Genomic DNA, 72,089 nt, shown 5'->3' with positions numbered 1-72,089 from the left:
GGTTTGTTCTAAAAATAGATCGCTTTAAGAAAAATAAAATATATTCAAAACGAGATACTGCGCATTCCATTTTATTTAATTTATATTAAATTTAATTATTTTGTCGATGATAAAAGTATTACAGTACAAGTTATTTAAATTTACTTTACATGTCAAAGTTACTTTCATTCATACAATTTTATTTTATTGGCAATTTATAAATAATATATTTGAATTAAAATTGTGAAATATTTCAGATATTATATATTATTGATCAATAATATCTTTAAGCAAAAAATAAGGAGAAAAGTTTATCCAGATTAAAAATATTGATAACAAATAAATAAATAAAAATAGTTACTTACGCTAATTTCCTATCAATTGGAGAATATTTTAATACAAGTGTCACAAATATACATTCTGTTAATCATTTTGATATATATGGTCTCCGTTAAAACACATAAATGTTGTTAATTGATGTGATATATATATATATATATATGTATATTTAATTATTAGTTTTCTACTAATTCTATAATTTTTATAATATAGTATATAATTAATATGAAATATTGTGGAATTAAAAATTAAAAATATATAGTCAAAATTAAGTTGATAATAAGATGACAAGTTGATAATTATATGATTCTTTAGTACAAACTGTAATATGTGGAAAACAAACTATCTGATTTATATGTGTAAGTTTACATGGATTTCTTTATTTTATTAACCACTTTAATATTATTGAGTTATATTTTGATATAAAAAAATTCTTTAATTGATTAAAGATCGACAATGTATAATATTTTAAATATAAACTTTAGTTTTAGATTTTAAAATTTTAAAAATTGATAAAAAAATGTAACATAAAATAGATAAAATAATTATTTGCAATTTAATTCTGTGTATTTGCACTTTCAAATCTTAATTTTTAATACATCAATTTCGTATTTTTTATACAACTTAACTTTTAGTTTATTTAAAACTAATTATTTTGTAAAATATAAGCTATATTTATACATATTTAAAACTCTGTATTTATATAATACAAATATTTTTAATTTTTTTTTGTTTATATTAAATTATTTTTGTTGATAAAAATTAATAAAAGTATTACAAGTATTTAAATTAATTTTATATGTCACAATTACTTTAATAATTAAAATTTTATTTTATTAACAATTTACAAATAATATACCTTATTAAAAATGGGGAAATAAGTAAGATATTATATATTATCGAAAAATTATATCTTTAATCAAATAAAGGGTATTTTATTTTTTGTTGATAAAAAATAATTTATTTAGATATAGTTAAAAATATTAAACATCTTTCATAATAAAAATAAATAAATAAATAAAGTGTGGAAAATTTAATTATTCATAGAATAAAAGGTCTGGGTTTTTCTTAATAACGAATCCCTACAATGTTATAGCTTAATACCAAATTAATTCATAATAAATTAATTCCTGTCAATTAAATTGATATAGCGAGGCAGGATACTAAACAGAGGTAGGGTGCACAACAAATATAACAGAAAAACATTAAAACATTTTTCTTTTCTTTTATCATATAACTTCTTCATTTTATCATATAACTAAAACTTTGGTATTATATTTTAAAATTTTAAAAATTGAAAAAAAAAATGGAACATAAAATAGATAAACTTATTATATGCAATTTAAATATATCAATCTCATAAAATAGATAAGTTAGTTATGATTTACCTATAATCATATCCTAACAAAAAATATATTTATAATTTATATATATATATATATATATTTCAAAAATAAATAAGATAGTTAATTTATCATATAACTTCTTCATTTTATCATATAGCTAAAACTTTGGTATTATATTTTAAAATTTTAAAAATTGAAAAAAAAATGGAACGTAAAATATATAAAATAATTATCTGCAATTTAAATATATCAATCTCATAAAATAGATAAGCTAGTTATGATTTACTTATAATCATATCCTAACAAAAAAATATTTATAATGTATATATATATATATATATATATATATTTCAAAAATAAATAAGATAGTTAAATCTAATTGTGGGTTGAGATATAAAAGATAACTATCATTGATTCTGAAATGATCAACTCTTGAAATATGTATTAAAAAATAAAAGTTTGTAAATAAATATGAAATAAGAGTAGAGTGCAAGAAGTAAGATTAGATTTGAGGAATGTAATAAAGAAAATGAAATCTTAATCTTATCTTGATATATTTAATTAATATATTGAATCATACCATAAAGAAATAATAAGTGTGATTATAAGATAAGATTGCATGAACCAATTATGTTTTGTAAGTTGTGTGTGATTTGGGCTATAAAAGTAGTGTAGTCAGGATGGTTGGTGTGGTTGTTTTGTTGTTCTTGAAGGGAAGAGAAAGAGAGATCAAAAGAGAAAGAGATATAAGAAGAGAAAGAGATATTGGAAGAGAAAGAGAGACAAAAAGAGAAAGCAACATGACATTTTCTTGCGGTTCTGTAATGACGAGATCAGTGTGGTCTTACAACCTTGAATTGGAGTTCGAGTTGATTCGTTCCATCATTGACTTGTATCCTTTCATCTCTATGGACACAGAGTTCCCCGGCGTCATCTTTCAATCGCATCCAGGATTCCGACATCCACAAAATAAGTACGCAGTGATGAAAGCTAATATAGACGGTATGCATCTCATCCAAGTGGGTCTCACCTTTTCAGACAGCCACGACAACCTTCCAACCTTTGGAACCTCGAACCGCTTCATTTGGGAATTCAACTTCTGTGAGTTTGATGTGACACGCCATGCTCATGCTCCTGACTCCATCACCCTCCTCCGAAGTCAAGGCATGGATTTTGACAAGAATCGAAAGTATGGAGTGAGCATTGTGCGATTTGCCGAGTTGATGATGATCTCAGGACTCCTCTGCAACAATAATATTCAGTGGATTGCTTTTCACAGTGCCTATGATTTTGGGTACATGTTGAAGATATTGAGCCAACGCTTTTTTTATATGCAACCATATTTACCTCCCAACTTAGGTGACTTTCTTCAACTTGTTAAATTCTTCTTTGGATACAGAGTATATGACGTCAAACATCTCATCAGATTTTGTCCCAACCTTCATGGCAGTTTAGATAGAGTTTCTGAGTCCCTAGGTTTGGATAATAATGCCAGAAAAAGTCATCATGCAGGCTCCGATAGCTTAGTCACTCTCCATGTTTTTAATAAAATTAAAACTCTCTATTTTCATACATAGCCTGACTTACTAGAACATGCAGGTGTGTTCTATGGCTTAGAGATGCCTTGATTTTTCTTTTTTACCATCTTTCTACTTGTATTCTCTTTCAATACGATAGAATTTTCAGATTCTACAATAATATATATCACTCCATTTTATTCTAGGTATCTCTCTTTCTTTTTTTCCCCTTATATATGTTTCTTCTTTAGTAATACATTTATGTTGTGATGGAATCAATCAAGAAATGTATTCCCTTTTGAAAACTCATTGTAAATTGAAATGAGTGTTGGGTTTTCTCCGTGTCTTCTAAATACACTCAACCAACCTATGAAATTGATTGCTTTTAGGTGCATGACCATTCAATATATCAACTTTTATTTTTATTTCTCAATTAATTTTCGTTTATTTAAAACTAATTATTTGACTTCAAATAAGCAGTAGAAACGGTGACGAAAATTCTCATTGTGAAATGTTCAAAGTGTTAGCCTTTGAATACGCACCTTGCATGGACTCTCTTTTTGCTGTGTGTGGCCCTCACATATTACAGATAGTGAATTTTGAATAAATAATTTTATTTTTTTAGAAATATGAGACTACATAAAATAAAATTTTCGGTAATTACGGGAGTGAAAAAAAATAGATTTTAATTAGGTAAGATATAATTTTATCTTACCCCGATCCCGCACTTTATTTTATATTTTGTTTCTAATGTTATTTAACAATTATTTTATTGCTTAACTATATATGTAGAGTGTACATGTATTTCTTTATTTTATCATATAACTAAAATTTTGGTTATAGATTTTTTTTTTTAAATTGATAAAAAGAAATGGGACATAAAATAGATAAAATAATTACAATACAAAAACTCTTATTTTTAAAGAGAGGTTTGCTAACAAAGGTTTAAAAAACCTCTCCAATAAGATAAGTGTACAAAAGAGGTTTTCTAAACCCCAAGTAAGTAATGGCAGTTTTTTAGAAATCCAACAAATTTTATTAATTTCCCACTTCCGCGTTTTTTAACATTGAGTTGGCACCACATATTGCTTTTAACAATTTTGGAGGCATAGCATTTCACGCATTCTCAATTTCTCAATTAGTTCAAGATGTATGTCTAATATTTGGGAATTTTGATGTGAAGTGTAAAAAATTGTTCTAAATTTGTTTACAAATTTTGTAACTGATTTTCATGCTCTTTTATGATGTAACATAAAAAAACATAAAAATCAAGCAATCATAATTGTCGATTAATCAGTGAAACTCTCAACTGTTTAAGTTCCGTACACACTTATTAGCTTAATTAGTCTAATTCTTTATTGTTGTCATTATATGTTCCAACTAATCATCCAATCTAATTTTCATGTACTACAATATCAACCACATTTGAATATGGATTCAACACATTTGAATTTTCAACCCGTGTTTATATCATTTCATTGTTTTAATCTTTAGACACAAAGTCTGTTTAATAATTTTTCAATTCAAAATTAATATTCCAGTTCTCACAATAATATTTAAAAACAAAATAAAACTAGAAAGAAAATTCAACAAATAAAATAAAACTAAAAATATAAGAAAATTAAACAACTAAAAAAAGTAAATAAAACAAACTAAAAGGAAATAATAACTAGAAAGATAACCATACTTTGTGCTCAATCATCTCTTCCTAGCAACTCATCCAGCTGTATTTAAATCTCCATCTACAGTTGTAGATGGTCTTTGATCCTGCCTGTTGACCGGAGCGCTGGAGAATGCCTCGTCAAAGGATCGACGTGCGCGCCGCTTATCACCTTCGTTCCTCCCCTGGATCTACTTCAAGAACCTGCAAAGAAACAACACGGCGCCGCTGCGGCCGATCGCACTCCGACGCTCAAGTCAGTGACGGTATCACCAAATACTAAGAACTAGAACCGTGCAAATCCTCTCACAAACAGCTCTGTCACTCGCAAGCGTAAAGTGTATGAACTGAACGTGCCTACCTCAGAAAGTTTGTTAAGAGCTCTTATATACCTGGTGACTTTCTCTCTCCTGGCAGTTGCAGACTTGGACACGTGGCCCGCATCCAACCGTACACGTGCCATCATCTGGAGGCTCCCTGACTTGGCGCTGCTTCTACTCTTATTTTGGCTAAGTTACGTATGCATGGTACTGCCCAGTGCATAGCAAACTTAGGAGTGCGATCTCTACTGAAACTGGCGAGTTAGGGCCTTCATACACCTTCCCTGTGGTCTCGCCGGCCGCCTTCACAATCTGCTTCTCTTTCATCTTTGGCGATGTGCTTGTTCTGGCGATCTCCGACTGCTTGGTCGCCTGAGTCTGCATCTGGCGACTTCATCTTCAACCTGGCGATCGCCTATTCTGGTAAACTGGAAATCGGAACACGCCAACTTAACAATCGGCGACTACACGTGCCTCCCGACTTCCTTCCTATCTGCCAACCTGGCGCCTTGTTAACACGCCTACACTGTAGCAGGGTGCCACGTCATCACACCCGATCACCAGGGCGGTACACAAGCCCCCCAGTCTTAAGCGAAGACTTGTCTAGCGAAAAGACTGAAAGAGCCTTCGTTAACACCGATCTACGTGGCACTGACGCAGAATTCCAAGCGATTGTACTTTCTGCTGCTCTGACGCTCCACCAAACCCTTCACCCATCGTCCGACACGTGGCTTCATCAACGGCTCTCTTCATCTGCCGTTAGCGCTTCCCAACTTATTTCGAAAACCCTTAAATCCATTACGCTCCACTGTTCCATCACCTTCTTCGTGCTTGCAAACGCTCTCACTTCCCTCTGCGAAAACTCTCGACGCTCTTCAACGCCCTAGATCACCACCTTCCTTCACCGTCTTCTTGATCATCGAAAGGTAACTACTTTCCTTCATCTGCTGGGTTTCCTTGCATTTTCACCGATTTGCATCATCCTGTAACTGCCTGGTGCATACGCTGTGGGTTGTTTTCCATTTCTCCTTCTGCGTAACTTAGGGCTTTGTCGATCGTCGCAACGAACTCACGTTCGTTCGTCTTTCACCTTCCTACTCTGATCGAGTCAGCCTTTGTAACCCTCCTGACTATTTTTTTTCTTTCTTCTTCCTCTGCAGTTGCTATCATGACTCGCACCAAGATTACCCCGAACCCCCCTCCATCAGCGCGAAACCCTCCTTCACAAGCACACGACTCAACACAAGTTCGTGGTGCTTCCTCTTCGCAGGCTGAGAGGCCTGCATCTTCCCAAACTGCCCTGGCTCAGGCGACTCCATCTAACGCTGGAGGAGCCCCCGCCCCTCTGCCAGACTTCAAAACGCTATACCCCTGGGCTAACCCAACCCTTCTAAAGGAGACCTCGTCGGTGAACACTGCGGGAGCAGTTCTGCGCTTGACTAAAGGGGACGAGGCCTATCAATCATTTCACAAGGAGCACGATGAGAGAATGATGGTGCTGCCTTGCCCCGCCGCTCTGCCAGTGTGTGCCGATGACAAAGTAAGCGCCGACGGGCCCTTCTGCTTTGTCTACACCACTTTCTTCAAGAAGGTCAAACTCAGGTTCCCTCTCACCCGATTCGAGAGGGAACTCTTGACCGAGCTCAACATCGCTGCCGCCCAGCTTCACCCCAACAGCTGGGCGTTTGTTCGAGCCTTTCAAATCACGTGCAACCACCTGGGGTTGCCCGCGTCGGTGGACGTGTTTTTGTTCCTGTTTGAGGCCAAGCACCCAGGCGACTGCCTGTGGGTCAGCTTAAACGCAATTGCTGGGAGATCCATTTTTACCATCTTCCAGCAATCGTACAAGGATTGGAAGGGGAAGTTCATTCAAGTACGCGCAAACGATAAAGACACTTCCCTTCTCGACGGCTTCCCCTTGTACTGGGTGGACAAGGGGAAAAAGGAGTCCAAGAGCTGCTTCAGGAGGCCCAGAAGTCCTGATAGCATGGGAGCTTTGGACCGAGACCTCTGTCTATGCTGGAAGAGGGTGGCAGATGCCAACATAACATTCCTGACCCCCACCCTGATCTCCTTCGAGTTCTTTGAGGACCAGCTGGAATTCCAAATAGGTTAGGACGCTACACTCTTGTTTTGACATTGTTTCTGATACTGCTTCTGGGCGTCTTGTGCGATACGCACAAGACTTTGGTTTTTCCTTTTCTGCATATACTTGTTTTGCTGTTTCATTACCTCTTGCACTTATCTTTTTTTTTCTTCTCTGAGCTAACTCATGTATTTTCGTTTCATGCAGACACCATGTTGGGAAAGAACATGCTCGCCGACTTAAAGGCGCTCGCCCGAAACCACGGGTTGGTGACCGGTTCCCAGACGGTTCCCAACTCGGTGGTCGAGAAGGCTATCGTTCATGGGCGATCACCGCCCAAGGAACCCACCCAGCGCAAGAAGCTGGTCCTTAAGAGGCCAAAACGGAAAGCCCCCCAAATCGTCCAAGAGGAGGAAGAAGAGGACGACGAGGTCACAGAGGATGGCCTTGTCACGAAAAGGAAGAGGGTGGCGCCACCTTCTCCACCTGCTCAACCTCCTCTTCCAAACTCACCACCACCATCAACACCTGCTCCTCCTCCCTCATCGCCAACACCACAAGCCCCTTCACCACCAGTCCAAGCAACTCCACTGGCCACTGCGCCACCAGCAGCTGAGGCTCAAGAGCCAAACTTTCTGGAGGACCCCCCAAGTGCCTTTACGCCTCATATCTCAGCTGGAGGGGCCCCCCCTTCAAACGCTTCAGCTGCAGAGAACGTTCCAATCGGGGATGAGGTTGCTCACACCTCTCCAATTCTAATTACCGAATCCCCGATTGCGTCGCCACGCCAAGAAGCAACCACTGAAAATATTGCTAAGGAAGGTGGCGGCGAGAACCCTCAACAAGCCCCCCTGGCGCCTCTCCAAGCCGCAAACCTTTCCCTCGAGGTCACAAGGATGTGGGAACCCCTGACTGCTAAACTGAAAACCATCGCAGAGGATATCCCATCGATCATAACGAGGGCTGTGGAGAGCTCCACCAGGAGGCTTCAAGATGATCTCTTCAACCTCAGGACTGACAACAGCACCATGAGGCTCGAGGTGGAGAAACTGTCTGCCAATCTGACGCTCGCGGAGATGGAACACTCCCGAGTAGAAGACGCGATGAGCACCGAGCTCAGATTGGCGCGCCAGGAGGCCACTGACCTCCGCCGCAGAATTCATGATCTTGCCCAAGAGAAAGTCGAGCTAGAAAGCAAGATCGTGCCTCTCCGCACCAAGGCGAGCGACCTGGAGGCTCACATTCAAGCTGATGCCGCCAAGTTGAAAAAGTTGGAGCAGAGGTCGGTCGAACGCGAGAAGCTACTTGGGCAAGTAGAGAAAGCAAGGGACGACGCCATGGCTGATCTCGCCGAGGCAAACAAGGAAAAAGGGAAGATGGCTGCCGAGTTGACCCAAGCTCAAACGGAATCCAAGAAGGTTGCTGACGACCTTCTCCATGCTCAAAAGACCAACGAACAACTCCGAAAACAGGTCGAAGAGCTGGAGCAACAGAACAAGGAGCTCAAGAAACAGGTTGAAGAACTTCAAGGGCAAATTGAAGAACTTAAGCTAAGCTCTGCTCAGATTCTGGTTGCTGGATTCGAAGCCGCTCGGGAACAATTCGCATGCCTATTCCCTGATCTCGACCTCAGCATGGTGTCGTTAAACAACGAAGTAGTGGATGGAAAGGTCGTTCCCGCCGAAGGCTCAACCAGCTCCACCCCATCTGCTACTTTATAATTTCGCTTGTATATACCTTGTAACAAAAACTCGTGCATATGTGTTTTGAACAGTTACTTATTTCAATCGCAAAAACTTGGATATTTTCTCCCCTGACTCCTTTTGAGCGCTTTAGCCTTCTTTGTATGTTTAACTTTGTCGATTTTAACTTAGCGATTTTGCAAACGCGGCCTTTGACGTAACTGCCTCGAGCCAATTCAAACTTAAGCCATAATCGCTTTAAACAACTTGTACTCTTGAGGCACTAACCTGATCATAAGAATAGCTTCCAAGCAACAAACTGTAACTCAATCATTGGCTCAAACAACGTCCCACTCGACCTGCTTTGTAAAACAAGTCTTTCGATCTTCTCGCCGTGTTTGAACTTTTCCCGATCGCCAAGACCTCTTGGCAACACCAGCTTTTCCTAGCCTCGTGCTTTAGCAATCGTTTCTCTATCTGGGGTAGAAGCGCCCTTTGGGATCTTCCTTTGCCCCCTTGAACTTCAGAGCAAAAGACCGGCTGACTAGGCGTTCTCTTCGAACCTACCTTAGCCACCTTTCAAACTTCTTCCACCCTCTTCGCCACACCTGAACTCGTTCAAGACGAGAAGGATTTTATCTTGCCTACGCTCGCATGTAAGCGAGAAGGTCTTTGACTCGCCTGAACTCGCTCATCGGCGAGAAGGACTTTTTACTCGCCTGAACTCGCTCATCGGCGAGAAGGACTTTTTACTCGCCTGAACTCGCTCATCGGCGAGAAGGTCTTTAAATGGCCTTAACTCGCTCAACGGCGAGAAGGACTTTATCTGGTGCCTCAACTTGCCCAGGGTGTACATCTCCTCCCCCCTGAATGCACTGAGGACCTTTCTTTCTCTCGCCTGCACTCGCTCGACGGCGAGGAGGTCTTTAACTGGCCTTAGCTCGCGCAACGGCGATAAGGACTTTATATGGTGCCTCAACTTGCCCAGGGTGTACATCTCCTCCCCCCTGGATGCACTGAGGAACTTTCTCGCCTGCACCCGCTCGACGGTGAGGAGGTCTTTAACTTGCCTCTACATTGCCCCATGAGTTACATCTTCTCGCTCCCAGAAACACGGAGGACTTTTTCTCTTTCTCGCCTGCACTCGCTCAACGGCGAGGAGGTCTTTTACTTGCCTCAGGACGCGCGAGGGCGTTGAGGTCTTTCATCTGGTGCCTCCGATCGCCGAAAGACGATGAGGACTTTGTAAACTTAACTGGTGCCTCCGATCGCCGAAAAACGATGAGGACTTTAAAACTTAACTGGTGCCTCTAATCGCCGAAAAACGATGAGGACTTTAAAACTTAACTGGTGCCTCTAATCGCCGAAAAACGATGAGGACTTAAAATCTTTTTAGAAAGCACGCGATATATCTTTTCTTGCCTTAAATCATGTACAAATGACAAGGTCTTTCTTCAAAACTTTTTGAAAATAGCGCTCATGCAACCTGAAAACACCTTATACTTCGAAAACTCTTCTTTTATTGGGTAGCCTCATTAAAAACCCTCCTTAGGGAAAAAAGAGTGCCCCCTTCAAACTGTTTTAACAGAGACATTGTAATATAACATTGTGTTTGTTTTTACTTACAAAGCTCTTAACTATAGTACAACTTCAGATGTGTGGCGTTCCAGGTGCGAGGAATCGCCCCTCCCTCCAGCGTCTCTAAGCGGTAGGCCCCGTTCCCGAGCGCCTCGGTTATTCTGAACGGTCCAGTCCACTTGGGTGATAGCTTATTCTCCATCTCGTACTGGTGGGCCTTCCTCATCACCAGATCGCCTTCTCTAAACTGCCTTGGCATCACCTTTGAGTTGTATCTTCGCTCGATCCTCCTCTTCACCGCCTCAGCCTTCAGCCTCGCCTCTTCCCTGACTTCATCCAGCAGATCCAGGTTCAGCCTTCTCTCTTCATTCGAGTCTTCCTCTACAAAGTTCTGGAATCTCGGCGAGCTCTCCTGGATCTCCACCGGAATCATGGCGTCACACCCATAGACCAAGCTAAACGGGGTCTCATGGGTTCCTGACTGCTCGGTGGTGTGGTACGCCCAAACTATACGGGGCACCTCCTCAGCCCAACTTCCCTTGGCTTTCTCAAGCCTTCTCTTCAAACCTCTCAACAACACCCGATTAGCTGATTCCACCTGGCCATTTGTTTGGGGGTGCTCGACGGATGCAAACACTTGTTGAATTCCTACCCCTTCGCAAAGCTTCTTCAACAGGTAGCTTGCAAACTGCGTCCCATTATCTGACACCAGGCGCTTAGGCACTCCAAACCGGCACACGATGTTCTTCCATACAAAACCTTCGATCTTGTGTGCGGTGATCTGGGCCACTGTTTCTGCTTCAATCCACTTGGTGAAGTACTCAATCGCTACCACCAAGTACTTCATTTGCCTGATCGCCAGCGGGAAAGGTCCCAGGATGTCGATTCCCCAAGTATGAAACGGCCAAGGGCTATAGATCGACTTCAACTCCTCGGGAGGCGCCTTATGCCAATCGGCGTGCTGCTGGCATTGTTTGCAGCATTGGGCATACTTCTTACAATCTTCTCTCATGGATGGCCAGTAGTAGCCTGCACGGAGAGTCCTCGCGGCCAGAGCTCGACCCCCGACGTGGCTTCCACATATACCTTCGTGGAGCTCTGCCATAATTCTCGTGCACTTCTCGCCGTGTATACATTCCAGGAGTGGGTGAGTGAACCCGAACCTGTACAGATCGCCATCAATCAATGTATACTTGCTGGAATTTTTCTTTACCTTCCTAGCTTCTGTTGGATCTAGCGGGAGGAGGCCATCAGCCAAGCACCGCTTGTACTGTGTTATCCAAGTGTCTGGCTCATGGGTGGCGCAGACGTGCATCACGTCCACCTTCTCTCCTCGACATGCTCTAACTCTCGGCGATCTCAGGGTTTCTTGCGTCAAAGACTTATGGCTACTCGCTGCTCTCTCCGTCGACTTGCTTATCTGGAGGACCAGGTGATCTGCTACAAATGCCCTCGGCGTCTTCAGAGTTTCTTGAATCACCGTCCTCTGCCTACCCCCCTTGCCTGAGCTGGCGAGCTTAGCAAGCAAGTCAGCTCGGGCATTCTGCTCCCGGGGTACATGCACTACTTCAAAAGAGGCAAAGGAACTCTTCAATTCCTGCACATACGCCAAGTAAGCCGCCATTTGTGGATCTTTAGCCTGGAACTCGCCTGTTACTTGCCCTGTGACTAGCAGCGAGTCACTCTTAGCCATCAGCACCCTAGCTCCCATCTCCTTGGCCAGCAAGATCCTGGCGATCAGCGCCTCATATTCTGCTTGATTGTTGCTGGCTTTGAAGGCAAATCTCAACGATTGTTCGATCAGCACGCCGTTGGGTCCTTCCAATATGACTCCAGCACCGCTGCCCTGCTGGTTCGACGATCCATCCACCGAGAGTACCCAACGGAAATCGTCTCCTTCAACCCGCGTCGCCTCTGACGAGAGCTCGACCACAAAATCTGCAAAGATTTGCCCCTTGATCGGGCCTCGGGGCTCATATTTAATGTCAAACTCTGACAACTCCACTGCCCACTTCACCATTCTTCCCGCAACGTCAGGTTTCTTCAAGACCTTCTGGATGGGCAGGTCAGTCATCACCAGTATTGTGAAACTGTGGAAGTAGTGGCGCAACCTCCTCGCCGAAAACACCACAGCCAGCGCAGCCTTCTCCAGGGCCTGAAATCTCGTTTCTGGGCCCTGCAACACTTTGCTCACAAAATAAATAGGCTTCTGAGCCTGATCTTGATCCTGGGCGAGCACCGCACTCACCGCCCTCTCAGTCACAGCGAAATACAACCTGAGAGAGGTTCCCGCCAGCGGTTTGCACAGAACCGGCGGGCTCGCCAGATACTCTTTTAGCTTGACGAAAGCTTCCTCGCATTCTTTCGTCCAAGCGAACTTGTTATTGCGTCGCAGACATTGAAAATAGGGATGCCCCTTTTCTCCGCTAGCTGACACGAAGCGAGATAGGGCTGCCATCCGACCTGTCAGCTGCTGGACCTCTTTCACTGTAGTCGGGCTTCTCATCGCCAAGATGGCGGCGCACTTGTCTGGGTTGGCTTCTATCCCCCTTTCGGTCAAGAGAAAACCCAAAAACTTTCCAGCCTCCACGCCGAAAATGCATTTCTCCGGGTTGAGCTTTAACTTGAACTTGGCGATCGTCGTGAACAATTCTTCCAAGTCTGCAACGTGCTTGCTTTTCTCCTGCGAGGTCACGACCATGTCATCGACGTAGGCTTGCACGTTCCTTCCCAGCATTGGTGCAAGTACTCGGTCCATCAACCTCTGGTACGTGGCCCCCGCGTTCTTCAGCCCAAACGACATCAGCTTGTAGCAGTAGCACGACCTCTCCGTCATGAAGGCTGTCTTTTCTTCATCCATGGGATGCATCTTGATCTGATTATAGCCCGAGAAGGCATCCAGGAAACTCAGCAGCTTGCACCCTGCAGCACTATCAACCAGGGCATCAATGCTTGGTAAAGGATACAAATCCTTCGGGCAAGCTTTATTCAGATCGGTGAAATCGACGCACATGCGCCATTTCCCGTTACTCTTCTTTACCAGTACGGCATTCGCCAACCATTCAGGGTACTGGACTTCCCTGATGTGGCCTGCAGCGAGGAGTTTCTGGGTTTCGTCCCTGATCGCCTGCCTCCTCTCCTCGTTGAATTTTCTTCTCCTTTGTCGCACCGGTCTCACCATGTTGTCCATCGCCAGATGATGGCACAAGAAGTCGGGATCGATCCCGGGCATGTCCGAAGCGGACCAAGCAAATGCGTCCAGATGCCGCTCAATCACCTTGGCGATCTGGTCCTGGAGATCGACCTCCAGAGATCTTCCGAGCTTGAAAACTTTCCCTCCGATCTCCTTCTCGAGCCACTGCTCGACAGGTTTGGGCCTGGATTCTCTGGCGATCACCGCCTTGGCGATTCCCAGTTCTCTCGCTTCCTCGGGGCGATTCCGCGCCTCTTCCTCCTCCAGGCCAACATTTCTCTCCCCTAGCTCAGCGTCTACCATCTCTACATCCCTTCCAGCGGCCTCCTCTGATACCGGCGGTCTGGGCTTCACGCCGGGAGGTGGGGTGGTTGTTACATAGCTCACTGATCTTTTGTTTTTCAGGCTATTCTCATAGCACCTTTTCGCTTCTTTCTGGTCCGACTTGATCGTGATCACCACCCCCTCCATGGACGGCAGCTTCACCTTCATGTGCCGAGTCGATGGAATGGCGCCTATCCTGTTAAGAGTGGGCCTACCCAACAGGATGTTGTATGCTGAAGGGGCGTTTACGATGAGGTACTTGATTTTCTCCGTCCTCGACCCAGCCTCATCTGTAAACGTGGTTCTCAGCTCAATGTACCCCCTGACCTCCACCTGGTCACCAGCGAACCCATATAAGCACCCTCCATAGGGCCTTAGCTGGTCAAGGGGCAATTCCAGCTGCGTGAAAGTCGGCCAGAACATCACGTCCGCCGAGCTTCCTTGGTCCACCAGAACTCGGTGGACCTTCCTCCCTGCTGTTATCAACGAAATAACTATGGGATCATTGTCGTGAGGCACAACGTCCCGAAGATCCTGCTTTGTGAACGTAATGTCCACTTCCGGCGAGTGATCTTCAAACATGTCCACTGTCATCACCGATCGCGCATACTTTTTCCTCTGCGATGCGGTGCATCCACCACCTAAGAAACCCCCTGCAATGGTGTGGATCTCCCCGTGGATTGGCATCTCGTGTTGCTGGGCTTCTCCACCTGCTGGTTGGGAACTCGACGCTCCCCCCGTCCTTCTATCCAGCAGATAGTCGTTTAGGAACCCGCTCTTAACCAGATCGTCGAGCTGGTATCCTAAAGACAAACACGAGTCCAGGTTGTGGCCAAAACACTGGTGGAACTCGCACCAGGCGTCCGGCTTTGACCCCAGCACCTTGTCTCCCACCTTCTCGGGCGCCTTCAACCTAGCAAATATGTTAGGGATAGCGATCAGGTCCGCTAGTCCCATGACAAATTTGTGCTTAGGCGGGCGATTGTATTCCCGGCGTGCTGGTTGTTGGCGTGCTGGTTGCTGGCGCGCTTGGCTTCTTCCCTTATTTCTCCTATCGTAAGGATAGCGAGTCCTTTGGTCTTTCCTGGCCGCCGCCGCCGTTTCCAGCACCCTCTGCGGCTGGATCTTGGTCTGGGCGCGTGGCCTGGCGGGAGCCACGCTGCCTCTCTTCTCGGCGACTTCACTCTCGTCGGCGATGTGGGCCACCGCAAGTCGCCTGACTTCAGCAAACGTCGCTGGATGAGCCCTGATCAAGGCCTCGCAGAATGGCCCTGGCTGTACGCCCTTTTTGAAGGCATAGACCAGCATTTCTTCATCCTTGGCCGGCGATCTGACCATCTGCGCTCCGAAGCGATTGAGGTAGTCTCTGAGGGACACCCTCGGCGGTGCCTTATTCACAATGTACTGCTCGACAAAGATTTTCGAGAATTGTTGAAAATTGGTTATGTGGCCGTTAGGCAGGCTCACAAACCACTCCATCGCCGTTCCCTGGAGCGTGCTCACGAACATCTTGCAGTAGACGGCGTCTGACCCTCCCGACAGCATCATCTGCGTGTGGAACGTGGTCAGATGAGCCTCTGGATCCTCCACGCCAGTAAAAACAGCTTTAACCGGAACTACGCTCGTGGGAATAGGCGTGTCGGTAATCGCCTGAACAAAAGGCATTGGGAAAACACGAGGTGGCGTCGACGGCGCCGCCTCTTCAACAGAAGAACGTCCCTGCTGCTCCTGAAGAGCTCGACGCAGCTCCTCAGTTACCTTGCTGAGCTCCTCGTTCCTGGCGCGAGAGGCGACCAGGTCCTCATGTATCCTTGCCTGCTCGACGCGCGAGGCTTCCACAGTTGCCTGCAACGCGCGCATCATCTCTGCCATCTGCGCCATGGTCATGGCGGCGTCGCCTTCAGCTGCAACAGGCGCCACGGGATTGGAACGATTGCTTCTCATTTTTCTCATTAACTTCAGCGAACCACAGAAATACAGCAAACAACACTTCAACCACGATCGAAGCAGCGATCAACCGGAGAAAACTCAAGAAATTGCGCAAGAACTTCAAGAACACCGCAAACCTTCGCAGAAAATCACAGCTTCACCAAAAACCACCGTTTCCCCGCGAACAACCAAACAAACGAAAGAACTCGAATCCACCGAACAGATTGCGTGCAAGCAACAAAAAACCTCACTCCACCGATCGAAAAGCCAACGAACGGTTCAAAACGCAAACTTCACCGAACGAAACTCAAAGAAACTGCGAACGACGGTTGCACTAGCACACAACCGCGCAGAAAACCTCGAAAACTTCCACGAACTCACGCTGTGGATGGGAGCAAGTTTTACACGGCCCCACGATGGGCGCTTGATGATCCTGCCTGTTGACCGGAGCGCTGGAGAATGCCTCTTCAAAGGATCGACGTGCGCGCCGCTTATCACCTTCGTTCCTCCCCTGGATCTACTTCAAGAACCTGCAAAGAAACGACACGGCGCCGCTGCAGCCGATCGCACTCCGACGCTCAAGTCAGTGACGGTATCACCAAATACTAAGAACTAGAACCGTGCAAATCCTCTCACAAACAGCTCTGTCACTCGCAAGCGTAAAGTGTATGAACTGAACGTGCCTACCTCAGAAAGTTTGTTAAGAGCTCTTATATACCTGGTGACTTTCTCTCTCCTGGCAGTTGCAGACTTGGACACGTGGCCCGCATCCAACCGTACACGTGCCATCATCTGGAGGCTCCCTGACTTGGCGCTGCTTCTACTCTTATTTTGGCTAAGTTACGTATGCATGGTACTGCCCAGTGCATAGCAAACTTAGGAGTGCGATCTCTACTGAAACTGGCGAGTTAGGGCCTTCATACACCTTCCCTGTGGTCTCGCCGGCCGCCTTCACAATCTGCTTCTCTTTCATCTTTGGCGATGTGCTTGTTCTGGCGATCTCCGACTGCTTGGTCGCCTGAGTCTGCATCTGGCGACTTCATCTTCAACCTGGCGATCGCCTATTCTGGTAAACTGGAAATCGGAACACGCCAACTTAACAATCGGCGACTACACGTGCCTCCCGACTTCCTTCCTATCTGCCAACCTGGCGCCTTGTTAACACGCCTACACTGTAGCAGGGTGCCACGTCATCACACCCGATCACCAGGGCGGTACAGTCTTGTTTCATCTGTTGGACATACTCTAGGAAAAGAATACATGTCCCTAGGTTATACATGTTCTGGGGTCATCAAACTCAGTTTCACCACACAACACATAACATTAAACAAAAACTAAACAAAAAACACAAAAACAAAACATAGTAATTAAAATACTGGATTGTCTCTCAGCAACCGCTTGTTTAATGTCATATAGCTTGATGCATTTTTTCCTGGGTCCTCCAATCCCACCGATCCATAGAATTTACAAGTGTTTTTCTAGATGGTGGTTGTCATTCCTCAGCCATGTTACTTTCTTTATAAATTATCTCAAGTTGATGGGTAGATGTAGAGGACTCCTCTCTCACTTCTTCTTTCTTTTCTTTTCTTACTTACATTTTTCCTAGTTGTCTTCTCACCTTCATCTTTAGAAACTTTTTCTCTTAATATCATATATATTATAAGACAACTCAAGTAAGTATTAGCACAAAAGTAAAGAAAAAATATATTTGTTCCTTCCATAAACTCGAGCACCTTCGTGCGTATCTTCTAACGGTGGAACGCGGATCTTCGAGACCACTCCTCCTCCTGTGAAGATTTCCTGCAACACAGAGGCAAAATAGCGCGCTCGCGGCCGTTTGCACTCCGACGCTCAAGTTAGTAAACGAGGCTGAAAACACTGTGCACCTTCGTATCAGAACTGGGCAACAACCGTGCTCTGGAGCTGCGTAACTGAATTCTCTCCTATTCTCTCTCAAGTTGACAAATGCGTACAGTTTGCCAAATGACAGAGTATCTGGAAAACGTACCTTTTGTTGTTTCTCTTTGTGCCTTATATACTTTTGCTCGCGTCTCTGCCACGTGGCTTCTCTGACTTAAGCTTACTAACGAGCGCACCCCACGACGCTGCATTCCAGACTTAGGAATATCCTAGCGCGTGCGGTAGCCCTGTTAGAGTGTTGGCGCACCCAGGGGTGACTGCATGGGAGCCAACTGATGCACCCGTCTCTGAGTCACTTCCCCTTGGAGTCCCCTGAGTTGCTCACGTACCCTGCATGTAGACGCCCCTCTGGGGCGTGGCCTCTTATAGGTCGCATCTGCTCCAGAGGGCATCAGCGGTGGTGCGTTCTGCCGCATTCCTACACCTCATGCGCGGATAAGTCGTGGATTGGGGCTCTTCTTGCTAGTACTGAAGGTGTGGCTTTAAATCCACCTTTCACAGCTATGCTCACTTCTTGACATAGCGAGGCCCGAGGCATCCAGGCTTCTACCGTGCCGCCTCCGTCTATGCCGCCCCCTCCACGGTCACTCCTACTTGTGGGTATCGGGGGGAGTGGCACCATCTGGGCCAAATCATGCTCTTAGGACAACGGGTTACACCTTCAAGGTGGGCGACGCCTAAACCTATCGACGCCCAAAGCTGGCGACGCCCATACTTGGCGATGCCCAAAGCTGGCGACACCCAAGGCGGTCAACATATTGCCTTTTCCTCTTGGAGCCCCTGGTGGGTCCTACCAAATGTTGACTATGGTCAACGCCCGAAGACGGGTCGGTACAATATTATTATTTTTTTCAAAAAATAAATAAAAATAGAAAATTTAGAATAAAGAAGATGAAAGATAAATAATCTTTTTTAAAAATTTAGAAAAAAAGAAAAATAAAACCAGAAGCGTATAATTAAAATTAGCTAAAAAAATCTTAAAAAAAAGAAAATAAGAAATAAGAGAAAAAAAATTCAGAAAAATAAAAAATAAGAAATATAAAAAAACAAAAACTTATGTCAAATAAAACTAAGAATAAAATAAAAGAAAATAATAAAACTAAAAAAAATGAAAACAAAATAAGAAAAATATTAAAAAAATAAAAACTTACTTAAAATAAATAAAACGCCTCTTGGCTGCTGATCGTATCTTGTTTGGTGGTTCTTGGTGTGTTTGTTGCAGTATTCCTCTGGTGACACTGTGGTGTTGGGGGCTGTTTCGTGGAGGGTTGATGCGCAGTGTTACATATTTATGCAGGTGGCGTTGTGGTGTTAGTCCTATTTCGTGGTGGGTTTGGTGCGGGATTGAGGATCAACGTTTTTGTGCAGGTTGGTACTGGAGTGGAGCGCTAGGTGTGCTTGGTTTGGTGTAGTCAACTTTCTTTTTGAGGTCTGGAATTGGTGGTTCAGTGCCTTCTATTCTTGAGCGGTGCAGTGAGGGTGTGGTCACTGCAGTTTTGCTTTGAATTGCGGGAGCGATGACTTCATGAGTGTGGGGGTTACTGGATTGTAGTGCGTGAGGCGGTTCTTCCAAGCGGTTGCAGATTGTGGTGTTCTGCTTTGTTCTGGGTGCAGTGGATTCTTTTTATTGCAGCTAGGTTTGTGGACGTGTGCAGAGACACTTGCGTTTTTCAAACGGCTCGGAGTGCAAAATGTGTTGCTCTTTGTTTTCAATCTTGTTTGGGGAAGCTTTGTTATACAGAAAAGTATTCGTTCTCTCTCCTTCGAAGGTTTCAGAGCGGTTAGGTTAGCCTTTGAGGATGGTGGAGGACTTTACAGGTTTCCTCATCCAATGAGGTTGTTTGATGGATAAGAAAACATCTGCCATGGCAAGTTAAAGGAAGATATTTGCTCAGACTTTGGGAAATACATGTGACATTCCTTTGTCCCAGCTACTTACTCCTTGTATTAAGGGAGACATGGTTGTTGTTCGAGTTGACTTGGAAGATTATTTGGCTGGTCTTGAGGATTGTAAGACCCATCTACATGGTCTGACTATTCTATCTAAAGGGGATAAACCTCTCAACATCTTGATTTAACTAAAAAGTTGCAACTTGTGTGGAAGGCTATTGGACCGTGGAAAGCAATCCCTCTTAGGAAGAGATTTTATGAGTTTAACTTTTCTTCTTTTGAAGACATGGATGGGTACCCGGGATGGGTTCCTAGCAATTATCTCTTGACTTCTTGAGATTGTTTGCCTGGACAAAAGACTTTGTTCCATCTACTATGAAGAGTACTAAAACCCAAGTCTGGGTTCAAATCTACAATTTGCCTTTGGAATATTGGAGACCAAGGGCGATATTTTCCATCACTAGAGGCATTGGTACTCCTTTGTCTTTGGATGATCATACCATGAAAACGAATAAGAGTTTGTTTACTAGAGTGTTGGTAGATATTAATCTTTTGTCCTCTCTTCCAAATCAGCTATTGGTTGAAGGTTTAGGCTTTGCATTTATAGCAGACGTGGAATATGAATGGTTCCCTCCATTGTGCTCTCACTATAAGATGATTGGACATGAACTTGCTTAGTGTTGCGTGATTCATTCTCAGGATCGTGTTACTGGACCTCAACATAAGTCTTCTCAAAAGAAAATTCCTAATGAACGGGAACATGTGAAGGTTGTGGGGGACCCCGTGGTTCCTAAAAAACATAAAGAGTATCGGAAGAAAGATCCGCAGCAGATGCTCGTGGAAGGCCCTATCGGTAATTTGACAATTGATGTTCCTGGAGGGACTAATGTAGGGTCACACTTGGGTCCACTTGATTCTGATAAAACTGATGGAGGTGAGGATGATTTTGCAGATATGTTTCTTCTCGAGGATGCCTCAGATCATGAGAGGTCATCACCCATGCAGGGATTGTCCAGTCCCACTTCTGATATAGTTAGGGTTTCAAAATCGGGGATGGTAGGGGATTCACAGGCTGCTATGCAACCCAAGGGCTTAGATTTACAACTTGTCGTAGATTCACAGGACGTCACGACTCCTATTGATGGTCATCGTGTGGAGGTCTCCACTATTGTGGATGTACCATCTCCATCACGTCATACCTCTCCTCTAAGGGCTAACTCATTTAGGGATGATAAAGCTCTACTCCCAGATAAGGATACGTATATGGATCCTATTGTTCCTACCAATTCATATAGTGTAAACAAATGTGTATATGGATCCTCATGGTCCATTGTGTTAAAATGATGGGTACTTATCAAATTGAGGAATGCATGTTTCATCTCCAAGTCCTTAGTGATAGTAGGTATTGCAATACTAGAAAAATGCCTTAGCCCTTGCTGCATAGCGTAATCTCCAAGTGTTCTTTTGGGCTGTGGTGGTTGCTCTTCAACCATGTTTTTTTTCTGAAAAATTTCAATGTGAAGAGTATAGGTCGTTGATGATTCTTCTCTAATTTCTCTTTGTTTTTCTTTCTCTTTTTAACCCTTTTCTTTCGAGTAGCCTTTTCAATCTCCAATTCAAATTGCAATTGATCTTTAGAAACCTGTCCTCTTAGTATCATATAAGACAATTTACTCAAGGACTAGCACAAGGAGTAACTAGCAATAAAAATAATAAAATTTAGAAACTATCAAATTTAAAACAAATAAAAAATCAATCAAATCAAATCAAATAAAAAACTTAAAAAAATAAACCATTAAAATATTAACAATATCTAGGAATTCATACTCTAAAATTTAAAACAGTTCCCCAAGAACGGCGCCGAAAACTTTATGACTATTTTACGGTAAGTGTACAAAGTCAAAACTGGTAATTTTTCCTTAAGGACGGATATTGAACTCACTAAATATGAAAATATATGTAAAAGTTTGTTTGAATGGTTGTTTGTATAAGGAATAAAGAACTTTTTCAATTAAATCTAAGGATCAAAATGATGAATAAAGATTCAAACCTTAATAATAAAATGACAATACCAATCATCAATCAAGAACAAAATATTATAAATAAATATCACCTCAATACATAAGAGTTTAAAAAATTACTCTCCATCCCAAAAGGAATAATTAGTCACTTATATTGGCCATTACAAGCATGGAAATCAAGAAAAGAAGATCCAAGATATTTCTCCTTGATGGTTGTAACGGCGCTTTTTTTAGAAAAAGCTACAGACCCCCTCCCCCCATGCCATTTTCTCTTCTCTCTCTCTCTCTCCAATTCTCTTCTCTCTCTCTCTTAATTTCTCTCCCAATCTTCATCTATTTTAGAATCTGATCATACCACGCTGTAGCAGAGGAGTTAAGGAACATTTCTACCCGATCAGATTTTCAAACAGAGCCCGTAAATCTTGAAGCTTATCCAAACGGCGGGGAATAAAATTCTAAAAGTTGCTTGGAAAGCAAGCAATTGAGGTAAGGGAAGCTAAATTTAATTTTTTATAGCACCCTAGGATAGAAGATCTGAATGCGGAAGGGACGTGGTCCCAATATTCAATTTTTCTTGCAGGGATGTTGTGTGTTATATATATTAGGTTGTTTGTTTATATATTATTTAAATTTGTAAAAATATTATATTTTAATGGTTTAATATTTAAGTGTTGTTTTTTTAATTTTAATTACGTTTTTGAATGTTGTGGATCGTGTTTGGAATGATATTGTATGACGGGATGGCATGGAATTGAATTCATGCATTTGGGATAATGTATGGACTGATGTTTGCTGTGTATTAAGTATTGATGCCTATGTGGTAACAGAGATCTCCGAGCTTCACTGATGGTCTAAGTCACATAGACTAAGATATCAGGTGGTGAGAAGCTGATGGGGGAGTTCATGCACACCGTGACATATGAGATGCACGGCTTGGGTTGTATTGAACTTACCCGGATCCTTTCTGTTGGATTCGCTGGTAATCTTTGGATCAGGTGTTAGTCTCTGGTAGGACTTACTTAATACGGGTCTTCCGGAAGACGTTGTTTGTTGAATATTCTGGATGTGTAGATCCATGTGAGATCTATGTGATTGTTTATTGTTGAGATTTGAAGAAAGTTGAATAATTTGAGAAATTGATCATGTAATTTGGTTTTCTCTTTTGATTTAATTGTGTATATTATAAAATTCTATTTTCACTAGCTTACCCTTGCTTTTCTTGTTGTGTTTGAACTGCAATGACTGTACTATGTACACGAGCAGATGACCATACAGGTGCAGGAGAGCCTTAGAGGGTTCAGAGTCTTATTTTGAGTTGTGGATATGTAAATTGTATTTCTATAAATCCTAATCATGTATTAGGAATGTTTTTGAAAAACTCCAAGTTTGTATAGAAACTGGTAGAACTTTTATTGTAATAGTTATATGTAAATTATGGGGTGTTACATTTAATGGTATCAGAGCGGTTCATCCTTAGGATAACCTGAGGGTAGTGGGTTTATTCTGTTTCTCCTGCGTGTAGATTTTTGTTTACGTCTAGCCTCAAGACTTAGTTAAAAGTTTCTAATAAGATGTTTGACAAAGTTGTTTTTCCTGAAATCTTGTTTGTGTTCGAGTCAAGTTAATTGTTATGAATAAAGATGAAAGTATTAAGAATGAAAAGAATCTTGATAGAGTGGTGAGGGTGCACACTCATGACTAGATCAAGATTATTTTCTATCTTAATTCTAAGTAGCTAGAGTACATTTTAGGGATAAGTTTTGATTGGTTTTTACTTGTTTCAAATGATTATTTCTTTGAAGTTAATTTGTCTTAAAGATGTAGTTGGAAATTTTTAGTAATTTCTAATCCAATTCTTTATGTGCTTAGAAGATGGCACGTAGACCACCTACTCCTCCTCCACCAGTAGATATGCCCAACTTAGCTCGGGCAATAGAGATGATGGCAACAGCCTTGCAACAACAGAGTGCTACTATGGCACAACAGCTTCAGGCCGCCCTTCATCAATTAGAAACAGCTAGATTAGCAGCAGAAGCATCTCAACTTCATCAACAACCCCATACCTTTAGTCTGGAGGATTTTTTGAGACACAATCCACCCAAATTTAATGGCAAGGTAAATCCAGATGGAGCAGACCAGTGGGTGAGAGACATAGAAAGAATCTTTGAAGCTACTCAATGCCCTAAAGAGAGAAAGTTATCTTATGCCATCTATATGCTTATTGAAGAAGCTGAGTTTTGGTGGATAGGCATGAAGCAAATGATGGAAGACAAAGGTGAAGATGCTACTTGGGAGAACTTCAAAGTAAGATTCCTAGAGGAGTATTTTCCTGATAGTGTCAGGTATGCAAAAGAAATTGAATTCATGCAGCTGGAACAAGGAAATCTTTCAGTCACTGAATATGCTACTAGGTTCAAACACCTAGCTAGATTCTACACCCAGACCATGACCGAGGCTTGGAGATGTAGAAAATTTGAGTTTGGATTGAAGCAAGAACTTAAAGAAGTGGTGATTCCTATGTCCATTACAGATTTCCCTGCTCTAGTGGAGAAAGCAAAAGTAGTGGAGAGTTCGAAAAATAGTAGCAGACTTGCTAAGCCTCAAGTGGGGGAGGACCTTCTAAAAGCATGCCTAAATATGAAGATAGAAAGAAACCTTATTTCAAACCTCAATCTTATAGCAGTGGAAGACCCAGTTCTCAATCACCACCTAGTTTCAGATGTTTTAGATGCGGTGGGCCACATGTTGTTAGATTTTTCCCTTATCCAGTGTCAAATGTGACATGTGATAGATGTCACAGGTATGGTCATGCAACAAAAGACTGTCGTGTCCAATTGGGAGCTCCAAATTCTGGCGGAGTGCAGCAAGTACGACAAAATAGTAATAAAAAACCCAAAGCTGCTGGCAGAGTTTTTGCTATTAGTGGAGCTGAAGCTTCACAGTCTGATAGCCTTGTTAGAGGTATTTGTTCTATCCTTGGAACACAATTATCTGTATTGTTTGATTCTGGGGCAACCCATTCTTTTATATCTTTTGATTGTGCTAAGAAACTTAAGTTGCCAGTCCGAGAATTAGAATTTGAGTTGGTGGTATCTACACCAACAGAAGGTATTATAGTAACTTCTTCCATGTGTGCTGAGTGTCCAGTAATTATAGATGGGCAGAGATACAAGATCAACATGATTTGTATACCTCTAAAAGATTTGGAGGTTATATTGGGAATGGATTGGTTGTCTGCTAATCATATCCTTATAGATTGTGGTCGGAAGAAGTTAATTTTGCCTAAATTAGAAGGAATGCAGGTTATCTCAGCTCATCAGTTTGAGAGAGAGATACAAGAAGGTGCAGAATGTTTTATGCTCTTGGCTTGTTCTATAGTTACTGATAAAGTACAAAAAGATATGTTTGTAGTTCAGGAGTTTATGGATGTATTTCCTGATGAGATTCCTGGACTTCCACCTAAAAGAGAGATAGAGTTTGCAATAGACTTGATTCCCGGAGCAGGCCCCGTGTCAATTTCTCCATATCGGATGGCACCAGCGGAGTTAGGTGAATTGAAGAAACAACTAGAAGACTTATTGGAGAAGCAATTCATTCGACCTAGTGTTTCTCCATGGGGAGCTCTAGTGCTATTAGTGAAGAAGAAAGATGGTTCGTCACGTCTATGCATAGATTACAGACAATTAAACAAGTTAACAATAAAGAATAAATATCTTCTTCCTAGAATTGATGACTTGATGGATCAGTTGCATGGGGCAGTTGACTTTTCTAAGATAGATTTGCGCTCAGGTTATCACCAAATTTCAGTGAAAGCGGAAGATGTTCAGAAGACTGCTTTTAGATCAAGGTATGGTCACTATGAATTTCTGGTTATGCCATTTGGGGTGACTAATGCTCCAGCTATTTTCATGGATTATATGAATCGGATATTCAGACCTTTTCTTGATAAGTTTGTGGTAGTGTTCATAGATGATATCTTGATCTATTCTCGTACAAGGGAAGAACATGCAGAACATCTTAGAATCGTCCTGGACATTTTGAGAGAAAAACAGTTATATGCTAAACTTTCAAAATGTGACTTCTGGATGTCAGAAATACAATTTTTAGGACATGTCATCTCTGCACAGGGAATATCAGTTGATCCTTCTAAAGTGGAGGTTGTACTTCAGTGGGAACCTCCTAAAACAGTTACAAAAATTAGAAGCTTTGTCGGGTTAGCAGGATATTACAGGAGATTTATAGAAGGCTTTTCTAAAATAGTGGCTCCTTTGACCCAATTGACTAGAAAGGATCATCCTTTTGCATGGACTGAACAATGTGAGAAAAGCTTTGAAGAGTTGAAAAGAAGGTTGACTAATGCTCCTGTATTGACAATCCCTGATACCAATCAGTCTTTTAAAGTTTTCTGTGATGCTTCCTATCAGGGATTGGGTTGTGTTTTGATGCAGAATAAGAAAGTTGTTGCCTACGCTTCTCGTCAGTTAAAGGTGCATGAAAGAAATTATCCAACTCATGATCTAGAATTGGCAGCAGTTGTCTTTGCTTTAAAAATATGGAGATATTTTCTTTACGGAGTTAGTTTTAATGTGTTCAGTGATCATAAAAGCTTGAAGTATTTGTTTGATCAGAAGGAGTTAAATATGAGGCAGAGGAGATGGATTGAATTTTTAAAAGACTATGATTTCCAGCTAATATATCATCCTGGGAAAGCAAATGTTGTTACAGATGCGTTGAGTCGTAAAAAGATACAAATGTCATCGCTTATGATTAGAGAGCTAGCATTGATTGAAGATTTCAGGAGTATGAATTTGGAGGTTTCCATGTCTTCAAATTGCATTAGTTGTAATACACTTGTTATAACTAATGAATTTCTGGAGAAGGTGAAGGAGAAGCAGTTGGAAGATTCAAAATTGAAGAACTTCATGGGCTTACTAAATACTGACAAAGCTAAAGACTTCTCTTTAGGAGTGGATGGTATTTTGAGATTCAAAAATAGAATATGTATACCAGAAGATAATGAACTAAAGCAAACAATATTATCTGAAGGTCATAAAAGCAAACTCAGTTTACATCCAGGAATGACCAAGATGTATCAATATCTCAAGAAGTCTTATTGGTGGCATGGCATGAAGAATGATGTAGCTAAGTTTGTAGCTGCTTGCCTGACTTGTCAGAAATCAAAGATTGAACATCAACGGCCTGGAGGCATGTTAACTCAGTTAGACATTCCAGTGTGGAAGTGGGACAGTATCTCAATGGATTTTGTTACCCACTTACCACGTACTTTGCGGAAGCATGACTCTGTTTGGGTCATAGTGGACAGGCTAACAAAGACGGCACACTTCCTACCTATAGACTTGAGAATCTCTATACGGAAGTTGGCCCAAATTTACATATATGAAATAGTCAGATTGCATGGTGTACCCTCCAGCATAGTTTCAGATAGAGATCCCAGATTCACCTCTAGATTCTGGCAAACACTTCAAGAAGCTTTGGGGACTAAACTCAGACTTAGTTCAGCGTATCATCCTCAAACTGATGGACAATCAGAGAGAACTATCCATTCCTTAGAGGATTTTCTTAGGACTTGTGTGTTAGATCATTTGGGCAGTTGGGATGAAATTCTACCTTTGGTAGAGTTCACTTACAATAAAAGTTACCAAGCTAGCATAGGAATGGCTCCTTTCGAGGCATTATATGGAAGAAAGTGTAGGACACCTCTGTGTTGGTTTCAGGATGGTGAAAGTGTGTTAATTGGACCAGAATTAATACAACAAACCAATGAGAAATCAAAATGATTCAGGAAAGATTGAAAACATCTCTCAGCAGGCAAAAATCTTATGCAGATCAAAGAAGAAGACCTTTAGAATTCTCTGCGGGTGAACATGTCTTTTTAGGAGTTACACCATTCACTGGTGTAGGAAGAGCACTAAAATCCAAGAAATTGACTCCTAAGTTCATAGGACCTTATCAAATTCTCAGGAGAATAGGCCCTGTGGCTTATGAAATTGCTTTGCCTCCTTCTTTAGCTAACATTCACAATATTTTCCATGTATCCCAGCTAAGAAAGTATGTACCTGATCCTAGCCACATTCTAGAGTCTGATTCCATCCAGGTCAAAGAAAATTTGTCGTTTGAAGTAAAGCCAATCAGAATTTTAGATTCACAAGTGAAACAACTTCGTGGAAGGAGTATTCCCATGGTGAAAGTATTGTGGGATCTCACCTCTGGAGATTCCACTTGGGAAATTGAAGAAGTGATACGAGCATCATACCCTAATCTCTTTCTTGGTAAGTTCATTTTCGAGGACGAAATTTTTTGTAGTTGGAGATAATGTAACGACGCTTTTTTTAGAAAAAGCTACAGACCCCCTCCCCCCATGCCATTTTCTCTTCTCTCTCTTTCTCTCCAATTCTCTTCTCTCTCTCTCTTAATTTCTCTCCCAATCTTCATCTATTTTAGAATCTGATCATACCACGCTGTAGCAGAGGAGTTAAGGAACATTTCTACCCGATCAGATTTTCAAACAGAGCCCGTAAATCTTGAAGCTTATCCAAACGGCGGGGAATAAAATTCTAAAAGTTGCTTGGAAAGCAAGCAATTGAGGTAAGGGAAGCTAAATTTAATTTTTTATAGCACCCTAGGATAGAAGATCTGAATGCGGAAGGGACGTGGTCCCAATATTCAATTTTTCTTGCAGGGATGTTGTGTGTTATATATATTAGGTTGTTTGTTTATATATTATTTAAATTTGTAAAAATATTATATTTTAATGGTTTAATATTTAAGTGTTGTTTTTTTAATTTTAATTACGTTTTTGAATGTTGTGGATCGTGTTTGGAATGATATTGTATGACGGGATGGCATGGAATTGAATTCATGCATTTGGGATAATGTATGGACTGATGTTTGCTGTGTATTAAGTATTGATGCCTATGTGGTAACAGAGATCTCCGAGCTTCACTGATGATCTAAGTCACATAGACTAAGATATCAGGTGGTGAGAAGCTGATGGGGGAGTTCATGCACACCGTGACATATGAGATGCACGGCTTGGGTTGTATTGAACTTACCCTGATCCTTTCTGTTGGATTCGCTGGTAATCTTTGGATCAGGTGTTAGTCTCTGGTAGGACTTACTTAATACGGGTCTTCCGGAAGACGTTGTTTGTTGAATATTCTGGATGTGTAGATCCATGTGAGATCTATGTGATTGTTTATTGTTGAGATTTGAAGAAAGTTGAATAATTTGAGAAATTGATCATGTAATTTGGTTTTCTCTTTTGATTTAATTGTGTATATTATAAAATTCTATTTTCACTAGCTTACCCTTGCTTTTCTTGTTGTGTTTGAACTGCAATGATTGTACTATGTACACGAGCAGATGACCATACAGGTGCAGGAGAGCCTTAGAGGGTTCAGAGTCTTATTTTGAGTTGTGGATATGTAAATTGTATTTCTATAAATCCTAATCATGTATTAGGAATGTTTTTGAAAAACTCCAAGTTTGTATAGAAACTGGTAGAACTTTTATTGTAATAGTTATACGTAAATTATGGGGTGTTACAATGGTTGCCTTATTTGTGGTTTTCTATCTCTCAATATCCTCCCAATGGTGTCTAGGGTTAGGCCTCACACCTTTTATTTAACCTAATTAGGCTTGGGCTAAGTGACATGTCGCTCAATTGAGATATTGCTTTCTCTAAGTCTTGTATGCAATCTTTGACTTCTTTTCTTCCCATTCTTCTAAATCTTCAATATTATTGAGGACTGCTATTATCAATGGGTTAGAATCAGACATTTGTCTCTGATTCACATTCATCTTATAATCCAAAAATATGTATAAAGGTTCAAATACCTTAATTAGGGATTGAATTATACTGTTTTATCAATTAAAGCCCATAACTACATATCTTTTTGTATGAAATATTTCTAAATTATGGCACATATCACTTATCATCCTGTAGCGGTACCGAACTGGTTCTATACGAGCATCATTCATTTTGGGGTCTAGGTCAAGAAGGGCGACCATGTGTTTTTTCTTGGGGGCCCTGACTTTCGAGGTCATTTTCTGCTTAACTCGTGATTTTTCTTTAAGAGACCATCGATATTGTTTCCCTTGAGGTTCTTGGGGAACGATCCCTGTGCAGTTCTCAATATTGTGCCCTATTGGTAGGTTCTACCCTTAGGCTGACCATAAAGCATTCTCGAGCCACCTTTTGGTCTACGTGCATTGTGACTATATCACCGGATGTGGATGAAAACTTCATAGCCAGAATTGGAGTTGACACGATTGCCTAAATGATGTTGAGGGAGGGTCTGCCAAGCAAGATAATATAGGAAGTGTTACCTTTGACTTTCGAATATCTTATTTTGATAGTTCCACTTAGATGTTTCTCTTCACCAGACATGGTATATAGATCAATATACCCCTGAGTGTCCAGTCATTCCTAGAAAAGCCAACAATTTGATCATCATATGCTTGGATTTTGGTCTCCAAAATCCTCACTTTTTTAAAAGTCTTCCAATAAAGGATATTCACTGGACTTTCTTGATCCACAAGTGTTTTCATGATTCCTAAATTATCGAATTCCACTGTGAAGACCATAGGATCATCTTGTGTCGGGTCGATTGTTTAAACGTCATCACTTGTGAAGAGTATCAGAGGGATCCTCGATTAGGGAATGATCGAAGTTGAATTCACTGACTGAATAGATCGAAGATGCTTCTTCGAAACGGATCCTGAGCATCCTCCGCATGCAAAACCACCACCAATTGTGTTAATCACTTGTCTACCACTATGACGTAAAGACTCATCTCTTCTTAAAGGTTCACTCGTTCATGGTTGTTTCCCTGATCATCGGTCATCATTGTGATGTTGACAAGGATAATACACCTTTCGTTCATAATATTTTTCTCTCTACTGAGGAGATTTATTTGAACTTGTGTTGTCGGTTTGTATAAACTAGTGCAAGTCCCCGACTTGAATGAGCTCTTTAATATTATCTTTTAATGCCTGCATCTCTTCGATCGTCTGAAGTTGCGATGGTATCGACAATTCCTATATGTATTGGCATCTTTAGGAGTTTGTAACTTTCTGAGTATAGGAGTTAGATCAGCATTCAAAGCCTTGTCCCTAATCTTTCCCCTGTCAGCATTTAACGAGGTGTAACTATGGAATCGAGGTCTTCGATTCTCTCTGTATTTATCATTTTTTTCGAACATATTATGACCACTTTTTTCTTATTCTTTCCCCTTTTCACCGTCATTCTCTGCTCGGACTTGATTTCAGTAATCAAGTAACTCTTCCAACTGCATAAATTTTGTTGCCTTTTGCCATAATTCGTCCAAGTGTGTTGCCGGTTTCTTATACAAACTATCGGTGAATAGTATTGACATTAATGTTGTTACCATATGATCCATGTCTAGTTTAAGGCTTAGATTTTGGATATTCAAAGATACTTTGCTAAATCTCTCCATGAAAGCTTGAAGTGACTTATTTTTCTATTTTTGTATGTTGATAAGTGCAATGGATGTTAAGTGGTGTGATTGGCTGGTAGCAAATTGGGTTTCGAATTTGGACAATAGTTTTTTAAAAGCAATCCACTAAATTGGGAGTGAGACTTGTAAACGAACTAAGCGCCTCTCCTTTCAGTGAAGTGGGAAACACTTGGCAGAGCACCAAATTGTCATATGCATATAGGCGCATCTGGGTGGTATACACATCCACATGTTCGTCCAGATCCGTAGTTCCGTCATACCAGTCAATTTTTAACCCTTTCCAAGTTGGTGGATATTGTGTCTCACAATGTGATCAGTGAAGGGATGCCCATTGGGTTCCTATTCCAAGATAACAATATGTATCAAATGGTTGAGTCTCGATGATGCATGAGTCATTCTCAGTAAGTTCTAAGTATGGATTGGTCTTCAAAGTGGATGTCTTCTCCTGATTTTGTGTGTCATCGGATTTCTCCAGTGAAGGTGGCCTTCTGGCCTTTGGTTCGGACCCTTTATGCCTTGTTTCAAGTATGATCTTGGTTAGTTGTTGCCTCATTTGCTCATTTTTTTCTCAAAGGATTCATATCTCCTCCTCATTCTTTTCACGCATGATTCGTATCTCCCTTTTGTTCTTTTGGTGCCTCTCCGCGATCTTTCTATGCAAGGTTTGGAACATAGCCATCTGCTCGGCGTTAGTCATTCTCTTGTTTACCATCAACCTTGTTGGTACCATTTGTTGTCTTTCAATTCTATCTCGGTCCCACGGTGAGCGCCAATTGTACTTGTATAAGGCCTAGATAGTAACTACTATTGGTTGAACAATTGATGTTCATCCCTCGGTCATTCCTCTTTCTCTTCCCTTCTCTTACTCGCTCCTTAGCTGTCGGTCAGGAGTGGACCTGCAAAAGATTCTCCGACAATCAAGTAAATGTTTTGCATGAGAGTGAGTAATATACCGATGAAACGTACTTTATTCTTGTACAATCGTGCTTATTTATAGTGTTTATAATGGGTTATCTCGTTTATGGGTTGTATTTAATGTGTATCTTTCCTAAAAGGGCATTACCTGATTTATCGTGTATCTCCCTATTTTACCTTGTTGCATTAACTCTATACAGTCAGACAACCTCCGATACTGGGTGACGTAGTTCATCTGGCCTCGATCGTTACATAAAGAAAACTAAATTAGAGTAATAAGTTTAGCTTTCTTAGATATTTAGATATCAAGAACACAAACTTGGACTTAGATATCTAGATATTTCTGAAAAATCTACTCCAAACACTTTAGCATATCCTTTCACCACCAATCTGACCATGTATTTATTGTATAGAACCATTTGCATTTAGTTTAGTTCTATAAACCCATTTCACTCTACGGATTGTTTATTTTGAGGTCAATTCACTAGCTCTCAAGTGTCAATTTTTTACAATCATCTTTAATTCTTTCTTGATATCATTAATCCACTTCTCATCTTTTTCAGCTTCTTCAAATTCAATAGGTTCTAAAACATCCACATTACGCCTTTGATAAATATCACATAGAGATCTTGTCCCTCTAACAAGAATTTCATCAACTTCAACATCAAAGAAGTGTGGAGTTTTCGGAAATTGCTTTCTTATTGCTCATCCCAATTCCATTGTTGATCTTCCATGAACTTTACATCTATACTCACAATATTTTTTTTCATTTTATGGTTAGAAAATTTTGTAAGCTTTAGAGATGCTATATATCCAATGAAAAATTTGGTTTCAACTTTTTTGTCAAGTTTGTCTCTTTTAACATATGGAACATAAGAAAAACAAACACATCCAGAAAAATCTCAAATTTTGTAAATCTGGTGTGTACCCAAACCAGTCTTCAAATCGATTGTTTTGTTTAAAACTATAGTTGATAACCTGTTCAGAAAAAATACAATTGTGCTTGCAGCCTCCACTCACAACTTGTTTGACAAATCCTTCTCATGTAACATACACCTTGTTATCCCGCTATGCTTCTATTTTCCCTCTACTTACACCATTTTGTTGTGGGGGATATGACAGTGTAAGTTGATGTTCAATGCTAGATTCTTCATAATATTTATAAAAAAAATCAATTGCATATTCTTTTTGCATTGTTAAACCTTATTACTTTTAAAATGCAATCACTTTGATTCTCTACAAATGTTTTATATTTCTAGAAGATACTGGAAACCTTAGTCATGGATATAAAAATATAAATCCAACAATATCTGATATAATCATCAGTAAAAGTAACATAACACTTATTACCAGTTACAAACAATACTCTTTGAGGTCCCCCAACATTTGTATGAGGAAATGGTTTTCGATGGTTTGAGGAAATGTTTTTCTTATTGGCTTACAAAATTGGCAAGCCACACAACCTACCAACTTGTCTTCAATCACCAAGACACCTTTGACCAAGGCATGTTTCGAAATATATAACAATTGCATAAGACGAAAATGTTTAAGTCTTTTATGTCATAGATCAATTAGATTTAAAGCATATTGTTTAGATCTCATTTTAACTCTAAACACATCTTTACGTTTAGTGTCTTTTGTAACATCCCTAGATTTTCACACATCTAAAAACTAAAATCTGTATAAAATATTAAAAATAAAATATAAACACAATACAAATATGTCCACCACTCTTTCTTAAAATATTACAAACATAACTCTCTTTATAAAACTTCAATATCCACATAAAATTAAAACAAATATTCAAATTTCATCTAAAATAATTTCATCATCTAGCTTCTCAGTAAGGAGGAGCTCAAACACCTGTAACATCATCTGCTCCCGTGTAAATACACGATCATCACAGATAAGAAACAACACAAACAAATAACAGGGTAAGCTAGCTATATAAAACAAAATTCTATATAACATTTTAATTTGAAATTAATACACATAAATTATTAAGTTTCATACAATTTCTCAAATCAACACAAATTCTTAAATCATCAAGTGTCACACAAATTCTCAAATCATCAAGTGTCACACAAATTCTCAAATCATCAAGTGTCTATTAACATTCAATATTCATTTTTCACATGTCAGACTTCCACTAACTCATATCACAGACACTTGACTCTACTTCCGGAAGACTCGTGTATTGAAATTAGAATCCTGAGACCTGCACCTGTCATACTACTCGTTGTGAATCCACACAACCATGCGCATAAACATCTCAATATCTCATTATCTCGTATGACAGGGTAAATTCATATGACCTGAAAGACCAGATTATATTTCAAACCCCAGACAAAGTCATATGAACCTCCATCGACTCTCACCAACTGAATAACTTCATCTATGTGATTCCATTATATCAGTAGAGTCAGGATGTCTCATTACGGGCCTGACAGATCAATACACCCTAACAACAATCTCAACACGGGATTTCCTTTCCTGAAAATACTATGTCTTGATCACACTTTCAAATCATTGCACACTTCATTTAACACATCAATACACCATTCAATCATAATATATAATTTAAACTTTCTAACAATCCAAATATATCCAAAAAGTTATTTAACAATAGTAATCTAAAATAAACTATGCTAAAATAATAAAATAGCAATATTCAAATATGTATACAAATTTTTGGATTGAACGAAAATATTTTAGGTTGATCGAAATCACACCAGAGAGCACCCAGGAATTTTGGTTTGAACGAAAATATTTTAGGTTAATCGAAATCACACCAGAGAGCACCCAGAAATTTTGGATTGAACGAAAATATTTTATGTTGATCGAAAACACATCAGAGAGCACTCAAATTAACAAAGACCCTGCTATAGCTAAAATTACTCTAATCAACATCAAACAACCCAGACTCAACAACATTATAATTGTATAACAACAACCATATATCAAATTTCACCTTCAAATCTTCTAGCCTAGTGTTCTATTGGAGATTAAGGCTAGCTTCCCTTATCTGAAAATTAGTAGATATTCGCTAAGAGCTCCAAAACCATCAAGAACCCAAAGGTAACTTAACCTGTAACACAGAGTCCTAATAAAAAATCTAACTATATCACTAGGACCCTAAGCTAACAGAGATTAACCCTGAAGCTAAAAGGGTCACATGCAAGCAATGACAAAAACAACCTAACAAGTTCCAAATTTGACTCAAATAGAAGAGCAAAAATGAACTTACTCTATCAGAGATTCTGATCGGGCAGTCTTGTAGTACTCACTGCCAGGAGTCTGATGGTGGACTCTGATCGTCGAATTGATGAACGAGGAAGTCAGAATCTTAGAGAGAAGGGAGAGGAAAGGAAAAGAACTTTCTAGAGAGATGGTGGTTCTTTTTAAAATGAAACCTGAATAACAAAATTTCTATTTATATGCTCTTTTAAATTTAATAATAAAATATTGAGGTGTCATTTTAATTTTACCACTTCTACTCTAAGACTATTTTTCTCAATCCTTACATCTTTAGTCAAACACCAGTTCAATTCAAATAAGACTTTGAAGCCCATTTTCAACAATATGTGCAACACTAAGGAATTTTTGATGATTGTTAGATACACATAAAACATCAAAGATATAATTCAAATTTGTTAAGCTTTCAATAACAATGATCCATTTTCCTTTAACTATGATGTAATAATCATTTCCAATTTTCACTTTTAAAAATAATGATTTTGTCATGCTCTCTAAATAGCTTTTCATCGTTGGTCAAATAGTTTCTGCAACCACTGTCTATTAACCATTAGTTATTAAAAGTGTTGGTTGTAGCAAAACATGTTGAAACAAAGAGTTGCTTATCTTCTTCCTCCTCCACAATAACTTTTACCCCTTTTGATTTAGACTTGCAGATTCATTTTACACATCCCAAATCACTGTAGTTTTTACACTTGACATCTAGCCTCCACCAACATTAAATTATCTTTTTGCGATTTGGATAAGAGAGAAAGTTCTCACATTATTGATTTTTGGAACCTTCTTTCATCTTTTTCTTCCATTTATTGTTCTTTGTTATTTCCACCTTTAAAAATTTGTGCTTTTACATGAAAAACACATTGTATAGTCTCATCTCATCATATCATTTTTTTGTTCTCTAGCCTATAAGGCATTTACAAATTGATAGTTAACATATCTTTCACTCAAAAGTGGAGATTTTTTACTCTTATTTTTCTAATATAGTAATCATAATTTTTTAACAATATTATTTCATCAGAAAAAGGGTTCTTGAGAAGTTTAACTTTATTTGTTATACTCAAAAGTTTATCCATATAACTTTTAATTATTTTTGTCTCCTTGCACTTAAAAGTCTTTGATTCTTTTACTTACAAAGTATAGATTTGAAGTTTATAGTTATTGTAAAAATATTTATATATATATATATATATATAAAGACATATTTTTGTCTTCTTTATTATACTTTATTTGAGTTAGATTTTCAAAACGTTTAGGAAACTCGTCATTTTTTTAGTACTACCTTCCAAAAATCCAATGTTTTAAGATAATTGAAGACTTTTGGATGTAACGACGAAGGGTTAGTGAAAATAAAAAGTTAAAGTAGAAATTAAGATATTTTAAAATAAAAAATCATGTTTTTATCGTTTTCATCATTTATAATATCAGTTATCTAAGAGATTTTAGAAGTATTTGTTTGAAGGTAGATAATCTTAATATTATATCTAGTATTAGGATATATTAGAATTACGGATAATGTTACTTTAGAAATTTAAATATATTATCTTTATGTTTAGAACTAATTATATTTGAATTATGGATAATTAAAAATCATAACTAATTTATCTTATTCGAATTAATTTCCGCAATTCATCGGTATTTTTTTCTTCCTCACTTATCTTTTCAAAATAAAAACTAATTTTATCCTCTTATTTTAAGTACTTGTTATTATAACTTATATTGATAGATTTGAATTCTTATTGTGGTTGGTTTGTTCTAAAAATAGATCACTTTAAGAAAAATAAAATATATTCAAAACAGGACACCGGGCATTCCATTTTATTTAATTTATATTAAATTTAATTATTTTGGCGATGATAAAAGTATTACCGTACTAGTATTTAAATTTACTTTAGATGTTAAAGTTACTTTTATTCTTACAATTTTATTTTATTGGCAATTTATAAATAATATATTTGAATTAAAATTGTAAAATATTTTAGTGATTATATATTATTGATCAATAATATCTTTAAGCAAAATCAGGAGAAAAGTTTATTCAGATTAAAAGCCTTGATAACAAATAAATAAATAAAAATAGTTACTTACGTTAGTTTCCTGTCAATTAGAGAATATTTTAATACAATTGTCACAAATATACATTCTGTTAATCATTTTGATATGATCTCTGTTAAAACACAAAAATGTTGTTAATTGATGTGATATATATGTATTCTTTTTTCTTTTTTACTAATTCTATAATTTTTATAATATAGTATATAATTAATATGAAATATTGTGGAATTAAAAATATATAGTCAAAATTATGTTGATAATAAGATGACAGGTTGATAATTATATGATTCTCTAGTACGAACTGTAATATGTGGATAACAAACTATCTGATTTATATGTGTAGGTTTACATGGATTTCTTTATTTTATTAACCACATTAATATTATTGAGTTATAAAAAATTCTTTAATTGGTTAAAGATCGATAATGTATAATATTTTAAATATAAACTTTAGTTTTAGATTTTAAAATTTTAAAAATTGAGAAAAATAATATAATATAAATAATTTTTTTTATTGACAAATAACAATGAAATTAAATGAAACCACTTCAGAAAATGGTTAACCCTTATACAGCAAAAAGAACTTTTTATTGTCTGTCAAACTCTATTAATAAGTAACATAAAATAGATAAAATAATTATCTAGAATTTAATTCGGTCAGACTTAAGTATTTGCACTTTCAAATCTTAATTTTAATACATCAATTTCGTAGTTTTATACAACTTAACTTTTAGTTTATTTAAAATTAATTATTTTGTAAAATATAAACTATATTTACACATCTTTAAAAATCTGTATTTATATAATACAAATATTTTTAGTTTTTTTTATATTAAATTATTTTTGTTGATAAAATGAATAAAGGTATTAAAAGTATTTAAATTAGTTTTATATGTCACAATTACTTTAATAATTAAAATTTTATTTTATTGACAATTTATAAATAATATACCTTATTAAAAATGGGAAAATATGTAAGATATTATATATTATCAATCAATTATATCTTTTAAATGGAATTTTATTTTTTTGTCGACAAACAATAATTTATTTAGATATAGTTAAACATATTAAACATCTTTCATAATAAAAATAAATAAATAAATAAAGTGTCGAAAGTTTAATTATTCATAGAATAAAAAGTCTGGGGTTTTTTTTAATAACGAATCCATGCAATGTTTTAGCTTAATAACAAATTAATTCATAATAAATTAATTCCTGTCAATTAAATTGATATACCTAAACAGAGGTAGGATGCACAACAAATATAACAGAAAAACATTACAACATTTTTCTTTTATTTTATCATATAACTTCTTCATTTTATCATATATCTAAAATTTTGGTATTATATTTTAATATTTTCAAAAAAATTTAAAAAAATAACATAAAATAGATAAAATGAGTATTCTGCAATTTAAATATATCAATCTCATAAAATAGATAAGCTAGTTATGATTAATTTATAATCATATCCTTAAAAAAAATATTTATATTTTATTTATATCTAGTTTAAAAATAAATAAGATAATTAAATCTAATTGTGGGTTGATTCTGAAATTTTCAACTCCTAAAATATGTATTAAAAAGATAAAAGTTAGTAAATAAATATGAAATAAGAGTAGAGTGTATGAAGTAAGATTAGATTTGAGGAATGTAATCTTATATTTTTTAAAATCTGAAAAACTGGTAAAAGGAAAATGCAATCTTAATCTTATCTTGATATATTTAATTAATATATTGAATCATACCATAAAGAAATAATAAGTGTGATTATAAGATAAGATTGCAGAAACTAATTATATCTTTTGTAAGTTGTGTGTGATTTGGGCTATAAAAATAGTGTAGATATGATGGTTTGTGTGGTTGTTTTGTTGTTCTTGAAGGGAAGAGAAAAAGAGATCAAAAGATAAAGAGATATAAGAAGAGAAAGAGAGACAGAAAGACAAAGCAACATGACATTTCCTTGCGGTTCTGTAATGACGAGATCAGTGTGGTCTTACAACCTTGAATTGGAGTTCGAGTTGATTCGTTCCATCATTGCCTTGTATCCTTTCATCTCTATGGACACAGAGTTCCCCGGCGTCATCTTTCAATCGCATCCAGGATTTCGACAGCCACAAAATAACTACGCAGTGATGAAAGCTAATGTAGACGGTATGCATCTCATCCAAGTGGGTCTCACCTTTTCAGACAGCCACGACAACCTTCCAACCTTTGGAACCTCAAACCGCTTCATTTGGGAATTCAACTTCTGTGAGTTTGATGTGACACGCCATGCTCATGCTCCTGACTCCATCACCCTCCTCCGAAGTCAAGGCATGGATTTTGACAAGAATCGAAAGTATGGAGTGAGCATTGTGCGATTTGCCGAGTTGATGATGCTCTCAGGACTCCTCTGCAACAATAATATTCAGTGGATTGCTTTTCACAGTGCCTATGATTTTGGGTACATGGTGAAGATATTGAGCCAACGCTTTTTTTTTATGCAACCATTTTTACCTCCCAACTTAGGTGACTTTCTTCAACTTGTTAAATTCTTCTTTGGATACAGAGTATACGACGTCAAACATCTCATCAAATTTTGTCACAACCTTCATGGCAGTTTAGACAGAGTTTCTGAGTCCCTAGGTTTGGATAATAGTGTCAGAAAAAGTCATCATGCAGGCTCCGATAGCTTAGTCACTCTCCATGTTTTTAATAAAATTAAAACTCTCTATTTTCATACACAGCCTGACTTACTAGAACATGCAGATGTGTTCTATGGCTTAGAGATGCCTTGATTATTTTTTTTACCATCTTTGTACTTCTATTCTTTGCAATACAATATATTTTCAGATTCTACAATAATATATATCACTCCATTTTATTCTGCCTATCTCTCTTCTTTTTTCCCCCTTATATATGTTTCTTCTTTAGTAATACATTTATGTTGTGATGGAATCAATCAAGAAATGTATTCCCTTTTGAAAACTCATGGTACATTGAAATGAGTGTTGGGTTCTCTCCGTGTCTTCTAAATACACTCAACCAACCTATGAAATTGATTGCTTCTAGGTAGATGACGATTCAATATATCATATTTTATTTTTATTTCTCAATTAATTTTAGTTTATTTTAAACTAATTATTTGACTTCAAATAAGCAGTAGAAACGGTGACGAAAATTCTCATTGTGAAATGTTCAAAGTGTTAGACTTTGAATACGCACCATGCATGGACACACCAGCAACCTACAATTTTTTGCCTTTTCCTTTTGCTGTGTGTGGCCCTCACATATTCCAGATAGTGGTATTTTGAATGAATATTTTTAAATTTTTTAAAATATGAGACTACCACTAAAAAAAAATTATGAAATAAAAAATAATTAGTTGTTATAGTGATTAAATTAGAGACCATTTTACAACTAAAATCTTTTTTGGCTTTTGAATTAATTTCCATTATTGTTAAATAGTTTATAAATTGATATCTAACTAGTTACGAAGATTTTAACTACCAATTATTTAGATTCTAAATTTGGTAGCAAAAATATTTTAATTAGATAGCAATTTAGAAACCATTTAACAATAATAGAAACTAATTTAAAAATCATTCTTTTTTTAGTCTCTAAAATGGTCTCTAATTTAGTCACTATAGAAACTAATTGTTTTTTATCTCTAAAATTAGTTTCTATTTGATGAAAAAATTAATGGAAGCGCAGAAAGAAATTTTTAGATTTTAAAGTTATAAAGGTTATATGTAGACTATCTTACCCATTCCACACTTTATTTTATATGTTGTTTCTAATGTCATTTAACAATTATTTTATTGCTTAACTATATATTTTTTGGCTATTTTTATTTTTTAACATTCACCGACGCAAAAACAATTATTCTAAACTCATAATTTATGTGGGTTAACATGAAAATTGAAGTTAAAAATATGTAATGACATTTATTTATTCTGTTATGGAGTTTATAGTCAAAATTAAGTGATAATAAGATGATAGATTGATAATTATATGGTTGTCTAATACAAACTTAATACAAATTGTAATATGTGGCTAACAGACTATCTGAGTATATGTGTAGAGTGTACATGTATTTCTTTATTTTATCATATAACTAAAACTTTGGTTATCAATCTGACATTAATTCCTCACTTTATTTTCATTTTCGGCGTTTTTTAACATTGAGTTTGGGAGGCACCGGATACTGCTTTTAACAATTTTGGAGGCACAGCATTTCACGCATTCAGAACCATCCCTTGAAAACACTCTTTCCGGTTCGTTTCTTTTTTTCGCTTCTCAGATCAAAGATTCTGAAAAATAAAACAAACAAGAAAATAAATAAATAAAAAACAGAAACTTTAGAATAAAGAAGAAGAAGAAATAAATATTTTTTAAAAAAAATTAAAAAAAAGAAAAATAAAACCAGAAGCGTATAATTAAAATTAACTACAAAAATTAAAAAGAAAAAGAAAATAAGAAAAAAGAGAAAATAAATTCAGAAAAATAAAAATAATAAATATATAAAAAAAAACAAAAAATTACTTCAAATAAAACTAAGAATAAAATAAAAGAAAATAATAAAATTAAAATAAAATGAAAACAAAATAAGAAAATTATTAAAAAATAAAAACTTACTTAAAATAAATAAAACATCACTTGGCTGCTGATCGTATCTTATTTGGTTGTTCTTGGTGTGTTTGCTGCAGTTTCCTTTGTTTTGGTGGCACTATGGTGTTGGGGCTGTTTCGTGGAGGGGTTGATGCGCAATGTTACGTATTTATGCAGGTGGCGTTGTGGTGTCAGTCCTATTTCCTGGAGGGGTTGGTGGGGGATTGAGGATCAGCGTTTTTGTGCAGGTTGGTACTGGAGTGGAGCGCTAGGTGTGCCTGGTTCGGTGCAGTCAGCTTTCTTTTTTAGGTCTGGGATTGGTGGTTCAATGCCTTCTGTTCTAGAGCGGTGCAGTGAGCGTGTGGTCACTATAGTTTTGCTTTGATTGCGGGAGCGGTGCCTTCATGAGCGTGGTGGTTGCTGGATTGCAGTGCGTGAGACGGTTCATCCAAGCGGTTGCAGATTGTGGTGTGTTGCTTTGTTCCGGGTGCAGTGGATTCTTTTTACTGCAGCTATGTTTGTGGACGTGTGCAGAGACACTTGAGTTTTCAAGCGGCTCAGAGTGTAGAACGTGTTGCTCTTTGTTTTCAATCTTGTTTGGGGAATCTTTGCTATATAGAAAAGTATTCGTTCTCTCTCCTTCGAAGGTTTCGGGGCGGCTAGGTTAGCATGACAAACATTAATAACACCTAATAAAATGATTAGTAGTAAAGTTAAAAAATTAAATTGGAGGAAATAGATTATTGGGTGAGTATGGTACAATGAGTGAGGAATATCAATATTGTTGGTAAAGAAAAAGGATGAGGAATCTAGATTATGTGTAGATTTTCGAAAGATAAATGAGATTGTTGAGTGATGATGGATCAAGTTGCATGAAACATTGTTGATTAAAAAAAAAGTTGCATGAAACATCAATGTTTTCTAAGTAGACATGAGATTCGGGTATCCAAAACAAGAAAATAGTGAAGTTGTGTATAAAACAACCTATAAATCCAAATGATCGATAAGAGTGAGTAACAATGTCGTTACAAGGCTATCATGGAAACGAAAAGTTATGTGGATTTAATAGTTATTAAGGGAGTAAGATTTCAAGTTTATGTGTCATCTGAGGAAGGAAAAATTGGTTGAACTAGCACGAACAAGAAGACAATTCAAGTGTCAAATGTAATGGTTAAAGACTCAAATTAATGAAGTGTTAACAACTAAGTGGTTTGAGAATTTCATTATGGGAGTAAATGGGGAATTATGAGGTTTAGGATAAGTTGTTTGTATTTGTAAACAAGAAGTTAGAGAATATAGTCTAGTATAAAAGTTATAAAAATGATTTAATGTACATCAAGCATAACTAATATAATATTTGAAGAAGTTTTTTTGTATGGTTGAACATGAAGAAAAAATGTCTCCATATGTCTTTGTTTGTCTGACTTATAAAAGACTGAAGTGGAGTATCAAAGACCTAAGATAATGTTACAATCATTGGACATGACTAAGTAGAAATAGAGTTATGTTGTTTATGTGTGGTTCCTTTTCCACAAACAATGAGAGTACATAATTGAATGAAATATGCAAAATTCCTTTAACCGTTCAACCATTCAAAACAAACAATCGGTTGTTTCCTCGAATCAATCGATTGTTTTGGTACTTTAACCGTTCAACCATTCAAAACAGTTTTCAATCTTTTTCTCAAAACACCTAAGTATAAACAATCGGTTGTTTCGACAAAACAATCAGTTTTTTTAACTTAGTTTGAAAACATTTTACTTTCACAAAGATTGAGAATGCTAATGCTTTAGATTTAATCACAGGATGGATTACAACATATAAACTACCCTAGAACAAAGCTTAAACCAGCACAGCAACATCAAGCATAGCAGAGGCTTCAACATCCTTCAAAGGATTTGGATTCTTCAAAACATGAACACCACTTGGTTCAACAATCTTCCCCTATTTGATGAAGACAAATCCCTGGTGCTTGTGTTTGATCTGATTAAATCTGAAGCAGTTCCTGCAGAAAAAGCATTTATACTATCCAAAGCTTCTTACAGCAGCAAGTCAGTTTATTACTCTTTTAAAGCATGAAACATAATAAACAATCAGTTGTTTACACGAAACAATCGGTTTTTTCTATCAGCAGCAGCAGAAAATACTTTCATATAAGAGATTTTAACATTTTATGCAGTATCAAACAAAGATATACAAGAACCAATTAATTCTCCCCCTATTTGTGTTCACAAATAGACTTTAGCATGTACCAAAAACAGATTTAAGAGAGATTATTAAGATCAAGAATACCTAACTCATTTCTTAAGAAGAAAAACCTCTCTTTTTGTAAAGGCTTTGTGAAAATGTCAGCTAACTGCAGTTTGGTCTCCACAAACTTCACTTGACAGTTCCCATTTTGTACATGATCCCTGATGAAATGATGTCTTATCTCAATATGTTTGGTCCTTGAGTGCTGAATCTGATTTTTGGTGAGATTGATGGCACTTGTGTTATCACACATCAAGGGAACCTTGCTGATTTGTAAACCAAAATCTGCAAGTTGTTGCTTGAGCTATAGAATCTGTGCACAACAGCTACCAGCAGCTATATATTCAGCCTCAGCAGTAGAGAGAGCAACACATGCTTGCTTCTTGCTATGCCATGAGATTAGACTTGAGCCAAGAAGGTGACAAGTGTCACTTGTGCTCTTTCTATCTAGCTTACAATCTGCAAAGTCAGAATCTCAATAACCAATTAAATGTATGGGAGAGTGAGAAGGATACCATAATCCTACAAATGATGTTCCTTTGAGATATTTCAGAATTCTTTTTGCAGCGTTGAAGTGTGACTCTTTAGGATTTGCTTGATATCTTGCACATAGACACACCGCAAACATAATGTCCGACCTACTAGCTGTTAGATATAGCAAAGATCCAATCAAACCTCTGTATTTTGTTTGATCTACACTCTTTCCAGCAGCATCAGCATCCATGTAACAGCTTGATGGCATTGGAGTGCTTGCTTCTTTGCAATTCTCCATTTCAAATTTCTTGAGAATCTCCTTGCAATACTTTGATTGACTTAAGAAGATCCCATCCTTCGTTTGCTTAACCTGCAATCCAAGAAAGAAAGATAGTTCTCCCATCATAGACATTTCAAACTCACCTTTCATTGCAGCCACAAATTCTTCACACAATCTATCTTGTGTAGCACCAAAGATGATATCATCAACATAGATTTGCACAAGAATTATTTCTGCATTTGACTTCTTGATGAAGAGAGTCTTGTTTACCATTCCTCTTTCATAACCATGAGATAGCAGAAAGTTGCTAAGCCTCTCATACCACTGCCTTGGAGCTTGTTTCAGTCCATACACAACTTTCTTCAACTTGAAGACATGGTTGGGATACTTGTGATCTTCAAAGCCCGGTGGTTGATCTACATAGACTTCCTCATTGATGTAGCCATTCAAGAAGGCACTCTTTACATCCATTTGGAAGAGTTTAAAACCACTCATACATGCAAAGGCCAGTAGCAGCCTCACAGCCTCCAATCTAGCAACAGGAGCAAAGGTTTCACCATAGTCTATGCCCTCTTCTTGATTGTAGCCTTTGGCAACTAGCGTTGCTTTGTTCCTTGTGATCACACCATCCTCATCTAGCTTGTTCCTGAAAACCCGTTTCGAACCAATAATATTCATTTCATTAGTTTTAGGGACAAGAATCCATACCTCATTCCTTTCAAACTGATTTAGCTCTTCATGCATAGCTTCAACCCACTTCTCATCCTTGAGAGCTTCCTCAATTGACTTTGGTTCAATTTGAGAGACAAAAGTTGTGTGCCTGCAGAAGTTTGAGATGGAGCTTCGTGTGGAGACACCTTCCTTTATCTACCCTATGATGTTATCCACTGACAGATCTCTAGGAATCCTCCACTCTTTGGGCAACTCACTCTGTTGCAGAATTTCAATCGGTTGTTTCTGCGAATCAACCGGTTGTTTTTCTGCACAAATTTCCAGCTTCTCCAAACTGATGCTCTGTTCATCTTCCTCAGCACTGGTCTTTGGGATCTGACTGATTCTGCGATCTACCTCATCAAAGACAACGTGAACTGATTCTTCTACAGTCATCAACCTCTTGTTGTAGACTCTATATGCATGACTTGTAAGAGAATAACCAATGAATATACCAAGGTCCGCTTTCTCATCAAACTTTCCCAAGCTTTCCTTTCCATTGTTGAGAACGAAACAGCTGCAGCCAAAGACTTTGAGGTGACTGATGTTGGGCTTCCTTCCATTGAAAAGTTCATATGGAGTTTTCTTCAAAATGGGCCTTATAAGCACCCTATTCATCACATAACAAGAGGTGCTCACTGCATCTGCCCAAAAATACTTAGGAAATGATGATTCCCTAAGCATTGTTCTTGCAAGCTCTTCAAGAGACCTGTTCTTCCTCTCTACAACTCCATTTTGCTGTGGTGTTCTTGGAGCAGAGAAATTGTGCAGAATTCCCAACTTCTCATAGAATTTGCCAAACTTCTCATTCTGAAATTCTCCTCCATGATCACTCCTTATGGAACCTATGTTGCTGCTCTTTGTATTTTGTAGTCTTCTTGCTAGCTTTTTGAATGCAGCAAAGGCATCACTCTCTTTGGTGTTGGGTAGACAGATTTCACATGTGTTTGACTTGAACATCACTTGATATCTCTTGTCACAAAGTTGGCTAATGCTCAGCAGATTATGCTTTAGGCCTTCAACAAAGAGCACATCATGGATTACCAAGATGTTCTCATCTCCTATGGATCATCTCCCAAGAATTCTTCCTTTGTTGTTGTCTCCATAGGTGACATGACCCTCTTGCTTAAAGGATATTCTCAGGAATTTTGATTTGTCCCCTGTCATATGCTTGGAGCATCCACTGTCCAAATACCATAATTGCTTGCTCTCCTCCAAGATTTCCTACAAAAGAGATTTTCAAGTACAAAGATTTGGTCCCCTTATGAATGTGGATCCATCTGGTTTATACTTATCAATTAAAGCTTTATTTCCCTTAGGAATCCACTTCATAAGCCCTTTAGGAACAACATGTTTTCTGATTTTACAGAACCTCACAGAATGGCCTCTTTTCATGCAATAGAAGCATGTAACAATCGGTTGTTTCGATGGTCCAATCGATTGTTTTTCTGGCATTTTCGAAAATGATTTTGAAAATCTATCTTGTTTGTTTTGTGGATTAAAACCCAATCCAGATTTTCCAAAAACACAATTTTGAGATGCTCGCACACTCTCAAAGTTGGATTGGCCTTTAGAAAGCTTATCCACTGTTTTAACAAGATAGTGGACCTTCTTTTCAAGATTTTCGCAATTTTCACAAACTAGAGTATCACACTTGCAATATGAGTTTTTGTAAATGATTTCCAGATTTTCAAAATCCATTTTTGAATGTTCTAAATCCTCTTCCAGTGTCTTTACTCTGTTTTCTAGTCAACTTTTCTTTTCTTTTAACCGATTGTTCAAGAGAGCCAATCGGTTGGCTTCTTCATGCGTTTCTTGAAAGGCTTGAAGAAATTGACCATAATTTTCAGAGTTTGAAGAGTTTGATGAACTTACACTACTTGAGTCATCCTCCTTTCTGGCCATGAAGCAAAGATTGAGGCTTTTCTTATTTTGCCTTCTCTTCCTTCTTGCTTGACTTTTTGTCATTTCTTCCTTTGGTTCATGAGCAGCCTTGAGTGTCTCCCACATTTCCTTAGCAGTTTTGCACTTTGATATCCTGAAAAATTCATTAGTATCTAGTGCATAAGCTATAATGTTTTGAGCAGAACGATCAAGCTGGGCCATCTTACATTCATCATTTGTCCATTTGGACAAAGGTTTTGCAATGAAAGAATTATCCTTTTTGAACTTTGGAATGTAAGGACCATTCTCAATTGAATCCCAAATTCCTTGAACAATAGATTCAATAAAGATTTTCATTCTTGCTTCCCAAAACTTATAATTCAATCCCCAGAATAAAGGTGGTTTGTAGATTGAAGCACCTTCCTCAAAAGATAGTTTTCCAACCATAAAAAAGATTTTTGATCAACTTGAATAACTTTCAAGAACCAAGCTCTTGATGCCAATTGTTAGAATTTATGGCCTTAAACGAGAGGGGGGCGAAATGTTTAAGAAAGATTTTAGTAAACTTTTAAGCTTAGAATGAAAAATACTTCAAGAAAACCTTGATTAAGAATTCAGTTTTTCAAAACATAAAGCAAAAGCACAATACTGGAAAAAAAATTGGTTGTTTTACCAAAACAATCGGTTGTTTATACCAGTTATTAATTGACAAAACTGAATTTAAAGAGATAGGGATAGAGAAATTGTACACAGTTGTTTATACTGGTTCACTCCAAATCCAGAGCTACATCCAGTCTTCTCAGAACCCTGAGGAAATCCACTAAGCAATCACCACTTGATCACTTACACCACAACCAAGAGAGTGACCTTGAACACCTCAAGAAACACACTCTCCTTGGCCAACACTAAGATTGCTGATCTTGAACACCTTAAGAACACACAGCCAATCTCAGCAAACACAGAAATGAAATTGTTCAACGGAGTACAAGGATTACACTTGTTACAGAAGATAATCTGAAATCAATACAAGCAGAATCCTATTCCAACACTTTGATCAATCACAAACTCTTAGCAATCTCAGCACTTTGAAAAAAACTCTTTGGAAAAACTTTGTCAAAGATTCTTAATTGTCAAATTTGTTTTTCTGAATTTATTCAAAGATGTAGTTTGTTATCAAATCTTAACAAACTCTTAAATTGCATTAAAAGATTGGTCAAAGCATTTAATGACTGGAGCGTAAGCAGTTAAAACATTTAAAGCTCAGTCAAAGAGAAAACAGTTTTTCTGTTATGGTCCCAAAACAAACAATCTGTTGTTTCCTCGAATCAATCGGTTGTTTTGGTACTTTAACAGTTCAACCATTCAAAACAGTTTTCAATCTTTTTCTCAAAACACCTAAGTATAAACAATCGGTTGTTTCGACAAAACAATCAGTTGTTTTAACTTAGTTTGAAAACATTTTACTTTCACAAAGATTAAGAATGCTAATGCTTTAGATTTAATCACATGATGGATTACAACATATAAACTACCCCAGAACAAAGCTTAAACCAGCACAACAACATCAAGCATAGCAGAGGCTTCAACATCCTTCAAAGGATTTGGATTCTTCAAAACATGAACACCACTTGGTTCAACATCCTTGGCAGCCAAGAATCATTTTTGGACTTGAAGAATGACTGCTAAATTGAAGAATATCAAGAGCAAAGACAATCTTTGTACCTACACTTTTCAATTGTATATGTCTTGCAGGGTTCTTTGAATGTCAAGAGACATCCTTGACACATGCATAGTGTTGATCAAAAGAAACTTCAAAGAGAGTATGTGTGATTTTTTTCTCAATTTATGTAAGTATGCCTTGTGAACATATGAACATCTCAAAGTCTTCTTTTTGGGCAAATCTATTGGGGTTCTCTGTGCAAAGGTATGAACAAATTGCATACTGCATATTCATCAATTTAAAAGGTAATTTTTTGTTATGAAAAATGTTCTTTTTGCTGTCACAGTAAAACAACCGATTGTTTTTTCGAAACAACCGATTGTGTTTCCTCTGACACCTTTGTATAATGCTGCCAGGTTTGCTTATGCATGATTAAACCATTCCTCTTTTTCAAATCTTGCTTTTGGACAAATATACATTGAATGTGCCTCAGAATCTGATAATAAAAGATTATATCCATTTTGAAAGCTCTATGTCATGTTCTATTCTTGAAATGTCAACATTGTTTGTACTGCTGGACTACTGTATTATCATTCTGATTTCTACTTTGTACAACTCTTCTCATTGTCTATTTGTGAGAACAAATAGGTGATGGAGATCAAGATCAAGAAGAAAAAGAAGCCGAAGATGAAGATGCTCAAGAGGATATTCGCTCATCATCCTTTCCTCAAAGGATTACAAGGACCAAATTTAAAGAATTAGGAAGTAATGGTCAAATGTTTTCTCTTTTTGTAGTTTCTTTTGTATAAATTGAACAATGTTTAAATATATACTTTTTAGAAGGTGCTAAGAGGGAAACCTAAAGATACCTCTTATGTAAAGCATCTTTAGATATTAGTTTTAGAACATTCCAATAGTTAACCCTTCATACCTCACTAATAGGTGCTAGAAGTGGGCTGTGTAAGGGACTTTTGGAATAGCTTCTTGTGTAAGCTTCTTGACCGGTCCTTCTCCTATATAAGGAGGGCTTGGGTCCTTCTAAATACAGAATTTGATATTGAAACTACCGAAACTCTCCCAATTCGGTGATTATGTGAGTGAGATTTGTCTTCTCCTCTTCTAGTCTTATCTTGAGTGCATCTTGGAACCTCAAGTGGCGGCATCTACACTCATCTTGAAGCCTTCATCCTTCAAGTGGCGTGTTCACCTCCAAGAACTCCAACCACATAAGTTCTCTTCTCTTTTTCCATCTCTTTCATCCATTTCCATGTCCATCTAAACTCTAGAAACATGTCTTAGGCTTTTCTTGCACTTTTGTTCGGTTCTTTTGGTTCTTATCTTGTTTTGTTCGGTTTATCTCTTTCCTTTACTATTTTAATCGGTTCAATTCCTTTCTTTCATGCTTTTGTTTGGTTCTTTTGATTCCTAGGTAGTTTTAATCGGTTCTTTTGCTTTCTTATGCATTTCAATCGGTTCATTTGGCAAGAAATGGGTTTCTACATGAGTTTTGGTTTGGTGGCTCAAGTTTTGGTGAGTTCTTGAATGAAAGAACATTGATCCAATTCTAGAAAAGTGCCTATTCATATTCCAACTCAAGTTGATTCCATATAATGTCTATGAAACATCTCTATCTTATTATTGGAATCATATCAATAGGGGAAGAAATCTATGCTTGATTTGGTTGTATAAATAGCTTTAAAACTTTGCATTATGTTGTTGTTTTTTTGCGCTTGAAAGCACTTGAACACTTCACTTTTTCTGGTTTTTCTACAAATGTTGTATATGCAGAAAACCAGTTTGTGTGTGTCTTGTTATCTTGCTGCTATACTTGCTTTGTATATGCATCAATTCTGTGTTGCAAAACCTTTCAAGTACATATGCTATGATGAAGAATAATCAAAGTGATGTTTATAGTTCAAGAACATACACCTTACTCAAATTCTTGACAAGTCAAAATTCATGACCTATGTAAAGTAAGTTGTATATGTTCATCCTATACTTTTGGCTTCATAAGACCAAATGAAATTCTAATCATGCTTGAGGTAATGCAAATGTATGAATGTATTTCATTATGCATTTCCCATCACTTTGAAAGATGAATTGCTTTGAAAAATAACATTTTCTTGCTGTCTCTGAAAAACAACCGATTGTTTTCATGAAACAATCGATTGTTTTACCTCTGGCACATTTGAATAAAGATGTTATGATTTCTTATGCATGATTAGAGCTGTTTCTTTTCTTTCATAACCCATCATGAGTCAAATATGCATTCTCTGTGCCTCTGAATTAGATCATAAAGAGATATATTCTTTGTTTTCCTTGAAATTCAAAGCTTTTTATGAATGGCAACCACATTGGTGGTCATGGGGTTGCTCTTAACAAAAGAAAGAATATTTCTACCAAATCCACCTCTTGAGCAATCATTTGACCTACTTGAACTGTTGGATGAAGAAAAGATAGGGGAGAAACTGTCGTCTCCTTGCTGAAATTTCTGGGGTCTATGGTACTTTGATTCTGCTGCTGTTATAGCTTTGATACACCATAGAATGTTGCTGCAATTCTGATATGGTATCACAGGTTTGTTGCTGCAATGGTGCTGCTACACACATTGGTATTCTAGTTTTTCTTAATTCTGTTTTTACCCCTTCTTCTATTCTATTTGTGAAGACAAATAGGGGGAGAATTATATGGTTTGTATGTTGTTATGTATCTGCTACATATCTGCTACATATCTGCTTTAAAACTGGGTTTATATGATTTAGTTAGCTGCTGCATAACTCTGATTTTGCACCTTGTTTTCACACTGATTTTGCTAGTTTTCCTTATGAGAATCACCTAGTGAAAATTGGTTTTGTGGTGCTAATGATATATGGATATGATTATTGATGGTACATGCACAAATTACGTTTTGCAGGTACTAACAAATTCAAACAGAACATCACAAGCACATCACAAGAAAACCAAGGATTTGTCTTCATCACATAGGGGGAGATTGTTGAACAAGATGTTTTGATGTCTCCAATGTTGAATCAAGTGTGTTCAAGCTTTGAAGAATCCAAACCCTTTGAAGGTTGATGAAAGGCTGGATGTGCTTGGTGTTGCTGAGTTGTCATTAGTTAGGATCTGGGGTAGATTTTATGTGTATATCCACTCTTGATTGAATCCAAAGCATAAGCATTCTCAAACCTTTTAATTGAAAAGCGTTTTTCAAACTAAGTGAAAAACAACCTGTTGTTTTGTCGAAACAACCGATTGTTTTATACTTACGTGTTTTTAGAAAGGTTGAAAACTGTTTTTGATGGTTGACTTGCTGTCAAACCAAAACAACCGATTGATTTGTGGAAACAACCGATTGTTTGTTTTGGGACCATAACAGAAAACTGTTTTGTGCTTTGACTGAGCTTTAAATGATTTTCTAATTGTTTACGCTCCAATTTTAAATGCTTTGACCAATATTTAATTGCAATAAATAGTTTGTTAAGATTATGCAACAAACAACTTTGCTTTAATAATAGAAAAACCGTTTTGAGTTTTTCACTGAATAAGCTTTTGAAAAGTTGAGAATGGCTTAGAGATTGCATTGATAAAAGAGTGTGAGATAGGATTTTCATCTTGTATTGATTTCAGATCTTTTCTGTAACAAGTGTAATCCTTTGTACTTTGAAAGAAACTTTGTGTGTATAGCTGAGAAGTGTTGTGTGTTCTTGAGGGGATCAAGATCAACATTCTTAATGGTGTTGTGTTGGACCAAAGGAAGTGTGTGTCTTGAGGGGATCAAGGTCACTTCTTTGGTTGTGTTGTAAGTAATCTAGGGTTGATTGCTTAGTGGATTCCCCAGTGGTTTCTGGCAAGACTGGATGTAGCTCTGTGTTAAGAGTGAACCAGTATAAATCTCTGTGTGCATTCTCTATATCCTTAATCTCTTTAAATTCAGTTTTTATATTTGTGAACTGGTATAAACAACCAATTGTTTTTCTGGTGTTGTGCTTATTTGCTTTGTGTTTTGGCAAACTCAATTCTAATTCAAGTGTTTCTCGAAGTAATTTCATTCTAGGCTTAAAGTTTGCGAAAACCCTCTTTAAACCATTCACCCCCCTCTAGTTTATAGCCTTACATTCTAACATCCAAATCCAAATGAAAAGCTTGAAGACCTTGCTGCTGTTGTGTGTGTGTCTAGTTGTTTGAAACTTGTTAATTCACTGCTTAAGATTATCCAAGTTCATTTGAATCTTTAACCTTTTGAAAATATGGGTTTTATAAAAAGCTGTTGAAATTTCAACAGGTTGAAATTTTGAAACAACAGGTTGTTTTGCTCTTAGAGGTTTTTGAAAAAGGTTGAAAGTTGTTTGACTTGGTTGACTTTGGTGTCAAACCAAATCAATCGATTGTTTCGACAAAACAACCGATTGTTTTTCTGAAAACCTTAACAAAATTCTATTAAGTGGCTTTAATATGTTTTAAATGATCTGAACTACCTTGGCTCCTTTATTAAATGTTTTTGACCACTTGGTTGGTCTATATAAAGGTGGTTTTACGGTCCTAATCTAGAAGTAAGAAAAAGACTTTATCAAAAATGTTGAACCAAGTGGTGTTCAATGTTTTGAAGAATCCAAATCCTTTGAAGGATGTTGAAGCCTCTGCTTTGCTTGATGTTGCTATGCTGGTTTAAGCTTTGTTCTGGGGTAGTTTATATGTTGTAATCCACCTTTGATTAAATCTCAAGCAATTAGCATCTCAATCTTTATGAAAGTAAAATGTTTTTCAAACTAAGTTAAAACAACCGATTGTTTTGTCGAAACAACCGATTGTTTATACTTAGGTGTTTTGAGAAAGATTGAAAACTGTTTTTGAATGGTTGAAACTGTTAAGTACCAAAACAACCGATTGATTCGAGGAAACAACCGATTGTTTGTTTTGGAATCATAACAGAAAAACTGTTTTGTGTTTGACTGAGCTTTAAATGCTTTAACTGTATACGCTCCAGTCATTAAATGCTTTGACCAATCTTTTAATGCAATTTAAGAGTTTGTTAAGATTTGATAACAAACTACATCTTTGAATATATTAAGAAAAACAAATTTGAGAATTAAGTATCTTTTGACAAAGTTTTTCTAAAGAGTTTTTCAAAGAGATAAGATTGCTAAGAGTTTATGATTGATCAAGGTGCTGGAATAGGATTCTACTTGTATTGATTTCAGATATTCATCTGTAACAAGTGTAATCTTTGTACTCTGTTGAACAATTTGTTTCTGTGCTTGCTAAGATTGGTTGTGTGTTCTTGAGGTGTTCAAGATCAGCAATCTTAGTGTTGGCATTCTCTTGGTTGTTGTGTAAGTGATCAAGGTGTGGTTGCTTAGTGGATAACCTCAGGGTTTCTGAGAAGACTGGATGTAGCTCTGGTTTGGAGTGAACCAGTATAAACAACTGTGTACAATCTCTCTATCTCTAACTCTTTAAATTCAGTTTATTTGTTGTTTGCTGGTATAAACAACCGATTGTTTCTACGAAACAACCGATTGTTTTTCTGGTACTATAGCTTTTGCTTGTTGTTTTGGCTAACTGAATTGCTGAATCAATTGGTTTCTAAGATAAATTCATTCTAGTTTTTGAAAAGTTTGCGAAAACCATTTTAAACTATTCACCCCCTCTAGTTTAAAGCCATCTTTTCTAACAAAAACAGTTTTTCCAAGATTTGAAAGAGCTTTGGATCATTATTAAGTGTGTGGAATAGGATTGGGTTGTATTTTGAACTTTAAGCTTTGTAATACCCAGGTGTATTCTATTCTTTTCTTCCTTGATTATTGTATTTCTGTATTTGTGTTGCGAAGGAGTAATGTGTGTTTTTGAGGTGTTCAAGATCAACACTCTTGGTGTGGTTTGCCAAAGGTAGTGTGTTTCTTTAGGGGTTCAAGGTCACTACATTGGTGTATGGTGTTTGTAATCTGGTTTTGATTGCATAGTGGATTACTCAGTGGTTTCTGGGGACTGGATGTAGCTCTTGGTGTAAGAGTGAACCAGTATAAATCTTTTTGTGTGATTCTCTCTTTCCCTGATCTCACATATATCTGTTTTAAGTTGTTTTTATTAACTGCTGATAAAAACAATGTTAGAATTGATGGCTTAAACAAGAAGGGGGTGAATTGTTTATAAAAGGTTTTCACAGTTACTTTACTTTAGAATGAATCTTTAACAATCAACTCATATAAGCATTTCAGAAAGTCAATCAAACAGTCTAACAGAAACAAATATCAGAATTTCAATTGGTTAAAATATGATTTAATCGATTGTTTATAGCAGCGAAAAATATCAATTAGTCAGAGAGTTGAGAGGGAGAGAGAGATTTTCACACAAGGTTTATACTGGTTCACTCAATCTCTGAGCTACATCCAGTCCTCAGTCAAAACACTGAGTATTCCACTATGTAACCAAACACAAATTAAAAACACCCACAAAGAGGTGATCTTGAAACCACAAGACCTACTCACCCTCTTTGCACACAACACACACCTTAAGCCAGAATCACACTAACTTTACAAGATTTTACAAACATGTTTACATAATGTAATATGAACAATTACAAGAAATTAAGAAATAGTAGAGAACACTTGGAATAACAGTAAATAAGAAGCCCTATGATCAGTTCTTGAATCACAGCAAAGCTTAAAAGCAAGCTTGCTAAACTTTGGACAACTCCTTTAAATAAACAGATTGTAATCTCTCTTTTTAATCTCAAATCAGAGTGTAAAACTTTTATATTTCTCATTGTTGAAACATTTGAAAGAAGGCTATATTTATAACCTTTGAAAAGCTATTGTTTAAGGCATATTTGAACAATTGAATCAGTTTAAACTGGTTTTCAAAATACTGTTATGAAAACTCAGTTTTAATCGGTTGAAACCACGATATAACCGGTTGAATGGTTTCAGCAGTTACACAACTTATTCAAAAAATAGTTTCAAAACTCCTTTGCCAGCTAAGTGTCAAACAATAGATTGTCTCGAAACTTTAATCGGTTTTTTTTCCCTTTGCATGGAAAAAACACTTAGTTCTTTAAAACAGATTGAAACAAGCTTTCTGTAGGAATCAAGACTGATCTTACAAAGATTCTAAACCTATAACTAAACCAAAACCTAAAAAGCAACACAACTTCAGGTTCCATGAGAATTTGATACATCAAAGTTTCCCATTTTCAACAAACAACCGGTTGAATCACAAACGGTTGATTTTCTAGAAATAAAATAAAACAGCTTTGTGCTTTGCTTTCCTTAGTTTCTTTCTCTGTGATTCTTCATTGGCTTTCATTATACCTTTAAAGTTTTTGAAAATATTTTATAAACAATTCAGCCCCCTCTTGTTTAAGGTCATATATTCTAACATTGTTGACTTCCTTATTGGCTTTATAATTTCTTTGAAGTTTTTTCCTAATTTTTTTACTAGCAGAATTACCAAAATTAGCATGAAAAAAATTAAGATCCTTGAGACCATTTACTCATTTGGTTCTTATATAATTAATGAATTGTTGCAAGGGAAAGTCTTTTTTTCTCGTGGGCTTAGATGGTTTCAAAACTCATTCTAGGTTGTTGTCTTATGTTATTAAATGTATATGTGATTTCATTGGCAACCATTAAGGATAAAACATGATCATGCATTATGTGGATCTTGAGTCTGATACGGGGCATCTAAGATAAGCTGAAAGGCACTTAAAACATCAGAAAATACAAGCATAGTCTAAGCTAACTTTGCACTTTCATAAATATCTATATGTTTATTCTATGTTTTAAAAAATATCCACTGCCTTTCGTTTGACCAAAGAGATTCGTTCAAGATAAAAGTACAAGTGTACATCAAGATCTCTTGGAGTACGAGCTAAAGCTACTTTCTTCACCAATCTCTTAAAACAAAAAACTTTTCAATTCTTACCTAGCTATTTGTCTTAACAATGTACATTTCTACACTGAATTTGTGCAAAAGGTTATGCTACCTAGTGAGATGAACATTGTTAGTGAGGAATGATATTGAGAAAGAAGAAGAGCATTTAATGCAATGTTCATATTCAAGCTTCACATATATAGAAAAGACATCATAAGAACTAAAACTGTTCAACATATAGAAATAATCTCTTAACAATTATCTTCTTTCAAAATCTATATATATATAAATCCTACCATTAAGAATATAAAAAGTAGAGTTGTTGTTACACTATGATAAATTGTAGAGAACTCTTCAAAGCTTTCAAGAAGAAAAAGGAGAAGAGAGAAATCCTTGTGCTTAGAGCAAAGGTTGAACTAGGCTAAAATGCTACCCAAATGTTAAGCAATCCTTGAAGCTTCAGAAAAAGATCCCAAAGATGAGAGGAGAGAATTTTCCATATCCATGGATCAAAAGAAGTCACTAGAAAAACATTAGGATTGTTCATTCATCCACCTAGGAGACGTAAATTTTGTATTCATCGGAAGATGTAAGACCTCCTTAGAGTGCAATATGATCTAAACTAATATAGAAAGCTCAAACATTGAAAGACATAAATATTATCAACCAATTAGACTCAATGATCAGATGATCATTCAAATATTCAACCTCATTATGTTAGCTACGGGTGGCTAAAAGGCAAAGAATACTCGTTAAGCAAGGAGTGAGTTGAGTAAAGAATATTCAAGAGATTCAAAAGGAGTGATTAGGAAACTAAAGAATACTCCTTGACAGGATCGACTAAGAGTGAATGCTAAATGAAAGAATATATAGTTAGCCAGGAGTGGCTACAAGCCCAAACAAAACTCTAAGTCAGGAGTGACTTATGTCAAGAATATTCAAAGAGTTCACTAAGTACAAGCCCAAAGAATACTCTAGCATACTTTAGAGTAGTAGTCTACCTAGTTGAACTTGACTTCTTGGTCAATAACTGGATGTAGTCTCTTGAGATAAACGAACTAGTATAAATTATTGTATACATTATCTCTTTCTTTTATCTTCTTTACAATTTTTTTCCAATTTCATAAGTTATATATGAATTCACTAAAGAATTGTATTCAATGAGCAAGGCTAAACCACACACGCTAAAAACAACAGCGACAAATTTCAGAAAAAAAAAAAAAACATTACGCTAATGAAGCCCAAGAGAAACATGCTATAAAGTAAAAATATACAATACAACTATTATTTTAAACATGTATATTTAGAGCTTCTTTATTTTATTTTTCCACTTGCAGTAATAAACTTTGACGCTATCAACTGATAAATATAATTAAGGGGTCACAACCATACTCGTCTATGAGGCAACAACGACACAGAACTGCAAGACATCCTACAATAAATCCAACTTGTCTTCTAATTGGTGGAGAAACATAATACACAGACCTTGATAGTACCCTTGTCCTTGATGAGAGTAGGGATATGCATACTTGGGGTCACTCATTACTAGAAAAAAATATAGAGCTTTATGACTCAAGACGCATAGTTACGCTATATGGATTATAAGTTTAGTAATAAATTGTTTGCTAATAAAACTATTATTTGAATTATCCACATCAGGCGATGATTGTGAATTTTTTTTAGAAATAATTAAAAATAGAATTCAATATTTCCTTCTTATGTTTTGCCTGTTGTAACAAATTGATATAAAGTCTAATATGTTTGTTGAACAAAGTAATAGTTTTTTATGTTTTAAAACTCTATACAAAAATGTTTTCCTTTTTGCTCTGAATTCTTGATTATATTTTTTACTAATATTGCATTGTTATCATATGATAAAGTTATATCCTTTGATTATATTTTTTACTAATATTGCATTGTTATCATATGATAAAGTTATATCTATTAAAGAAAGAGTGGACTTTAAGCCTAACTCAACCCCATAAAACCGGCTCATAAGGTTGAGGTCTGCACCCATTTATATATTATGAAATGTCCTTATCTCTAATCGATGTGGGATCTCCAACACACCCCCTCACGCCGAGAGTGATAGATAGAAGCTCGTGCGTGGGACTATATATTTTGGGTGGTCCGATAGCGGGTGGCCTGATAAGCCCAACAAATACTTGCTAAGATAGGCTCGAAATGGCTCTGATACCATATTAAAAAAGAGTGGACTTTAAGCCTAACTCAACCCCATAAAACCGGCTCATAGGGATGAGGTCTGCACCCATTTATATATTATGAAATGTCCTTATCTCTAGTCGATGTGGGATCTCCAACACACCCCCCTCACGCCGAGAGTGATAGATAGAAGCTCGTGCGTGGGACTATATATTTTTGGGTGGTCCGATAGCGGCCCGATAGCGGGTGGCACGATAGGCCCAACACAAACACTTGCTATTTATCGGACCACCCAAAATATATAGTCCCACGCACAAGTTGGCAGTCTCGGTGTGAGGGGGTGTGTTGGAGATCCCACATCGACTAGAGATTAGAACATTTCATAATATATAAATGGGTGCAAACCTCACCCCATTGAGCCGGTTTTATGGGGTTGAGTTAGGCTTAAAGTCCACTTCGTAACATGGTATCAGAGCCATTTCGAGCCTATCCCAGCGAGTGTTTCTGTTGGGCCTATCGTGCCACCCGCTATCGGGCCGCTATTGGACCACCCAAAATATATAGTCCCACGCATGAGTTGGCAGTCTCGGCGTGAGGGGGTGTGTTGGAGATCCCACATCGACTAGAGATTAGAGCCTTTCATTGTATATATGTGGGTGCAATCCTCATCCCTATGAGCCGGTTTTATGGGGTTGAGTTAGGCTTAAAGTCCACTTTGTAACAATATCCTTTTGATATAATCTACTTGGGTATAATTTAGTTTAGATTCAACAATTTGACTACCATCAAACCTTAAAATGTGATTTTTTCTCTATTCCCATTGTTAAAAATTTGATAATTATTTTACGACAAGTGTACCAAGTCAGAAGTAATAAATTGTTTCTAAGAATGAGTATCAAACCCATGAGGAAATATTCTAAAATCTCCAGTATAACATTCACTAAATATAAAAGGATGTGTAAAAGTTTGTTTAAAGGTTGTTTGTATCATGAATTTGTAAGAAATTAAATAAAACAAAGTAAATGATATGAATGATTCAATTAGGAAAATTGGGATTGAGGTTAATCCTTCTCACTCGTCTGTATTCTTAATGAATAAAAAAGCATATAATGTTTCATCTTGATTGACATTGATGCACATATAAAAATCATTTATATTGATTCCTCGCATACAAAATTATTAAGAATGTCTCCTAAATATCGATTCCTCGCATATTTATAAAAAAAAAATTAGCATTACGAACAAATGTTATAAAACAAATAGCATTTCAAATTTATTCCTAGCATTGAAATATGTTAAGCATTATCATTTAGGTCATATGCTTAGAAGTACTTTCTAGTCAAATCTAAGTATCAAAATCATGAATAAAGATTCAAACTTTAAGAATAAAATGACAATACCAATCATCAATGAATAAAAAAATATTATAAATAAATATCACCTCAATACATAAGAGTTTGAACATATTACTCCCATTCCCAAAGGGAAGATTTAGCCACTCATATTGGCCATTACAAGGATGGAAAACATGCAAAGAAGATCCAAGGTGTTTCTCTTTGACAATTGCCTTCTCTAGGGTTTTCTATCTCTAAATATCCTCCCTATGATGTCTAGGGTTATGCCTCACACATTCTATTTAACCTAATTGAGCTTGGGTTAAGTGACATCTCGCACAAGCGAAATATTGCTTGCTTAAGTGAGTTTCACGAGATAAAGCCCAACTTCACTAGAGTGAACTCAATTAAGAGAGCCCTAAGCGAGTCTTGGGCGAGTTTTCAATGTTCCAACTATGTCTTTCACTTGTACATTCTCCCTTAACCCTTTTATCTCCATTTCCCCTTAGATTCTTGAAATTTAGCACAAACTAGAGAATAAGTCGTTCTTATTCATCTCATAATCCAAAAATATGTAAAAAAGTTCAAATTCCTAAATTAGAGGATGAATTATAGCTTTATCAACAATTAAAGTCCATAAGTACCTATATTTTTAAACCTAAAACATATAATACTTCTGTTAATTTTTCTCCTAAACTTGTTTCTGTCAAATAGGTAATTTCATCACCCTAATGGTTCCAAGTTATGAAGGATGAATTCTCATCTTTGATCAACAACAAAACATGGTCTCTGAAAACTCTTCCACCTAATGCAACATTGGTTGGCTTTAAATGGATTTTTAAGAACAAATTGAATTTAGATGGTAGCTTTCAACGTCACAATTCCATTTATTTGCCAAGGGCTTTACTTAGATTGTAGTGTGTGATTGCTCGGAGTCTTACAACACCGTCATCAAGTCTATCACTATAAGGATTGTGCTTACTCAAGCAGTTCCATATCGATGGCATATACATGAAATAGATGTAAACAATATTTTTCTTAACGGTGACCTACAAGAAGATGTTTACATGCAACAATCGCAAGGTTTTGAATTCCACAACAAGGACCTGATTTGCAAACTACACAAAGTCATTTATAAATTGAAACAAGATCCAATGTCTTGGTTCTAAAAGCTAAGTAACACCTTACAATCTCTAGGTTTCATTCCACTAAGAGTGATATGTCTCTATTTGTTAAGTTTACAAATTCTTATACATTATAAATACTAATTTACATGGATGATATAACATGATCGTCTCCTTATGCTATTTCATCTCTTATATCAACATTAAGCTCAATTTTTTTCTCTCAAGGACATGGGTCACCTTCGTTACTTTCTTGGCATTGAATTCTCAAGACATAATGTTGGAAACCTTCCTCTCTCTCAAACAAGATACATTAAGGATCTCCTTCAAAGAACAAATATGCTAGATGTTAAGTTGATAAGTATCATTATTTAGTGAAATTTCTTGCAAAAAGTTAGAGATTTATTTATTATAATTGTTGATTAAGTTTTGACTCAACCCTAATTCAAAGAATTAGAATTCAATAATATTTCGGAGTTATGAGATTAATAGAACTATTTAATCCTAATTTTGTGTTATTTTTAAGAATTTAAGGAGAGATGAAACAAAGAGATATATTATGAAAAGAGATGTCACTTATCCCAAGCCCAATTAGGTTAAAAAGGGGCATAAGGTAAAGAGAAAGGGATTGAAAGGAAGCCCTAGGAAGAAATCGTCAAGGAGAAATACTTTAGATCTTCTTCCTTTGCTTTCCATCATCTATTGATGCATGTAATGGCCACCATGAGTGGCTAGTGTTCCTTTCTTTATGATTTTATGTAATATTTTCAAACTCCTATGTATTGAGGTGATATTTATCTATAATTTTTTATTCTTATTTTATATTGGTATTTTCATTTTATGCTTAAAGCTTGAATTTTATTCTTGATTTAGATCTTTGGAATTGACTATGAAGTATTTTTTATGACCTTACCTAAATGAAAATACTTCATATATTATGATATTAGGAATAGATTGTTATATAACAAATGCTTTATAACATCTTTTCTTAATGATAAGAACTTTCGCTAAATAGTTGAGGAATCAATGTTTAGGAGAATATCTTATTAATTTCATATTTAATGAATCAATGTGAATGAATCTATTTGTTGCATTAATATATAATTAGGTTAGAATATTGTATGTGTTTATTTATTCAAAATACAGACAAGTGAGAAGGATTAACTTCAATCCCAATCTTATCAATTGAATTCTTACAATCATTTACTCTGTTTTTATTTAAATTACAAGCTCAAATACCTTGAATTAGACCTTGTAAATATTACAATATTTATTGAATGTTACAAATTAAGATTTTAATAGAACTTTCCCTTTTGGGTTCAATATTCGTCTTTTGAGACAAATTATTACTTCTAACTCGGTATACTTATCGAATCAGGCCAACAAGTTTTTTACGTCGTTGTCGGAAAACCTTTTTTTATTTAAGATTTTAAATTTTAACTCACCAAGTATTGGGGATTTTTGTTTTTTTTTGTTTTTAATTTTTGTTTCTTTATTTTTATTTTTTTTTTCTTTTTGTTTATTTTTAAAAAATTATTTATTTTTTTTTTTTTAAAAAAAAAACTTGTTATTTTTTTCTTTATTTTTAATTTTTTTCGTTTATCTTTAAAAATTAGTTTTTTTTTCTTTATTTTATTTTAAAAATTAGTTGTTTTTTCTTTATTTTGAATTATTAATCATTGCATGAACTAGTCTATGATATATGATATTAAGAGAACAAGTTTCTAGAGATCAACTGCAATTGAATTTCGAAATTGAAAAGACGGTTCGGAGGAATAGGATTAAGAAAAGAAAAGAAAAGAAAAGCAAGGAGAAGTTATTGAAGAATCTTCAACCACGTTTATCCCTTACATTGTACCAATTCAAGAAGAAAGAAATATAATTGAGGAAAGGCATCCGCCACCGCCACCCAGAAGAACACTTAGTGATTATGCTATGCAACAAGGACCACAACACTTTTCCAACATCACAATACCTTGTACTACTAAAACATTGGAGATGAAACCAACATTCCTCAGTTTGATAAGTACTCACCAATTTACAGGCATGGACCATGAACATTCATATACGCATTTGTCTATATTTTATGAATTGTTGGAACAATGGACTTCCAAGAAGGTGACATTGAATCTGTTTATTTGTGTTTGTTTCCTTTTTCATTGGCAGGTAAAGCAAAAGAATGGCTCAAGTCACATCCAAATTAGAGTCTAACTAGTTGGAAAGATGTAGAGGACAAGTTCTTACAGAGATTTTTTCCACTATCCTATTACATCAGAGCAAAGTCTAAAAATATTTATGTTCAAACAAGGACTAAATGAACCACTTTTTGAAGCTTGGGAGATATTGTAAGTAATGTTGAAAATAAGCCCAAATCACGAATTTGAAGATAGTGTTCAATTAAACATCTTCCACAATGGCCTCAGACTTGATACAAAAATGATTATAGATGCAATAGATGGTGGTATAATGATGGTTGTAGATGTTGATCAAGCAACAAGGATTATTGAGGCATTGGCTTCAACATATTATTAAGCTCAACATGATAGACAAATCATTCAGAAAAAAGGTGCTTGAGCTTAATACTTCATATGCAATTCTAGCTCAAAATAAAATCCTAACATAACAAATTGAAGCGTTGACTGCACAAATCTCTAAACTGCCACAACAATTACAAGTTGTGCATTCTTCTCAAAGTCAGAATCAATGTATGAAATATGATTTTTGCGTAGGTGATCATCCAAATGGTCATTGTTCCTATCAGAACAACCCATCTGAAGCATATATGAAAAATCAGGGAAGGCAAGGTGGCTTCTCCAACAATTATCAAAATAATATGTCTTAGGGTTGGAGAAGTAATCAGAATCAAGGTTTAGGGTGGAAATAAAATGTTGGTCCATCTAATAAACAAGGTCACTGTCAATAACAACAACCATTCTATCCTTCGGTTCAGGATAGAACAAGTAAATTGGAGGACACCTTGGAGAAATTTGTGCAAGAATCTTTGTCTAATTAGAAGAGTACTAAAACTTCAATTAGAAACTTGGAGACACAAGTGGGAAAACTTTATAAGCAGTTAGCGAATCAACAGAGTAGTCAATTTTTAGCAAACACCCAGACTAATCCCAAGGAGCATTGCAATTTAATCACCACTAGAAGTGGTAAAGTTGTAGGAAAGGGGATTGGTGATAAATTAGTTGTTGAGGAAGAGAGAAAAGATGAGGAAGAAAAAAGTATGTGTGAGAGAGAAGAGGAGAAGAAGAAAAAAAAAGAGAAAAAGAAAAAAATGGAAAATAAAGAGAGAAGTGCTCCCATAGTGAATGTATCTTATCCTCATGCTCCTTCAAGAAGAGATAAAGAGAGGAAATTTACTAGATTTCAAGAGATTTTTAAGAATTTTCATATTACTATTCCATTTGCAGAGGCTTTAGAGCAAATGCCAACATATGAAAAATTGGTGAAGGAGTTACTAACAAAGGAAAGAAGATTCATATAGGAAGAAACTATAGAGCTGGAGGTAGGTTGCATTATTATTATTCATAAATCCTTGCCCTTAAAATCCAAAGATCTAGGAAGTTTCACTATCCCAGTAACCATAGGTGATTTATCTGTGGAAAAAGGCTTTTCTAGATTTGGGAGTTAGCATCAACTTAATAATTTTGGCTTTAATGAAAATCATAGGTATTTTAGAGGTTAAACCAACCAGGATGGCATTATAATTAGTTGATAGATCAATTAAGTATATGTATGGTGTATTTAAAGATGTCTTTGTTAAGGTGAACAACTTATGTTTCTTGTGGATTTTTTTATAATAGACATAGAAGAATATAAGGAGGTTCCCTTGATACTTGGTTGGTCTTTCATGAAAACTGCTAAGGTTATTATTGATGTTGATGATGGAAAGCTTAAAGTGATGGCTCAAGATGATGAGGTAACTTACAATGTTTTTCAGGTTTTGCAACCTTCCAACAAAATAAAAAATTGTTTAAGAATAGATACATCAAATAAAGCCTTTCCTGGAACCAAAAAGCAGTTGCACACTTCAAAGATGTTAGGGAAAGTTCTTAATAGTTTTATTCCACAGGCAGTTGAAGAGAAGAAAGATTCGGTACCTAAATTCGTGGAAAAGAAACTCACTGCTAATAAGTTATATGCATCATGCATGAAGGAGGAAGACAAGGTTCACCAATGCACAAGTATAATGAAAGATAAGTTTAAACTTGGTCAACCAATTATGTTTAATAGCTCTAAAACTGCTCCCTAGAAGGTTAGAGACAAAATGGTCAAGTTTGTGGGTTGTCAAGGAAATCAGGATAGATGGAAATATTGAAATTGAAAGTCCATACTCCAGAAGAATTAAAGTTCTAACCAAGAAAATGTTGCAACAAAGGACTCATCCACCATGATTGAAACAAGCATCAAACTATATGACGTTAAACAAGTGCTTTCTAGGAGGCAACCCATTGTTTTTTATGATTGGTTATGTTTAATTTTTTTTATTTTTGTTTTATTATGTTTACATTTAGTGTTCCTGCATCAATTTCTTGGTTTAATTCTTGTTTTGAATTGGTTCATCTTATTCCCACGTGGATGACCCCATAATAGTTTAGATCGTATATTGCATGACCTGGGGACATGTATTTTTTTCCTGGGGAGCAGATTCAACAGATGATGCTGGTAGAAATATAGATGAAGAATTTGACACATAGATGGATGAACTCAAAGGATGCTGAAATGAAAATAATTTTACCATTTTTATTTGTCTTATTTTATTATTTTTCTAGTTCTCTTATTTTTCTTATTTTGCTGGTTTTTTTTTGTTTTTTTTTTAATTTCTAGGTGTTTAGTTTTTTCTAGTATTTAAATTTTTTTTATGTATTTTGTTGTGTGGTTAATTATAAATTAAACCTTCAGTTTTAAGATTAGAACAATTAGTGATTTCGACAAGGGTGAAAAAATAAATTGTGTTGAATCTATATTCAAATTGAGTTCAGATTTTGTTGTATGAAAATTGAACAGGGTGATTAGTTGGAATAATGAATGGCAAGCAAGTAAGGAATTATACTAATTAAACCAAGTGAGTGTCTGAACCTTAAATAGACTGAGAGTTTCATTGATGAATTGACAGTTGTTGTTGCGTGATTTTTTTTCTCTTTGTGTTGCATCATAAAAGAATTTGGAAATGATTAAGGCATTTGAATAAATTAGAATTAGAAAAATCAGAGCCAAATAACTAACCTTTGTTCAAATTAATAACATTTTATTGTGATACCCCTTTGAGCTAAGAAATTTTATTTGCATCCTAAACCCTAAATGTTATATTTTTCTACCTATTGGCATATTTAGGGGAGGAGAACATATATGCAATTTATATGAGGAAATGATTGGTTTTTATAAATGAAAATAAAAGGATTAAGAGATTTATTTTGGAAGAGTTTGTTTTTGTTATAAATTATTCTAGAATAGTCTATTTCTATCTTCGTATTCGTTAAAAAAAATAAAAGGATGAAGATGGATGAACTATTAATTAGGGATTGTTGATTTTGGCTTAATCCCAAGTCCCACATCGGTGGGTTCATTGTTTGGGAACGAGGTTTGAGGGTTATAAATTAACATGTCCTTCTTCACTGTTAAATATCCCAATTTGTAATATCTTCTCCCATATTAATAAAAGCAGGCTGTTTCAGCTGTGCTCGGAGATTAGGCTAAATAGGCTGAACTCCGTTAACAATTCTCTGGTGTGTTTTTTCTTCTTTATCTCTTTTATTATTCCGCTCTGTTTATTCAATATTATTTTTCGGGTAGCTCTGTTAGTGTTCTGTTTTAATGGGAAAATTACCTGTTTTTCCCAACAAGTGGTATCAAGAGCCGAAGGTTCACCCTTGGGTTGTTTGAAATTATTTGTAATATTGAATACTATATTTTGAGTTTGTAATGGCAAATAAAGAAGAAGCGAAGGATGTATCCAGAGTGCCGGGCTCCTCGTCATCATGGTCGAGGTTCCCGGTGTTCACTTTGAATTTGGCGGTGGAAATATTTGATGGCAATGGACATTTTGGTATGTGGCAAGGAGAGGTCTTGGACTCTCTTTTTCAGCAGGGTCTTGATATTGCTATTGAAGGAGAGAAACCAGAAGAGGTAGAGGAGAAAGACTGGAGCATCATCAACCGGTTGGCATGTGGAACTATTTGATCCTGCCTGTCCAAAAAGCAGAAGTATGTTATAAAAAACGAGACTTCTGCACACAAACTGTGAAAGGCATTGGAGGACAAGTTTCTGAAGAAGAGTGGTCAGAACAAGCTCCTGATGAAGAAAAGGTTGTTCCGATTTGACTACCAACAAGGTACTACTATGAATGCACACATCACTACGTTTAATCAATTAGTAGTAGACCTGTTGAATTTAGATGTGAAGTTTGAGGATGAGGATTTGGCTTTGATGTTGTTATCATCTCTTCCTGATGAATTTGAACATTTGGAGACTACGCTCCTTCACGGGAAGGAGAATGTGTTGTTAAATGTTGTTTGTTCTGCTTTATATAGTCATGAATTGAGAAAGCAGGATAAGATGAAAACCAAATCAACGACATCAAAAGAAGCATTGGTGGCAAGAGGTCGTCAGCAAAGCCATACAAAGGGGAGAAGAGAGAGGTCTAAGTCTAAAGGTCGAGCCGTTGCCAAAGATGAGTGTGCTTTCTGTCATGAGAAAGGACACTAGAAGAAAGATTGTCCAAAACTGTAGAAGAAAGGGAAGGCTCCGCAAGATGCAAATGTTGCAGAATGCAAAAGTGATGTGGAATCAGATATCTCTTTAATTGTCTCGCTTTCAACATCATCGTATCCAGATGAGTGGATATTGGATTCAAGTTTTTTTGTACCTATCATATGTGTCCCATTCAGGATTGGTTCTTTGAATTTCAAGAACTCGATGGCGGGGTTGTTTACATGGGTAATGATAATCCATGTAAGACAGCTGGGATAGGTTCAATCAAGCTGCGGAATCATGATGGATCCACCAGAATTTTGCGGGATGTACGGTACGTGCCAAAGTTGAAGAAGAATCTCATCTCATTGGGGGCTTTAGAATCTAAAGGCCTAGTTGTGACGATGCGAGATGGAATTCTTAAAGCAACTTCAGGAGCACTGGTGATGTTGAAAGGCATGAGGAAGAGTAATCTGTATTACTACCAAGGTAATACAGTGGTGGGGACAGTAGCAACAACAACTTCTAGCTCTAAGAAGGATGACGAGGCAACGAAGTTGTGGCATATGAGGTTGGGACATGCTGAAGAGAAATCCTTGCAAATTCTTACCAAGCAGGGATTGTTGAAAGGTACGAAGGCTTGCAAACTTGAATTTTGTGAGCATTGTGTTCTGGAAAAACAACGAAGAGTGAAGTTTGGCACTGCAATTCACAATACCAAGGGTATTCTGGATTATGTGCATTTAGATGTGTGGGGACCTGCCAAGACTCCGTCAATTGGAGGTAGGCATTATTTTGTCACTTTTGTGGATGATTTTTCCAGGAGAGTTTAGGTGTTTACTATGAAGAACAAAAATGATGTGCTTGAAATTTTCCTTAAGTGGAAAGCTTTGAAAACCAGACAGGAAGGAAGATTAAGGTTCTCTGAACAGACAATGGAGAAGAATACAAGAGTGATCCGTTCCTGAAGGTATGCCAAGATTGTGGCATAGTTCGACACTTCACTGTTAGAAAAATACCACAGCAGAATGGGGTGTCGGAGCGTATGAACAAGACACTTGTGGAGAAAGTTCGTTGTATGTTTTCTAATGCTGAGTTAGGCAGAGAGTTTTGGGCTGAGGCTGTGACATACGCTCAACATCTCGTCAATCGTTTGCCATCATCTACTATAGATGGCAAAACCCCGTTAGAGGTATGGTCTGGAAAACCTGCAACTGATTATGATTCTTTGCCTGTTTTTGGTTTTGTTGCATATTATCATGTGATTGAATCAAAGTTGGATCCACGGGCAAAGAAGGCTCTTTTCATGGGCTTTAGTCCTGGAGTGAAGGGATACTGTTTGTGGTGTCTAGAGGCAAAGAAGACGATTATCAGCAGGGATGTTACCTTTGATGAATCTGCCATGTTAAAGAAGGTAAATCCAGAAGGAGCTGACAGTACTCTGCAACAGGTGGAGTGTGCCCAGAAGCAGGTGGAGTTTGAGCAGACAGTGGTGATCCCAACACGAAATACCACAAGTGACTCTCCTATGGCAGAAGAAGAGTCAGATGAGGAAGAGGTTCCTACCCAAGAATCTCAACAACAATCAACACCAATTGCAATTAAAAGACAGAGACGAGATATTCAGAAGCCTGCTCGTTTCGTGGATATCGTTGCCTATGCACTTCCAGTTGTTGATGACATTCCATCCACTTACCCAGAAGCCATTCTGAGTTCGGAAATGGTAATTGGGCAGGTGCGATGGAAGAGAAGATGTAGTCTTTGAAGAAGAACAAGACGTGGAAGCTGGCACAATTACCAAAAGGTAAGAAGGCAATTGGGTGCAAATGGGTATTTGCAAAGAAAGAAGGATTTCCTAATAAAGAAGATGTTCGCTACAAGGCAAGGTTGGTTGCTATAGGCTTTGCTCAGAGGGAGGGAATTGATTATAATGAGGTATTTTCTCCAGTTGTTAAACATTCCTCCATTCGAATTTTGTGGGCCTTGGTAGCACAGTTGAATTTGGAGCTAGCTCAACTTGATGTAAAGACCGTGTTCCTACACGGTGATTTGAAGGAGGAAATCTATATGACTCAACCAGAAGGATACAAGGTTGTTGGTCAAGAAGATTGAATTTGTAAACTTAGCAAATCGTTGTACGAACTGAAACAATCTCCGAGACAGTGGTACAAATGATTTGATAAGTTCATGAAGGATCAGAAGTACAAGAGAAGCAAATATGATCACTGTGTGTATTTGCGCAGACTTGAAGATGGTTCCTACATTTACTTACTCTTATATGTCGATGATATGCTGATTGCAACAAAGAGCCAAGTTGAGATTGACAGGTTAAAGGCTCAGTTGAGTAAAGAGTTCGAGATGAAGGATTTGGGGGAAGCCAAGAAGATTCTTGGCATGGAGATAAACAGGGACAGAGAGAGGGGAAAACTTTGGCTGTCACAGAAGCAGTATTTGCAGAAGGTACTACAACGTTTTGGCATACACAAAGATACAAAACCTGTAAGTACCCCACTTGCTCCTCATTTGAAATTGAGTAGTCGTTTATCTCCGACGACTGATAAAGAACGAGAATACATGGCGAAAGTCCCATATGCAAATGCAGTTGGAAGCTTGATGTATGCAATGGTGTGTACGAGACCAGATATTTCACAGGCTATGAGTGTTGTTAGTAGGTACATGCATGATCCGGGCAAGGGTCATTGGCAAGCTGTGAGATGGATTCTACGATACCTCCAAACTACCTTAGATGTTGGATTGGCATTTGAGCAAGATGAATCACTTGGTCAATGCATAGTTAGATATTGTGATTCTGATTATGCAGGTGATTTGGATAAGCGACGGTCTACAATTGGCTATTTGTTCACTTTAGCAAAAGCGCCAGTTAGTTGGAAGTCTACCTTGCAGTCTACGGTGGCTTTGTCTACGACAGAGGCAGAGTATATGGCGATTACAGAGGTTGTGAAGGAAGCAATTTGGCTTCATGGGTTGCTTAAAGACTTAGGAGTTGATCAGAAACAACTTGAGTTATATTCTGACAGTCAGAGTGCTATTCATTTAGCAAAGAATCAAGTCTTTCATGCACGGACGAAGCACATTGATGTTCGCTATCACTTTGTGCGTGAGATTCTCGAAGAAGAGGAGATTGTTCTCCAGAACATTCACACTACGGAGAATCTTGTAGATATGCTCACCAAGGTGGTTACAAGGGCCAAGTTTGAACATTGTTTAGACTTGGTTAGTATCTTGCACATTTGAAGTTGGCGCCTGGAGGCGCAAATTTGAAGCACTGCAAAGTTTGTTTTTGTTATGTTTTGAGAAGATTTGTATTAGGTGGGACTTGAAATTAAGCCAAGGTGGAGATTTGTTGATTTTGGCTTAATCCCAAGTCCCACATCGGTGGGTTCATTGTTTGGGAAGGAGGTTTGAGGGTTATAAATTAACATCTTCTCCTTCACTGTTAAATATCCCAATTTGTAATATCTTCTCCCATAATAATAAAAGCAGACTGCTTCAGCTGTGCTTGGAGATTAGGCTAAATT

At 37.0% G+C, this 72,089-nt stretch overlaps 3 protein-coding genes, 2 long non-coding RNA genes and 1 pseudogene across 5 annotated transcripts; all 6 read left to right on the top strand.

The window, feature by feature from the left end:
- The first annotated feature begins 2,464 nt into the window (after nt 1-2,464).
- LOC137838434 (putative CCR4-associated factor 1 homolog 9 pseudogene) lies at nt 2,465-3,292 on the top strand (annotated as a pseudogene).
- An 18,842-nt stretch (nt 3,293-22,134) lies between these two features.
- On the top strand, nt 22,135-23,202 carry LOC137837403 (uncharacterized). The gene is made up of 2 exons (XR_011085451.2): nt 22,135-22,270; nt 23,048-23,202. It is a non-coding gene; the product is annotated as an uncharacterized LOC137837403 (long non-coding RNA).
- A 493-nt stretch (nt 23,203-23,695) lies between these two features.
- Nucleotides 23,696-25,825, top strand: LOC150027933 (uncharacterized). Its single transcript, XM_090300960.1, has 3 exons — nt 23,696-24,531; nt 24,585-25,435; nt 25,782-25,825. The coding sequence occupies exons 1-3, from the start codon at nt 23,696-23,698 to the stop codon at nt 25,823-25,825; spliced, it is 1,731 nt and encodes a 576-aa protein (XP_090157086.1).
- A 1,731-nt stretch (nt 25,826-27,556) lies between these two features.
- On the top strand, nt 27,557-28,118 carry LOC150027932 (uncharacterized). The gene has a single exon (XM_090300959.1). It carries the CDS (start codon nt 27,579-27,581, stop codon nt 28,116-28,118), a length of 540 nt encoding a protein of 179 aa, XP_090157085.1. The 5' UTR covers nt 27,557-27,578.
- Nucleotides 28,119-28,254: 136 nt separating this feature from the next.
- On the top strand, nt 28,255-29,322 carry LOC137837402 (uncharacterized). Its single transcript, XR_011085450.2, has 2 exons — nt 28,255-28,390; nt 29,168-29,322. It is a non-coding gene; the product is annotated as an uncharacterized LOC137837402 (long non-coding RNA).
- A 10,139-nt stretch (nt 29,323-39,461) lies between these two features.
- On the top strand, nt 39,462-40,289 carry LOC137838433 (putative CCR4-associated factor 1 homolog 9). The gene has a single exon (XM_068647679.2). It carries the CDS (start codon nt 39,462-39,464, stop codon nt 40,287-40,289), a length of 828 nt encoding a protein of 275 aa, XP_068503780.2.
- The last annotated feature ends 31,800 nt before the right edge of the window (nt 40,290-72,089 follow it).

Source organism: Phaseolus vulgaris, chromosome 4 (assembly GCF_051622355.1).
Source record: "Phaseolus vulgaris cultivar YP4 chromosome 4, ASM5162235v1, whole genome shotgun sequence".
Classification (NCBI taxonomy): domain Eukaryota; kingdom Viridiplantae; phylum Streptophyta; class Magnoliopsida; order Fabales; family Fabaceae; genus Phaseolus; species Phaseolus vulgaris.
The sequence above is the reverse complement of the archived record's forward strand: the minus strand, read 5'-3'. Positions and strand labels throughout refer to the sequence as shown.

Bases quoted from the DNA above. Each gene is read 5' to 3' on its own strand.
- LOC150027933 (XM_090300960.1), top strand. From the start codon at position 23,696: ATGCCCAACTTAGCTCGGGCAATAGAGATGATGGCAACAGCCTTGCAA. The intron at 24,532-24,584 runs GTTAGATTTTTC...TAGATGTCACAG, and splicing joins GATGCGGTGGGCCACATGTT to GTATGGTCATGCAACAAAAG. The intron at 25,436-25,781 runs GTTCGTCACGTC...TTCTCGTACAAG, and splicing joins ATTAGTGAAGAAGAAAGATG to GGAAGAACATGCAGAACATC.
- LOC150027932 (XM_090300959.1), top strand. From the start codon at position 27,579: ATGATTCAGGAAAGATTGAAAACATCTCTCAGCAGGCAAAAATCTTAT.
- LOC137838433 (XM_068647679.2), top strand. From the start codon at position 39,462: ATGACATTTCCTTGCGGTTCTGTAATGACGAGATCAGTGTGGTCTTAC.